General features: G+C 48.1%; 2 protein-coding genes and 1 non-coding gene across 3 annotated transcripts; 2 read left to right on the plus strand and 1 right to left on the minus strand.

Moving 5' to 3' along the window:
* Window positions 1-4,005: 4,005 nt before the first annotated feature.
* On the plus strand, window positions 4,006-13,448 carry DDX39B (DExD-box helicase 39B). Its single transcript, XM_056858989.1, has 10 exons — window positions 4,006-4,248; window positions 4,365-4,492; window positions 4,646-4,738; window positions 6,151-6,334; window positions 8,523-8,641; window positions 10,474-10,605; window positions 11,700-11,809; window positions 12,116-12,260; window positions 12,574-12,721; window positions 13,291-13,448. Exons 1-10 carry the CDS (start codon window positions 4,038-4,040, stop codon window positions 13,305-13,307), a joined length of 1,287 nt encoding a protein of 428 aa, XP_056714967.1. The 5' UTR covers window positions 4,006-4,037; the 3' UTR covers window positions 13,308-13,448.
* LOC130493643 (small nucleolar RNA SNORD52) lies at window positions 12,345-12,413 on the plus strand. Its single transcript, XR_008934006.1, has one exon. It is a non-coding gene; the product is annotated as a small nucleolar RNA SNORD52 (small nucleolar RNA).
* A 27,444-nt stretch (window positions 13,449-40,892) lies between the features above and the next one.
* APOM (apolipoprotein M) lies at window positions 40,893-60,518 on the minus strand. Its single transcript, XM_056867031.1, has 6 exons — window positions 60,390-60,518; window positions 53,878-54,020; window positions 45,652-45,725; window positions 42,300-42,398; window positions 42,083-42,181; window positions 40,893-40,933 (listed from the first exon to the last, which is right to left on the minus strand). Exons 1-6 carry the CDS (start codon window positions 60,498-60,500, stop codon window positions 40,893-40,895), a joined length of 567 nt encoding a protein of 188 aa, XP_056723009.1. The 5' UTR covers window positions 60,501-60,518.
* Between the last annotated feature and the right edge of the window lie 430 nt (window positions 60,519-60,948).

The raw sequence follows: 60,948 nt of genomic DNA on the forward strand, positions 1-60,948 counted from the left end.
GGGCCTGGGTCTGATCCAGCAGGGCCTTTCTTATATTCTTATGTACCAGCGGCGTGCCTAGTGCAAACGCCTTCCCCAAACACCTGCTACGCACAGTCGAGTATTCCGACCTCTCCGAAGCCGAGTTGAATCCACAGATTGTTGTTGTTTTAATTATCTTTCCATAGCAGATTTCTTGGCTATTTTTCATTATTATTATTATTTTTTCCTATTCAGGCTCTGCGTTAGACAGGCTGCACAAGAAACCCGCGGGGTCCTCCCGGCGGAGACATCCGGTCCCCCTTCCCTCTTCCCCGGAAGTCCCGCGCGCTTTTTGCCGCGGCCGTCGCTCAGAGCAGCCCCCTTGCAGGAGGTAAGAGGCTCCCTCGCAATCGTCTCTCCATCCGCGCCGCCTTTAGCCATCCGCCCCGGAGTCGGGGCGACGCGGGTTCCGTAAACTATCGCCCGCCCGACGGTGGTTGTATGGGGCGGCATTTCCCCGCCCGGGTGCGCCGAAACCGACTCGGGAGAGCGGGCGGGTGCCTCCCCGCCATTGCAGCTCGAAGGAGCAGGAGCCAAGATGGCGCCTGGCTCTTGGCGCGCCGCTTCGCCCCCTTTGCCCGCGTCGTAATCCGGGAGCATCGACGTCGTTCTGCGCTCTGGGCCTTCCGCCCGCGGCCGCTTGGGGAGAGCCCACGCTGGCGTTCTCCTTTAGGCAGGAAGGGGTCGCGAAACTGGCAACGTAGAGGGTTCGTTGTGGGGTCTGCGGGCCCTGCCCCCTTTCCAACTAGAGCTGCTTCGGATAGATAATGCAATTGAGGGCAGGGGTGATGGAGGGTGGGGTGGATCGCTTGCAATCTGCAGTATAAGAGAAGGGCAAGAGTCCAGTGGCACCTTAAAGACTAACAAAAATATTTTCTGGCGGGGCATGAGCTGCATTCCCTAAAACTAAAGGGGTTAGTGAAGCTGACTTGCTATAGGGGAATGGTGTTTCTTGCGGAATTCGGTGGGTGGGATTTATATAGGTAAGAAGGACCAGCTGCTCCTGAATTTGCCTGGGAAGGTGCCAGGAGGTGCGGTATCTGAAGAAGTGAGCTGTGGCTCACGAAAGCTCATACCCTACCAGGAAATATTCGTGTTAGTCTTTAAGGTGCTACTGGACTCTTGCCCTTTTCTACTACTGCAGACAGACTAACACGGCGACCCACTGTGAATTATCTGTAGTAGAGTGAAGCTGCAAATGCATCGTGCCCTATTTTTGAACACATGAAGCTGCCTTCTACTGAATCAGACCCTTGGTCCATCAAAGTCAGTGTTGTCTGTTCAGACCGGCAGTGGTTCTCCGGGGTCTCAGGCAGGGGTCTTTTCCATCACCTACCTGCCTGGTCCCTTTAACTGGAGATGCCGGGGATTGAACCTGGGACCTTCTGCATGTCGAGCAGATGCTCTATCACTGAGCCACAGCCCCTCCCCAATAAGTGGGGAGTTATGTGATTCAAAAATTCGCAGCGTCTGTGTGAGCGGATTTTTTTTTTTTTTTTTTTTGTGCAGTTTACTTCTTGGAAGGAGTTTTCTTGCAATCTTTCCACAACTTAAGAGCAGTGATGGGAGACTTGGTTGGATGTGTGCCATGGTGGGGATTTGGGGGTTGTTGGTTGTATTGGAACTGAAGATGAATGAGAAGCCAAAGCCAGGGGTTGTTGTGTTTCTTAATTTTGATATCTAAAAATGTTCTTTCCGGGGGCGTGTGTGTATAGGATGCGTGCCTGTTTTTCTAGGACGGCAAATCCCTTCCTACCCTGAGTTTCATGACTGCATTTTGCACGAACGGTGATTCATGATAATCTTCGCGCTACATTCCCTAAAGCTAAAGGGAAGCTGACTTGCTAGGGAATGGTGTTTCTTGCGGAATTCAGTGGGTGGGATTTATATAGGTAAGAAGGACCAGCTGCTCCTGAATTTGCCTGGGAAGGTGCCAGGAGGTGCGGACAAGGAGTCCTTTGTTGATCTCCCGGCTGTATTCCGATGTTTGTTCTTGGGAGGGGAGATCTACGTAGGAGGAGTTGGGAATTAACAGTACTGGACTGCTGCTGCCTTCTCTTCCACTCTTACCAACTGGAGTAAGGAAACTGGGAGGGGGCCATCTCAGAAACAGGGAGTTCTTCGTGATGGGAGTGGAATGCAATTTAATGCTGCCATACCCTCATTTTTTCCCATTGCTGGTGAAGCAGTCTGGTTTCCTTATTTACTTTATACCCAAATCTGCTGTTCTTGCTGAGGCCCATGGTGGATTACAAAACTTTTAAAATATATATAAATTCGGCATACAATGCAAGAAAACCCCCTGACGTTTTCACAGATATTTAAACCCTGCACACCTGTTCTCTTTATAAAAATCTGCCTGTTGATTGGACACATTTGCAGGGAGTTGGCGTCATTTGCATAGTTATGGAAATAAGCTGGCAGTATTTCATGGCACCGGGTTCCTCCCCGCCCCTTTCCTCTGTTTTGAAGTGTTTGCTTAGATTGGAGTGGCGGTGCGTATCTAGACCTTTGTGGGTTGTGAACAGCAGAGAGGAAGGAATGCTGGGGAGGGGGAAATCAGCCAGCTATACCCTAAACTTGCAAATGTAAGCCTTCCCCTGTCATAGAATCATAGTTGGAAGGGACCACCAGGGTCATCTAGTCCAACCCCCTGCACAATGCAGGAAATTCACAACTACCTCCCCCCCCCACATCCCCAGTGACTCCAACCCTTTTCCCCCCGCCATGCAGGATCCCACAATCAAAGCACTCCCGACAGATGGCCATCTAGCCTCTGCTTAAAGACCTCCAAAGACGGGGACTCCACCACCCTCCAAGGCAGCACGTTCCACAGTCATGTTATTTATTTATTCATTCGCATCATTTATAGGCTTTTCTCACTGGGAATCAAGGTGCATCACACAGAGTAAATCAATACAATCAACAGGAGGGGACATCCGATAAACCATGCAATAGTGTTTGGAATGTAGAGATCTGGAACCAGTCAGAAGTCTGAAACAGCTGAAGCAAAGCCTTGTTAGAGCTTGGCACATAACTCTGGCTCTCTGTGGGCTTCTGTGGGATTTAAGCCATTCAAGGATTCTGGTGTCCTATTTTTTTTTTTTTTAATGGTAGGAACAGGGGGTGTAATTACCTCTCCAGGGGGTCATGCATGTAGGATTGAAACATGCATCTTTAAGATTTTCCTTTGCTGTACTTGCATTGATGGAAGCAGACAGTGATGGGCTAGTTTGTACTCTGTAGTCACAGCGGCTACTAGCCATGATGGCTGTCTGCTCCCTCCAATACCACAGGCAGTATGCTTTTTTATATCCGTTGCTGAGGAGCACGGCTGGGAGGGTGCTGCTGCTGCAGCCGTCCTGCTCGTAGGCTTCCTAGAGGCAGCTGATCGGCTGCTGTGTGAACAAAACGGCTGCCTTGATGGGCCTTTGGTGTGAGCCAGCATGGTGTAGTGGTTAAGAGCGGTGGACTTTGATCTGGAGAACTGGGTTTGATTCCCCATTCCTATACATGAAGCCAGTTGGGTGACCTTGGGCTAGTCACAGCTCTTTTAGAGCTCTCTCAACCCCACCTACCTCACAGGATGTCTGTTGTGGGGAGGGGAAGGTGATTGTAAGCCGGTTTGAGTGTCCCTTAAGTGGTAGAGAAAGTCAGGATATAAATACCAACTCCTCTTCTTGTGTTTTTAGGAGGGTTTGAAATAATTCTTAATGCATTTATGCTCCTTACAAGGAGCGCCTGCCTTCTAAGGAGGACCATGTTAAGTGAAGTTTTCCTACCGGCTTTGATCTATGATGGGTTGAGATGCTTTTTGCAAGAAGGCCGAGGGATTCTGTCCCCTGGTGATTTTTGCGAAGCAGAAGAGAGAGCTTTTTAATTTTCTTATTGTTCATATAATGCACCTCGGTTTGATTTCTCTGGTCCTGCTGCGAATCAGTAGGGCGTTCCCCCCCCCCCATGAGTTTCATTTCTGCTCCACTCTTCTCAGTTCTTAGAGAGAGGCATCGATCACCATGACCGAGAATGACGTTGACAACGAGCTCTTGGATTACGAAGACGATGAGGTTGAAAACCAGGCAGCGGGAGACGGGGTGGATGTCCCATCCAAGAAAGACGTCAAGGGGTCCTACGTCTCCATCCACAGTTCTGGGTTTCGAGATTTCTTGCTGAAGCCAGAGCTGCTGCGCGCCATTGTTGACTGTGGCTTTGAGCACCCCTCGGAAGGTAGGAAGAAGAGGAGATGTGGGGAAGTTAGTGGGCGGGGGCACGGGTCGCGAGGGCTTGTGGGGGTCCCTGCAGCAGCGCCGATAGTATTGACTTCGTTTCCGTTCTCAATGCAGTACAACACGAGTCTATCCCGCAGGCCATCCTGGGCATGGATGTCCTATGCCAGGCCAAGTCGGGCATGGGCAAGACCGCCGTCTTCGTTCTTGCCACATTACAGCAGTTGGAGCCGGTCACGGGACAGGTAAGTGTGCAAAGGGGGAGGCTGCCGGGAAGGGAGCAGAATCAGCCTGAAAAGCAGCCAAGATGAGCGGACTTGGGAAGGAGTGGGCGTTGCGATGTAAGAATTAAGCAAGGGGAGCGTTTTGTTGAAAGAGGTTTCCGCCCTCCTCGGCAGGTGTCGGTGCTGGTGATGTGTCACACGCGTGAGCTGGCCTTCCAGATCAGCAAGGAATACGAGCGTTTCTCCAAGTACATGCCCAGTGTCAAGGTGAGAGCCGAGTCTTGGGGCGCCTCAGGCAGGAAGCCCCCGTCTCAGAGCTGGGGCTGCTTCTGTCCTTGAGTCTTGGGCACAGTGTTCACTCGCACTGGCTGGTTCTGGGGCCTAGAGCAGGGGTGTCAAACTCATTTGTTACGAGGGCTGGATATGACATGTCACTTGGTCAGGCCATGCTTCACCAGGCCAGATCAGGACTGGAGGGGATGGCTGCCTCTGCTGGCTCATGGGCCAGATAAGAGCACTCAAGGGGCCGGATCTGGCCTGTGTGCCTTATGTTTGACACACCTGGCCTAGAGGATTGTGGGTGAGGGTCTGGAGGATTTTGGGGGTTGGCGCAGGCCTCAGTCCACTTCCATGATAATCAGCAACACCATAATGGCACATCCTACCCATGCTCTTCATTTGACTTTTTTAATGCTTCGCGTGCCATTGGGCGGTTTCTCTGTCCAGGCTGTTGTATAAAGTCTGTGCAACAAGATCAGGTGTTTGTAAGATGCAGTTTATAAAATTATGTGGGGGTATGGAGAAAGTGGACAGGGTGAAACTTCTCTCCCTCTCTCATGATACTAGAACACGGGGTCATCTGTTGAAGGTGGTGGGGGAGAGATTCAAAACCAATAAAGACAAGTATTTCTTCACACAACACATAGTTAAATTGAGGAACTTTGCCCCAGGATGTGGTGATGGCTGCTAACTTGGAAAGCTTGAAGAGGGGAGTGGACATGTACATGGAGGAGAGGGGTATCCATGGCTGCCAGCGTGGTGTAGTGGTTAAGAGCACTGGTTTGGAGCAGTGGAGTCTGATCTGGAGAACCGGGTTTGATTCCCCACTCCTCCACATGAGCTGGTGAACTAGATTTGTTTTCCCACTCCCACAAACGAAGCCAGCTGGGTGACCTTAGGCAAGTCATGCTCTCTCAGCCTCACCCACTTCACAGGGTGTCCGTTGTGGGGAGGGGAAGGGAAGTGATTGTAAGCCGGTTTGATTCTGCCTTAAGTGGTAGAGAAAGTCGGTATATAAAAACCAATTCTTCTAAAAATGGATACCGGTCATGACGCTATTCTCTCCAGGTTCGGAGGAGCATGCCCATTATATTAGTTGCTTTGGAACACAGGCAGGACAATGCTTCTGCTGTTGTTTTGTTTGTGGCCTTCCTAGAGGCACCTGGTTAGCCACTGTGTGGGCCTTGGTTTGATCTAGTATGAGTTCTCTTATGTTTGCATAGAAAATGTGTGGCTTTCTTCTTTACCCCATTCTGTCTTACTCTTTGCATTCCCCTTCCTTGCCAGGATAAGGTGGGGTATGGTCAGTGCCGGGAGAGGAACAGGTCTCTATAGGTTCTCGCCCAATTCGCCGGTCCCATTCGGCCACCTCATTCTTTTTTCCCACTTGCCCTGTCCAGGTGTCGGTGTTCTTTGGAGGCCTGTCCATCAAGAAGGACGAGGAGGTGCTGAAGAAGAACTGCCCCCACATCGTGGTGGGCACCCCGGGCCGCATTTTGGCCTTGGCCCGCAACAAGAGTCTCAACCTCAAGCACATCAAGCATTTCATCCTGGACGAGTGCGATAAGATGCTCGAGCAGCTCGGTGAGTTTGGGCAGGGGCTGAGAGCCTGGGAGTTGGCCTCTTGGAGGCTGCATGCCACTGACAAGACGAACAGGTGGCAGACGGCTTCAGTTACCTCTGTTGCTTCAGTGTTCTTTGTGTTTGGGAGTCTTGGGGTGCTTTCACACGTGTCGAATAATGCGCTTTCAATCCACTTGCAATGCACTTTGACGATTGTTTGCAAGTGGATGGTGCCAATTCACACAGTAAAATCCATCTACAAAGTGTATTGGAAGTGGATTGAACGTGCATTATTCGGCACTTGTGAAAGTGCCCTTGGTTTCTTCAGCTTTGGCTGGGTGGTGCTTTTCAGTTCTCACCGCCAGGAGGCAACCTTTGGAAAGAGCTGGACTTGGGGTGCTGCTCTTCTTCCTTGGAGTACCGTATTTTCCGGCGTACAAGACGACTGGGCGTATAAGACGACCCCCCCATTTTTACAGTTAAAATTTAGAGTTTGGGATTGTCCCGAGTCCACGGCCTAGGGTCGGCTCTCAGGACTGCTCCCCAACCCCGCGGCCGCCCCCAGACCTCCTGGAGTGGCCCAACCCGAGTCCGTGGCCTGGGGCAAGCCACCGGTCCCCCTGGGGCGGCTCAACCCCCGGGGACATGGACAGAGCGGAGGCGGCTCCCCAGGGAGATTCTCCAGTCCGGCTCGTAATTCAGCATCCGGCGTATAAGACGACACCTGGCGTATAAGACGACCCCCGACTTTTGAGAAGATTTTCCTGGGTTAAAAAGTAGTCTTATACGCCAGAAAATACAGTATGTCCTTTGCCTCAGTAAGGAGAAGGAAACATAATAGAGCAGCCAACCTTTCGAGAGCCAGCATGGTGTAGTGGTTAAGAGCTGTGGTTTGGAACAGTGGACTCTGATCTGGAGAACCAGGTTTGATTCCCCACTCCTACATGTGAAGCCAGCTGGGTGACCTTGGGGCTAGTCACTTTCTCTCAGCCCCACCTACCTCACAGGGTGTCTGTTGTGGGGCGGGGAAGGGAAGGTGATTGTAAGCCGGTTTGATTCTTAAGTGGTAGAGAAAGTCGGCATATAAAAGCCAACTCTCCTTCTTAAAGTGGGATGGACCCCCTAAAAACCTCATTAACAGGGTTGTGAGCTGTCTAGATGGGAGCTGGAACTCCCACTGCTGCCTCTGGCCACACAGTGTGTTACTTGCCCATACTGTATCTTATCACTGATGAGAGCATCTGACCAAGAGAGCTTTGACTCTCGAAAGCTTATACCCTGGAAATCTTATTGGTCTTTAGGGTGCTGTTGGGCTTGAATCTTACTCTTCGAGCCACAGTATAGCTCTCCTAGCTGGGATGAGAGGGATCCCAGAGCTCCTTTTGACTTTGCCTTTTTGAGCAGACATGACCCTTCTCCTCTCCTCCCCACCCCCCAAGTAGACATAGCCATTCTGGAAAAAGGTAGAGGAAGGCTGTCATGAACACATGAAGCTGCCTCATACTGAATCAGACCCGTGGTCTCTTAAAGTCTTTATTGTCTACTCAGACCGGCAGCGGCTCTCCAGGGTCTCAGGCGGGGGGGTCTTTCACATCACCTACTTGCCTAGTCCCTTTAACTGGAGATGCCGGGGATTGAACCTGGGACCTTCTGCATGCCCAAGCAGATGCTCTGCCACTGAGCGACAGCCCCTCCCCTCCGACTAATGTTGCGTAAGAGACAGTTGAGAGGTCCAGTTGTATGTGCTTTAAAGAATCGTCCGGACTGCTAGTTCTGCCTTCAACTCCCAAGGCCTTTGAGAGTCCAGCAAGGGAGTTGCGGGTTTTGTTGTGGGTTCGGCAACAAAATTAATATCGCAATAAAACGAGTAACTTTTATTTTATTTGTTTCCCCATGCATATAAAAGTTATGTTTACGCTAGTATGCAATAGCATTATGTGTAAAAAATGTACTGTGATAATAAGGAAAAAGTTTTAAATATTGTGAGAATTACCAGTGTGACCCAGAAAAACAAAGTGAGCACATGCCGTTGGGAAAACGGCACTGATAGACTTGCTGGAAAATGCAATATCTGCAAAGGGCAATAAGGCAAGGTATGCGTGTACTTAAACTGGAATGACTTTGTGGACGAGGGCACAGCCTGGGAGTAGGAAAGAAGAGAGGATCCTTTGAGTTCTGACCTCTTTGTCCTTTTGTTTTCCTTTTGCAGATATGCGCCGGGATGTCCAGGAGATCTTCCGCATGACCCCGCACGAAAAGCAGGTCATGATGTTCAGTGCCACTCTCAGCAAGGAAATCCGCCCCGTGTGCAGCAAATTCATGCAAGACGTAATTAAAATCCCTTCTACCTTCTTTATCCACATGGCCAGCCAGCCAGCCTCCCTCCCTCCCCATCTAGGGAAGGAGCGGGGGTGTGTGTGGAGCATAGAACGCCTCCCTTGCCTACAGTACACTGGGCCGCACCGCTGCGGCCCATCACCTCCCCCCGGTCCCTTTAAGGCACTTGTAAGGCACACACCTTCCGGAAGATCATTCGGGTTACACTAGCCAGCACACCCACCACACATGAACAACAGGCCTCCTCCTGATAGGGCTGGAGAGCGCTCAGACCAATAATCTGGTTCTGCCCCATCGGCACGCTTAGCTTAGAGATCGTCCACATCGCTGCGGGGGATCTATCCCCAAAGGGATCCTCTTGTGCCTCCCACACCCGGCAGGCGGTGCAGAATTCACCCGCGCCTCTCCTGCCGCCCTGATTTCCCTGCACTCCCTCTGCGTGGATCCGTCTACCTGGTGGCGCCGTGTTCCGAAGATCCTGGCCCACATACACGCATGTCTAGAAGATCCTGGCCCCCACACACCCCCAGGCAAGTGTAGCTCTCGTTTCCTCACCGCCACGCATTCATCTGGTACCCGCACTCGCAGCACCCACGTACACGTTCCAGCCCTCCTTGCCCTCCCCACTCGCCCTGGCTGGCGCTCCGGAGACCCGCGGTGAAGGACTCCTCCCGAGAGATCTGAGAGGGCGGCGGCAGCCAGCGGAGCAGATGCCTGGCGACCCGGAGGACAAGTTTTATCCTTTTTTTCTTCTGAACTGGCAAAAACCGTTTTAGTTTCTTTCTGAGCTTTATTACCCCTTTCTTTCCCCCCCTCCCTGTTTGGGAAAGGGATTGTTTTAATTTCAGGGTTCGGGTGGTGGGAGGGGAAGCCTTGCCAGCTCAGGTGACAGGAAAGGTGGTTGTAGTCAGCTTGTATAGAGTGGGAATAGGAATGCCCAATTAGTCATGAAAGCCAGTAGATCCTGTGAAGCAAAGTGTAAGGCTTGGGGGTTACGTGGAGGCAGGAATTCCTGGGAAAGAAGAGAGCTAATCAGAAGCAGCTGTTTTCCTTTGCTTGGGGGTGGGGGGAGGGGATGCATTTCCTTTCTGTTGCTTTTCTGTGCCTTTTGAGGCAGCCAAACACCAGAGGCCTGGTCACTAGGCAGTTACTTGGAAGCCTAGTGCATGCTGGGAAATGCCGTGCAGGACTGTGGACGAGACCACCCCCCACTGCATGTTGGGAAGAAAGCTGTGAAGGTCAGAGGGGATATTATAGTTAAGGTGGCTGGAGCTGTTGAATAGACAGTGGATCCGTTGATTCTGTGAGCGCTTTTGCGTTAGTCCAGGCTGGGCCAAAAAAGAGGGATGTGGCGCGGAGGGGGCTCCATGTTTTCCTCTTAGGTTTCTGGAGGGAGAGAGGTCTCCTGAGTTTTAAAACCAAGGACCTGGTCTTTAGAATGGCTGATGGGTCAGCACTGTGCAAAGGGGAAATATTTGACAGTGGCGGCATTGGCCTCTTTCCCAGCGTGCTTTGCCTGAGAAGGTCCTAGCTGAATGGGAAGACCATTGCTTCCCAGGATTCCTTGCGTGAAAGCTGTTGGTTGTTTGATTTGAGAGGCGAATGGGGTAGTTCATCTTTGCTTTTCCTCTTTTCGGTGGGGTTGTAAGATAATGGAGGAGCAGGCGGCTCACAGGGCTCTGTGTGTGTGTATTGTAGGGCAAGGGTGTGTTTGCAAGCGATCCAGAGCTGCTTCTGTGCGTGCTTCTGCTGTTTTGTCCCCCCTCCCTCCGAGCCCAGGTCAGTCTGGGCCTGGTCTAACCGGCCCTGGGTTTGCTCCTCAGGCCATGGAGATCTTCGTGGACGATGAGACCAAGCTGACGCTGCACGGGCTGCAGCAGTACTATGTCAAACTGAAAGACAACGAGAAGAACCGCAAGCTCTTTGACCTGCTCGATGTGCTGGAATTCAACCAGGTGCCTCCCAGGAGTAGACACCCATACTTCATGGATGGGGGTTGTGTGCACGGAGGTGGGGCGGGGACCAATTTCGCTGGAACCAGCCTGTGTTTTTATTTTCTGCCACTCTAAAGATGACAAGAGGGTTAACTCAGTCCAGCGCGGGCAGGAGGAGGCGGCAACAGCTCTTCAGAGGGATTTTCAAGAGGGAATAGTTGAGAGAGTGATAGCAAGTAGGTGTGTTTGTGGCCTCTTCATAAACGACAAGGGTGTGGAAACCAAGCAGGACACACACACACACCCTGTGCCAGTAGCCCATGGCACCTGCAGCACCAACCCACCGTTGGTGCAGAGGTTTGGGGGAGCAGGTTTGCACCTGGATTTCAAGCTACTTGGAAATAGTTGAGTGAGTCCACTCATATCAAAAAGCAGCAGCATCTTGGCCTCTCCAGTTTCTGATGGCCGGCTATTTCAATGGGTTTTCAAAGGGGTTGTTATGAGAGAGCAGAAATACTTACACTAGCTAGGAGAGATCTTCTTGAGTGGCCTTGTGTGATCTTGGCAATCATCCTGCAGTTCTGTGGATGAGTTTTAAAGGGGAGGAGCCGTGGCAGAGCATCTGCTTGGCATGCAGGAGGTCCCAGGTTCAGTCTCCGGCATCTCCAGTTAAAGGGACCAGGCAAGTAGGTGCTGTGAAAGACCACTGCCTGAGACCCTGGAGAGCTGCTGCCGGTCTAAGTATACAATACTGGCTTTTATTGACCAAGGGTCTGATTCAGTATAAGGCAGCTTCATGTGTTCAAAGGGGACTAGACGTCGGGACGCTAGTGGAAGCTGCAAGCAGTGTGGCCAAGGAATTCCGTAAACCTTTTGGCCAGGCTGGTCCCTCTTGTCCAGATTGCTGATCAGAGCCCAGAAGGCATTGGGATCCGAATTTGCCTGCACAAAGTGGCCTTGGGAGTTGCACGTCTGCTGCCTACGTCTGCTCTCGATTCCCTTTGAGAAGGGGCTGCGCAGGTGGGGAGTCCAGAGGCACAGCACGCAGAGGGCCACTTCAGAAGCCTCCCCTAGCAGTCGAACAGGTGTGATCGTCCATTCCCTTCCCCATCCAGGTGGTGATCTTTGTGAAGTCGGTGCAGCGCTGCATAGCATTGGCTCAGCTTCTGGTGGAGCAGAACTTCCCGGCCATTGCCATCCACAGGGGGATGCCCCAGGAGGAGAGGTGAGGAGGCCCCGAGCCGGGACACAGAGTAGGTGGCTTGCTGAGGGGGCTCGCTTGCTGTGATGAGTTTGCTCAGACTAGAGTCTCTGACTCCTTCCGTGATGCTTCTCTAAGCCCTGAGCAATACAGCCCCTGCAGTAGCCGCTTGGCTGTCAGCTAGGCAGAAGTTGGTGCTCTTTTGCCAGACACAGAGGCTGTTGGCAGGAGAAGGCATTATAATGTGAGCCTGGATGAGCATTGGGATTGAGCATGGGGGGGCGACATCGTGAGCAAGGGATGTTGTCTTACGGTTCCCGGGTCTTGCAGGTTGTCGCGGTACCAACAATTCAAGGATTTCCAGCGGCGAATCTTGGTGGCCACCAATCTCTTTGGTCGTGGCATGGACATCGAGCGAGTCAACATTGCCTTCAACTACGACATGCCGGAGGATTCAGACACCTACCTGCACCGGGTGAGTGAGGCGGGCAAGCCAGAGGAAAGGGTTCCAGAATCGAGGCCCGTGTTGGGTTAGGAGAAGGCCAGAGGGCCCCCATGTTGCGCTGATGAGTTTGCTCAGACTAGAGTCTCTGATATATGTTCTGATGTCTCTTTCAAGCCCTGAGCAACAGCTCTGGCCTGGGTGGGTGTGGATGTGTCCCTTCACAGTCTTCTGAGGCTGATCAGGAACCAAGAAGCTCTGTCCCTCTTGCTCGAGGCCCAGAGCCAGAATGGCAGGGGAAAGCACCCGGTCCCATCTTCCTTTCCCTTTCACGGGTTCTCTGCAGGTGGCTCGCGCCGGACGCTTCGGCACCAAGGGCCTGGCCATCACTTTCGTGTCAGACGAAAACGACGCCAAGATCCTGAATGAGGTGCAGGACCGCTTTGAGGTGAACATCAGCGAGCTGCCTGACGAGATCGACATCTCTTCTTACAGTGAGTTGCTTCAGTGTGGATTTGGAGGTCGGCGAAAGAGCGTATTTGCAGCAGGGGTGCGCTTGGGTTGGAAAGCCGGGCAGGTGGGACAGCTGGCTAAGTAAGCAGGATTGTGTTCTCACTCTGAGGGGGAGGGCATCTGGAGAGACGGGTGATTTCCTTCCTGTGGTCAGGGTAGGCAGGATCAACTTTAAACTTCCTGTTCCTGCCCAGAATCGCATGCTCTCTTCAGTTTCCCTCCTGCCTCGAACAGGGAAGGCAGCAGCCCTGGTTGCTCCAGGAGCAACCACACTAGGAGGAAGACTTTTGCGGCCTTTCCCCCCCCTTCCCTCCTCTACCCTCGAGGGAAGGATTCCTCGCTCCACCCAGAGCAACAGAGAAGTGACCTACCATTCCAGGAGGAGAGGCACGAGCCACTTAGTGGCAGACAGCACCAGGATGAGGAAGGGGGAGGAGTGAACACCGTACAAGAAAGTTTGGGGCGTGGTGGGAAGGATGCTCAGAATGCATAAAACACATATAATAACCCCCTTGCCCTGCCTGCTTAACACGTTTGTGTTTCCTCACAGTTGAACAGACCCGATAAAGGGGGGGAGCCTTTCCTCTCTACATCGACTTTGGTTTTACTTCCTGACCTCTTCCGCTTCCCTGAAACTTCACGTTTAATTTCACTTGACGGAAAACGAAGTGGCTTTGACTGTCCGGACGACACCCATTCACAACCACTCCTACGAGGGGGGACCGAAGAGCTGCTGTCAGCGGGCTATGGGTAGTGGAGACACCAGCTGCACTGCCCAGAGGCCTAAGGGGGAGAGCCTGCTGGGCAGGGGAGTCCCACTGCCCCGGCTGGCACCACGAAGAGATGGTCTCCCGGGGGGGGCCCCCCCGCCTCCAGATGGACCTCCACTGCCTACCAGCAGGATGCTGGGACTCCACCGGTTATATAGCTTCACTTTGTCCTTGTTGTCGGCATTATGCAGAGATCTGCCTCCATGATGGGAAGCACAAAAGGGGGAGGAGTTTCGGCAGGGGTGCCCTGTGAATCCCTGGCATTCTAGAATTACGTTTTTGTTTTATAGGAAAAAAAACCCTCTTGGGAGGGAAAAAACTAAAAATACGAACCTTCTTTTGTATGCCCATTCATGCTGTTTTTAAGGCTGTTTTGTGTTTTCCTGTATGTGCGTGCCCCAGTTTTTTTTTTTTTTAATGTGTCTGCATGTGAAAATTAACCTGTCCTAGGTGGTGTATCTTGGCAGTAAGCTAATAGTGAAAGACTGACGTTTTAGCTGTGGCTTGTTCTAATCCTCCCTTGATTCTCCCCCTTTTTTTGTAATAAAGGAGCCCAGCTCTTATGGGTATCTAATTAAACTAGTCTTGTGAATAACCTGTTGTTGGCATCGCTTTGTTCTTTGGAATGGGAGATTTCTCCTTGGTTACGAATGGGGTGTGACATTTGTACTTCCATGTTATTAGGGAGATCTGGGACAACCATGTGATGGTTGCCATCTTGTTACAACCAAGGAAGGGAATTAGAGCCAAGGAGTGAAAAAATGTATATCGACTAGGGCACAGAATCAAATGTTAAAAAACATGAGAATGAACTCTCCGATAGAAGTGATATGGATGGAAATTCTAGGTCCTAAAGGTTACTTAAAGTGCTGATGCCTGCCTAATCAAACCCTTGAGGATGATCTTGAGATGGTGAAGGAAATAAGAGAGGTGGATTAATGTTATGATAATTGGGTGACTTCAACTAACCGTCACATTGACTGGGTAATGAGAAATGAGCATTCCTTGACACAAATGTAGAAATGAGATTCCTTGACATAAATGACCGTAGACTGGAACAGTCGGTCGCAAAGCCAACCACAGGGATAGTGAGTGATGTTGGACTTGGTTCTGAGAGGGGCTCAAGACCTGGTGAGATATGTAGATGTTGTTCCGTCAGTTGGGAACAGTAACCACAATTATATTAAGTTCAGCATTCATGTGAAAAGAAAGTGACCTAACATTTGATTTCTAAAGGAGTTCTTGGAGAACTCAAACGGGAGACTGTTGGTCTACTAACCCAGGGGTTGGCAACCTTTTTGAGCCTGAGGGCAGTCTTTGGAATTCTGACACAGGGTGGTGGGATGCAACCACAGAACAGCTGCAGGAGGCAGAGCCAGCTGCTGCTGAAACAACGTTATTTTAACCCGGACAGCCAATCAGATCCTCGAATGGTCAGTGAGAAGCCCTGTTGGGCAAAAGCCCCACCCACTCTCTATAAAGACACTTGATGGGTACAAAGAATGGTGTTGGTGGACAGACCACTGCATCGGGCAGGCTGTACTAGCTCACGTATGCAACTCATGAAAATCGGCTACTGTACCAGATGACTGGAGAGTAGCGAACGTTAGCGCTGGTTTTTAGAAAGAGGTCCAGAGGGGAGTCAGCCTAATGTCTGCCCCAGGCAAGTTAGTGGAAACGAATCAAATGTAGTTTTGTTAGGCACATAGCAGGACAATGGGGGTTACCGCACTTTGTATTCCCAGCGATGTATTAAGAATTTGAAAATGTAACAAACAGTGCTTTAAAAGGGTTTTTAGATACCATGGCTTACAAATGGTTGGAAGACGTCTTCACAGCTAAAGAGGTGTAAGCACGTGGCCTAACCTGAACCACAAACCACAACAGGAGACAAACTGGTCCAAAGAAGCTGGTTTTACTGGTCATATAGGATAGCAGAGCACAAAGAAACTAAGACTTCAATGGAGCAAATTGGCTTGCACTTGATAATATAAAAGCATTGAAAAAAAGCATTCAACGGTACAGTACAGCTTCAGATTACAGATTACAAACAGCGCAAAGGCACCGTGGTTCACACGGGTTACTGTCGGCTTCAAAGAGTTCAGGAATTCAAAACAAACCTTGAAGGCTACTTGGGAAAACGAAACAAACTGAAACACGGACCTGACAAGGGGCCAAACAAAGTGTGAACAGTATTTTTTATAACGTTTTCAAACTCAATACATCGCTGGGAATACAAGTGCGGTAACAACCAATGCCTGCTGAGGGAAAATCAACAAGGCTTCTGCAAAGGGAAGTCTTTCCTCATTGGCCTTCTGGAGTTCGTTGAGAAAGTGAACAAGCGTATAGATAACGACCAAGTTGACATATACCTGGACTTTCAAAAGGCTTTTGACAAGGCACCTCACTAAAAATGTCTGAGTAAATCTAGCAGTTAGGATAAGAGGATGGGCCATCTTCTGGATTAAAAATTCTTTAAATTACAGGAAGCAAAGAACCGGAACATATGGACAGTTCTTGCATGGAGGACTGTAAGCAGCGAGGCTCCACAAACCAGTGTTATTCAATTTATGCATAAGTGATCTGGAATTGGGGATGAGTAACAAAGTAGCTGAGTTTGTGGGTGACCCAATATTATTCAGGATGGTGAAAACAGAATGACTAAAGAGTTTCAGGAGTAGTAAATGGGGTAAGTGAGCAACAATGTCAAAGTTCAAGGTAGGTAAGTGTAAGGTGATTGACTTGGGAACAAAAATGCCATTTTCAAGTATAGGCTAATGGAGTCTGAACTTGCTGAGAGGGAAAGCTCTCGGGGTTGTAGCAGATATATCAAAGTGTCAACGTAGTGTGCCACAATAGTGAGAAAGGCAACTCTGTTGGGAATTATTAAGAAAGGGATTGAAAAAAAACACTGTAATGCCCAATATAGATCTATGGTGCTGCTTCATTTGGAACACTGCACTTCTGGTCACTGCTCAAAAGACATCGCAGAGGTGGAAAAAGGACGGAAGAGGGCAACCAAGATGATTAGGGGGTTGGAGCACCTTCCCTATAAGGAAAGGCTAAAGAGTGGGACTTTCTGGTTTAGGAAAGAGGTGACTAAGAGAACATGATGGAGGTTGATAAAATTTAGCACAGGGTAGAGAGAGTGGACAGTACTTTCTACCACCACCTCTCTTCAAAGCTGTTGGGAGAAATACGAGAAGTCTTATGAACTCTTCAGGCATAATACAAGAGCAAAAATACTGCTAGGATTTTTTTAAATTGAAGAGCATTCCCCCACGTGCTCTCACCTGCCACCTGAAACTGCTCAAATTTGAGAAAATTTGTTCTTTCCATGACATCAAAAAATGCATTTCAGTAATATATTTTCAAAAAATGCATTCCAGTAATATATTTTCAATGTTAGGAATAAGTGAAGGAAAGATGACAGTAGCAATTGATAAGTCATGTTACGTGCTAAAGGTAAAGGTCCCCTGTGCAAGCACTGGGTCATTCCTGACCCATGGGGTGACGTCACATCCCGACGTTTCCAAGGCAGACTTTGTTTGCGGGGTGGTTTACCAGTGCCTTCCCCAGTCATCTTCCCTTTACCCCCAGTAAGCTGGGTCCTCATTTCACCGACCTCGGAAGGATGGAAGGCTGAGTCAACCTTGAGCCGGCTACCTGAAACCGACTTCTGTCGGGATCGAACTCAGGTCGTGAGCAGAGCTTTTGACTGCAGTACTGCAGCTTAACACTCTGTGCCACGGGGCTCCTTGTTACCTGCTAGTGCTAAATTTATACTGGCAATCCTGCCCAGCTCTTTACCACCTTATGTTCATCACTAAACAAGTGGCCAAAATCTTAATACCAAGCCCAGAAAGTACATGCTGAGTTACTTAGCAAAAATAGACAAGAACATATCAATGTACAGCATTTACTCAAATGCAGGGCGAGGTTTCACAGGTGTGCCATAAAAAAAAAGCAAGAGAGAAGGAGTTCATCCTACATTTGCAGACAAGTTACAGTTATGTCCAGTAATAAATTTGTGTAAAGCATTTTTTAGGGGATGATCTTTCATGGTTGACCTCCTTTTGAGGAAATATGGCAGTAGTAAAATGGCTGGCCCCTGTGTGGGTAATAAAAGCCGGGCAATGGGCTCTCTTACTGACAAACCAGGTCAATGCATATTCAGGGGACTCCCTGGGTACACAAATTACTTTGTAAATTAACAGAGGCTTTTTCAGCCTTGGCCCCAGCCTGATGGAACTCTGTCAAATGAGACCAGGGCCCTGAGGGACCTAGCGCAGTTCCGCAGCATCTGCAAGATGGACATGTCCCGCCAGGCTTATGGTTGAGGACAGCAACGGTTCCCTTAGCTGGACTCCCCTTCCCTCCTTCTCTACCTCCCCTTTCTTCCCTTTCCCTACTTGTGATTTCCCTAATCCTATGTTATGCCCATCCATCAACATCTGGGGGCTCCCCACACTCGGCATGCATCCTGGAAATCATAGAATCATAAGTTGGAAGGGACCACCAGGGTCATCTAGTCCTGCACAATGCAGGAAATTCACAACTACCTTTCCCCCTACACACACACCCAGTGACCCCTACTCCATGCCCAGAAGATGGCCAAGATGCCCTCCCTCTCATGAGCTGCCTAAGATCACAGAATCAGCATTGCTGACAAATGGCCATCTAGCCTCTGCTTAAAAACCTCCAGGGAAAGAGCGCTTACCACCTCCCGAGGAAGCCTGTTCCACTGAGGAACCGCTCTAACTGTTAGAAAGTTCTTCCTAATGCCTAGACGGAAATGATATCATCCGAGAGCCATGATCAGGGCGCCATTACTGTTGGTTATTATTTTAAGGTTTCCATTCATATGGTATTTATGATTTTAATTGTAATTTTATGCTGTTAGCTGCCCTGAGCCGGCTTTAGTCGGGAAGAGTGGGATAAAAATATAATAAAAATACAATAAAGGGGGAACCCCTTATCTCCTAAAAACTGGCCTGGTGATTACTGAGCATGCTCGAGGAGGAGGGAATGTTCTGAACAGGTGAGTAGGTCTTCTAATCTCCCCACCATGAGTACCACCGCATGCTGTTCCCTGTTAACAGGCTATATTTAATGTAGAGGAGGTTGGGGGGAAAATGTGACACCTCGCCTGTAATCTGAAGTGGTACTGTAAATCGTACCAACCACCTCAGCACTCTGGGTAAGGCCAGGCTTGAGATCCTTTAACTGGAGATACTGGACTTTGAATTTGGGGCTATCTGGATGGAAAGCACATTCTCTGTTGGTTTTCTTGCTCTGAATTTTGATGGGTTTTTTTGCTGTTTCATTGTAAAAGTTTACAGACTCCCCCTGCTCTGCGGACTCAGGCAGGATCCTTCAAGTACTTGAAGGGCTGTCACATGGAGGATGGTGCGGAGTTGTTTCCTGTTGCCCCAGAAGGTCGGACCAGAACCAACGGGTTGAAATTAAATCAAAACAGTTTCCGCCTAAACATTGGGAAGAACTTTCTAACAGTCAGAGCGGTTCCTTGGTGGGACAGGCTTCCTCGGGAGGCGGTGAGCTCTCCTTCCCTGGAGGTTTTTAAAGCAGAGGCTAGATGGCCATCTGTCAGCAATGCTGATTCCGTGACCTTAGGCAGATCATGAAAGGGAGGGCATCTTGGCCATCTTCTGGGCATGGAGTAGGGGGGTCACTGTGTGTGTGTGTGTGTGGGGAAGGTAGCTGTAAATTTCCTGCATTGTGCAGGGGGTTGGACTAGATGACCCTGGTGGTCCCTTCCAATTCTGCGATCCTTTTCCTTATGACTTTGGAGCAGGAGATGCCAGAGTCTGAAAGCAGACGTCCTGCCAACTAAACCTTTGGTTGGAAGCCACGACAGCCTTGGGGCTGGTTTATATTAGCCTTTTTAGATGCGTCCTTGTGCATTTATTTTTAACTCCATACAGCTGCTTTGGGAAAGGAAATGTGCCCTGACAAGTGAAATACAAATATTAATAATGCAATCCCGCTCCACCACAAGCTCTTGCCGCCAAATGAATAATTTTTTGTAAATTATTACAAATAATTTTGGACTCTTGCCTTGTTTGATGCAACGATCAGAGGCGGGTTTCGCTTGAGACAGAAAGGCCTCAAGGGGGCGCCTGTTTCCATAGCAACAGAACACCCAACGGCCTTCCCACGCGTTGCTGGAAACAACCACAGGCACCAGCTGCAAAGCCCCCCGCCCCCTTCATTTTGAGGCGGTCGCTGTGAACGCCTGCAGGAGTATTAAATAAATTTCCCTTCGGGCCTCCTAATTTTCTGTTTGGGCTAATAGTTGTAAACCTGGTGAAATAATGCGTTGCTCGTTCTTGCGGTTCTTTACGGTGGACGTTTTTCAACGTATCCAGGCATCGCTTGAGACAGCTCTGACCCCGGAAAGGAAGGGAGTGATTGGGATCCCATGGAGAAGAGGCCGGGGCAAACATTCGCAGCCGCGCGTGGGGCTTTTAGTAAACTCTATCGTTGTTTCGGGAATGAAGCCGCTTCGGACCCTCTCCTTGCCAGTTTAGCGTTCTCTTTCTGCCTCGGTAGGAGAGAGCATTCGTCCGCCATCTTTGTTAAGGGCAAAGGCTTCTTTCCCCACCGGTATGTGACGAAAACATCGCCTAGCCGCCAATTTTTAAAATGAGCATAAACCAGCAGTTGTTGCTGTTATCACAGGCAGTGCTTTAACAACAAGCCGACCGCATTCCAGAGGACTACGCCCTGTTTAAAATTGTACAGTTAAATTAATGTAAATCCTCTTGATGAGGTTCTGGAAATTTGAGTCCAGGGTTCCCCCCCCCCCGCTTTTTTCAATTTACGCCTTAAATTGTTAACCAAGAAATAAGGCCTATTTCCCTTTTTTAAAATGTCCTAGTAAACATTTTTTAGCCTGCAGCCTTAGCCCGGTAAGCAAACTCTGTCCTTGTGGGAAGAACCCAAGAGTTCCTGAAAAGCCAACATAAAAAAACAAAACAATCTGTGGCACGGTAATGGCTCGCCGCTTGATTGTAGCACAAATGTAGATATAACATATTTATGTTCCCACCCTTGAATTATAAATTTTCAAGGCTGCTTATGAAGATGAATAAAGACCACACTACAAACGGAAGCTATCTATCTATCTATCTATCTATCTATCTATCTATCTATCTATCTATCTATCTATCTATCTATCTATCTATCTATCTATCTATCCACATATACATATATGTGTGTGTGTGCGTATGTGTGTATGTGCGTATATATGTGTATGTGTATATATGTGTGTGTGTATATACGGTATATATATTTAAACAAGCTAAATAGAACTACAGATCAATAAAGCTAGTAGCAGGATCCAGAATTTTCAGCAAAAACTGCTCGGTCCTTAAACCCTAACAGAGAAGAAGAAAGGCAAGGGCTTGGGGGGGTACCCATACTAAGCTGTTCCAGCTGGGGCTGTCAAGTCTAGCCATGGAGAAAGAATTTTTTCTTAATGTTTCCCAGCATAGGGTTGGAATGGCAAAAAAAAGAAGCTCCCACTGGAGCTGTCTGTTCTGTGTTTGTGTGTTATGTGCTGTCAAGTCGCTTCCGACTCATGGCGCCCCTATGAATCACTGTCCTCCAAAACGTCCTATCTTTAACAGCCTTGAGGGCTGTGGCTTCCTTTATAGAGTCAATCCATCTCTTGTTGGGCCTTCCTCTTTTCCTGCTGCCTTCAGCTTTTCCTAGCATGATTGTGGTGTAGTGTTTAAGAGTGGTGGTTTGGAGCTGTGGACTCTGATCTGGAGAACCGGGTTTGATTCCCCACTCCTCCACATCAGCGGGGGCTAATCTGGTAAACTGGATTACTTCCCCCGCTCCTACACATGAAGCCAGCTGGGTGAGCTTGGGCTAGTCACACTCTCTCAGCCTCACCTACCTCACAGGGTGTCTGTGGTGGGGAGGGGAAGGGAAGGTGATTGTAAGCTGGTTTGATTCTTCCTTAAGTGGTAGAGAAAGTCGGCATATAAAAACTAACTCTTCTTCTTTGGCTTTTCCAATGACTCTTGTCTTCACATAATGTGACAAAAGTATGATAGTTAGGGTTGCCAACCTCCCAGTAACAGCTGGAGATCTCCTGCTATTACAACTGATCTCCAGCCGATAAAGATCAGATCCCCTGGAGAAAATGGCCGCTTTGGCAATTGGACTCTATGGCATTGAAGACCCTCCCCCCAAACCTCCCACACCTCAGGCTCCGCCCCAAAAACCTCCCGCCAGTGTCGAAGAGGGACTTGGCAACCCTAAGGATAGTCTCAGTCATTTTAGCTTCTAGGGTCAGTTCAAGCTTGATTTGATCTATAACTGATTTTTTTTTGGCAGTCCACAGCACCCTTAAAGGTCCTTTTGGCCAAGGTCTGACAGCTCTACTCTCAACACACTCGTTCCTATCCAGAGAGCATAGGAGTCCTGGCTCACTAAAAGTGCATTCCTTGGTAAGTCCACTGTATTCAATGGGACAGTCCCAGGTAATTGTGCCTTGGATTTCATTGTAAAACTAATCTTCCAGGAAACTGGATTTCCCTCTTTCCCCTTTTCATTCTGGGAACTAGCCTTACAGCACTGAGAGACCCAAGTTCGAATCCCTACACCACCACAGAAACTTGCAAGGTGACTTTGGACCAGTCACATACTCTGAGCCTAACCTACTTCACAGGGTCGTCGGTAGTAAGAACAGAACAGAAAACAATGTTAACCATTTTACGTCCCCATTGGGGAGACAGGTAGCGTATAAATAAAGGGAGGAAATACGTTCAAAGATCAATTAACTTAGAATGGGAGTGACATGTTCCCAATTGTTGCTAGGTAGACAAAATGTAAAACCTGATGAAGGATGAGGTGAGATAAGCAGATACTATAGGATGGTGGAGATAACATCTGAAGAAATTGCCATCTGCAAAGGGTGTGATATGGTAGACATTACCTATGGTGTATTAAGAATGCCAGATCCTTATTAAGCCCTGAGGTGGGGGTAGATTGTCTGACTTTGTTCATGAATTGTAATTCAGCAATGTTGCCTTGGATTCTCCCTTTGAAGTTCCTCAGGAGAGGACTGTAACATGTAGATCAGCAACAGGGTGCCCTGGATAATCATCAGATGAAACACAGCTTAGGCATTTAAAACCTTCGTAAATATTCCTTCCTCTTTCAAATGTAAATTCTGTGTGCTGACCGGCTTTGTTATTTTTGTCGCCCTGTAATACTGCATCATTGATTTAGTGCATTTTTTGCACATCGATGGGGGCTAAATCAATCGGCAACAGCAGGCAAGCTCTACTCACAACCCAGGCCCTGCTATAGCATCCGGAGCTTTTAGGCTGCCCTGAGTTTGGGTTTTCCTAACCAGGTTAACAGGTTAAGTTCCTTCTTGCCAAGAGAAAAGGCCTGCTCAAAACATGATCCAATCCAGAGTCAGGACAACGGGGCCACTTCCTCCCAACATTTACACAGTGAAAGAATTACAGGCATTGCTTGAATAAAGCTCTTATCATTTTTAATTCTAGAGACCACCCAAGTTCCTGTTTTCCACTGTTCTGCTTAAAAACAACAACCTGGTTACTCACGTCCTTCCTCAGAAAACCCACCGATCCTAGTTCTCAGCCCTTCTCCTTACTGCCAGAAGAACCTAGGGATTTAATATCTAGAACCTAGATATTAAGAACCTAGGGATTTATGGGGGTAGCCGTGTTAGTCTGTCACTGTGTGTGTGTTAAGTGCCATCAAGTCGCTTCCAACTCTTGGCGACCCTATGAATCAAAGTCCTCCAAAATGACCTATCTTTGACAGCCTTGCTCAGGTCTTGCAAACTGCAGGCTGTGGCTTCCTTCATTGAGTCAACCCATCTCTTGTTGAGTCTTCCACTTTTCCTGCTGCCCTCAACTTTTCCTAGCATGACTGTCTTTTCCGGTGACTCATCTTCTCAAGTCCGTCACTAGCAGTAGAAAAGAGCAAGAGTCCAGTAGCACCTTAAAGACTTAGAAAAGTTCTGGCAGGGTAGGCGCTTTCGTGAGCCACAGCTTCAGGTACTGCTAGAATGTGATTCCATCTATCCTTAAGTAGAGAGGAGTGACTTAGGCACACAGTGGCAATGCAAATGTCAAAAGCCAGAAAATGACATTAGCAGGCGTGATTGGATTAGGCGTGATATGCAGAGGGGTAGCAGGCATGGAGAAATCAGCACTGGTAATTGTGAGGTTCTCCAGCCAACCTCGGCAATCCCAAAAAGTCACTCGCTCAGACAGGCAGGTCTAAAGCAGGTAAACGTTTATTCAGGAGCCGCAGATACAGCATAAGCAATCCACAGGTTCAAAGCTGCTAATGACAAACCAAACTACAAAGCATAACTTGAAGCACGGAGTCATCCCAGGTGCAAAGCCCAGCGGCCTGGGAATTAAGAGATAACAGTGCCTGGTAGGAAGCAGGGAGTGACCAAGCCATAATACTGAAGTTGCCTGCTAGAGACTCAAGGTCAGAGCAGGGGCGGGGGAGGAAAGCAGGGGGAACAGCTTGAACAGTTCAGAGAAACAAAACCAAAGGATTACATTTGAACAGAAGTGGGCCTAACTCATGTCAAGATATACTTGAACAACTAAACCACTAAGATAATTCACAGTGGGTAGCCGTGTTAGTCTGTTTGCAGTAGTCAAAAAGGGCAAGAGTCCAGTAGCACCTTAAAGACTAACAAAAATATTTTCTGGTAGGGTATGAGCTTTCATGAGCCCCACAGCTCACTTCTTCAGATAAAGAAGTGAGCTGTGGCTCACGAAAGCTCATACCCTACCAGAAAATATTTTTGTTAGTCTTTAAGGTGCTACTGGACTCTTGCCCTTTTTGACAACTAAACCCCTAGTTACACTAGAACAGCCCAACCAATAGATACACTTGAACAGAAATAAGCATGACTCTTGGCAGTAAGGAGACAGGAGTCTCAGGTCTCTATTAAGTCCCGGACAATGCATAGTCTTGCGCTTCATCATGAGTTGTAATTCGGCCGTCTGTCTTTCTAATCGCCCTTTGAAACCTTTTTGCAAGAGATCTGCAACCCAGGGAAAGCTTCCCGCCCCCCTCCCTAGTTCCTCCGCCGGGCTCTCCCTTCCCAGGTTCATTTCCCTGGCGGCTCCACCCGTCCTCGGGGTGGTGCTTCTTCGGATCCAGCCCTGCCAGAACAAAAAAAAAAACCGAGGACATTTTAATCCCACCCACTCCCAAATCTCAGCCCCCCCCCTCCACCTTTCCCCTTTCGCTCTGCGGGTCCCAAAGATCCCCAGCTCGGGACCCCCTCCCTCCTTTCATTGCAGGCGCCCTTATTTTATTGGAAGGTGACTCCCAGCTCCCTCCCTCCGCTTCCCCTCCCCATTCGGATTAACCTCCCCCCCACCCAAATCCGGTTTGCGCCCCAGATCTGAAGTCGGCCGGAGCGAAAGCCGAAAGGAGAGGAAAAAGTTTGATTCCCAAAGGTGTGGTTGGTACGTGCGTGCTGAGCCCCGGGGTGGGGAGGCGGGGGGGGGGGTGCTTCGCCGCAGTCCCCTGCAAGGATCAGGCCTTTGCAAGGGGATAGGTGGGGTGGGGGTGGGGGGGGGTGAGGCATGCACGGGGCATTTTATTTCTTTATTGCTGTTTTAAGGTGTGTGTGTATGTAGGTATGTCGATCTGGGGCTTAGAGTTGGGGGGGGTATGTGAATCTGGGGGGGAGGGGGAGGGGAAGGGGTACATCAATCGGGGCTGATACATTTATACGTTCGGATTCCAAGAGGAATGTTTAGGGTTGCAGGGGAAGGAGGAGGGGAGATCGGAGCCCCTGGCTTAGAATATTGCATTATTTATTTACGATTTTTTAAAAAGGCCGGACAGGCAGTTCCAGTCACCTCCCCAGGGTAGGAGGGAAGATCAGAGCTCCTGGTTTAGGATATTGTATTATTTACTATTTTAAAAAGGCCCATGGGTAGTTCTGATCACCTCCGCAGGGAAGATCGGAGCCCCTGCCTTAGAATATTGCATTATTTACGATTTTTTAAAAAGGCCGGACAGGCAGTTCCAGTCACCTCCCCAGGGTAGGAGGGAAGATCAGAGCTCCTGGTTTAGGATATTGTATTATTTACTATTTTAAAAAGGCCCATGGGTAGTTCTGATCACCTCCGCAGGGAAGATCGGAGCCCCTGGCTTAGAATATTGCATTATTTATTTACGGTTTTTTAAAAAGGCCGGACAGGCAGTTCCAGTCACCTCCCCAGGGTAGGAGGGAAGATCAGAGCTCCTGGTTTAGGATACTGTATTATTTACTATTTTAAAAAAGGCCCATGGGTCGTTCTGATCACCTCCGCAGGGAAGATTGGAGCCCCTGGTTGAGAATGTTGCATTATTGGCGATTTTAAAAAAGGCGGACAGGCAGCTCCAATCACCTCCACAGGGAGCCTGGTAAAGCAGTCGTGCAAGACCATAAATAGACCGGCGTTGGCCCCCATTCCCTCAACAGACACCCAAACACTTCATTCCCTTACAGAGATAATGGCTGCGTAGGGGTTTGAAATAATGCTAAAAAAAAATCGCCATTGTATAGCACAACAAGCCCTGCTTTGTGGAACTTAAACAATCCAGGATGCCTTAAAGAAAATATTACACACACAAAAGAGCTCTTCTGGTACAGTAAAGCCTAAAGGCTGTGAAATATGGAGGGGACACTCCATGGTTATGGATAGTACCACCATCAGTACCCAATCCGTCTGAATTTCTGCCTGATTTGAAAGTTAAAATGCTTCGTGGATATTATTTATTTACTTCATTTATATCCTGCCTTTCTCTCCAATGGGGACCAAAAGCAGCTTACTTAATTTTCCTCTCCTCCATTTTATCTTCACAACAACCCTGTGAGGTAGGTTAGGTTGAAAGTGCGTGACTAGCCCAAGGTCAGCCAGCAAGCATCTGTGGCATGAGTGTGGATTCAACACCTGGGCCTTCCAGATACTAGTCTGATGCCCTTATCCACTACACCACACAGGCTCTTACTATTCTACGTCCCCTAACAGCAGGAAAAGAGGAAGACCCAACAAGAGATGGATTGACTCAATAAAGGAAGCCACAGCCCTCAATTTGCAAGATCTGAGCAAGGCTGTCAAAGATAGGACATTTTGGAGGACTTTGATTCATAGGATCGTCATGAGTCGGAAGCGACTTGATGGCGCTTAATACACACACACACAACAAAAATATCAAAAGGTACAAGTTTCCTGTTAATTGTTTTTTAATGTGTAAACTTTGTAGTGGACTGCGTGTATGTGTATACATAGTTTATTAATTTACAATGGATTTAAAGTAGGGGTTAGACAAATTAATCAAGGTCTGTTAGCCTGGACAGCTAAATGGATCCTCTTTTCAGATGCAGTCTACCTCTGAATACCAAATGTTGGCATGGGGGGATCAGCGAGGGGAACATTTGGTCCCTACGTCCCACTTGGTGGCTTTCCAATGGCCCGCCAGTGTGGGAAACAGGATGCTGGGGAAGATAGTCGTCTTGTTTGTGACTTCCTAGAGGCACCTGGTTGGCCACTGTGTGAACAGACTGCTGGACTTGATGGGCCTTGGTCTGATCCAGCACGGCCGTTCTTATGTTCTTATGGCCCTTTGGTCTGATCTGGCAGGAACCCTTCTGAGATTCTTAAAATATTTATTGGCCTCCTCACCATTAGAAATGATCAAAGCCGCCCACAATATTTTTTAAAAAATACAAAACTAAAATAATCAGTGGACATGAAGCAGTGGAATAATAAAACAGCTTTGAAAAGCAGTAATAAAAACCATAGCTATCGCTAATGATTTTATCCTCCTCTTCCTCCAGGGCAGTGAACTTGGTTCTTTCCTGCTCCATGTTACCCTCACAACCACCCTGTGAGGTAGGTTAGACAGGAGACTGTGCGACTGGCCCATGGTCATCCAGCAAGCGTCATAATGGGGAGTTAAATCTGGGCCTTCCTAGTCTGGCCACTACTCGATAAGAGATCAGTAGAAGCAGCAGATTGTAAAAAACACATGGCAACAAAATGCCTGGTTGTCTAAAGCTTAGTAAGGTGCCAGGGGAACTTTTGTGGGGAGATACTTTATAGTTGAGGGGCCACCACAGAAACCCATCTCTAGTTACCACCCACCTTACCTCCCAAGAGTGAGTGGCCCACATGAAGCAGGGCCCCTGATGCTGATAATACTAGAACGCGGGGTCATCTGCTAAAGCTGGAGGGTGAGAGATTCAAAACAGATAAAAAGAAGTATTTCTTCACACAAGGCATAGTTAAATTGTGGAACTCCCTGCCCCAGGATGTGGTGATGGCTGCCAACTTGGAAGGCTTTAAGAGTGCATATAAAAAGAAAAAAGAGGGGAGTGGACATGTTCATGGAGGATAGGGCTATCCATGGCTACTACTCAAAATGGATACTAGTCATGATGCATACCTGTTCTCTCCAGGATCAGAGGAGCATGCCTATTATATGGGGTGCTGTGGAAGACAGGCAGGATGGTGCTGCTGCCGTCGTCTTGCTTGTGGGCTTCCTAGAGGCCCCTGGTCGGCCACTGTGTGAACAGACTGCTGGACTCGATGGACCTTGGTCTGATCCAGCAAGGATTTTCTTATGACTAGTCAGGCTGTGACTCGTCTTACTGCCAACACAGATAATTGGGGCATTGTTGATGTGGGCTGAGGGAAATGAAGTCATTTCCTGTTGGGTCTCTTGGTTCAGTGTTTAATTTTTAAAGAAGCCCGGCCTTCACAGCGGTTGACCCTTTCCTTTGTAAGGTTTGTTCTAGAATCTGGAGGCCCAGGTTCAAGTCTCTGCTCTACTATGGAAGCTTGCTGGGTGACCGCAGCCTAATTTAGAAGAAGAGTTGGTTTTTATATGCCGATTTTCTCTATCTTTTAAGGAGAATCAAACCCGCTTACAATCTCCTTCCCTTCCTCTCCTCACAACAGACACCTTGTGAGGTAGGTGGGGCTGAGAGAGTTCAGAGAGAATGTGACTGGCCCAAGGTCACCCAGCAGCCTTCATGTGGAGGAGCGGGGAAACCAACCAGGTTCACCAGATCAAAGTCCGCCGCTCGTAACCACTACACCACACTGGCTTTCACAGGGTTGTTGTGAAGATCTTGGTCTGATCCAGCATGGCTTTTCTTATGTTCTTATTTACTTATGAACATAAAAATGGAGGAAGAGAGGGAGAATGATGCTAGCTGCTTTGGATCCCCATTGGGGAGAAAAATGGGGTATAAATATCTACATACACACATAAAAAATATATGCCAGACTGCTAGTTATACTTATTCCATGGTGAAGGAAAAGCCCTCTTCATGCGTTTAGGCAGTCTGTTTATAATATTTAAAACATTCTAAGGTGGAGGTGATCTCTACCTCCATGTAAGTCTGTTCATGGGCGCTGCAAAATTTATTCTGAGAGATTAAAAAAAAATCCCTTGCCAGATGCAATTTAAGTATAATTAATGCCTGCTTTTCTGATACTCTTTCAAATTAGGGCGCTTGTATTCTCAGGGTAGAAATACTGTTTTGGTGGCACAATTTCCCCACTGGAACAAATTAAAGGAGGAGATGAAAACAGACAGGTTTTAACTTGTTTACAACATAAACGATGTATGTCAGCAGTGCCTTGGGAATATATGTTTTTCAGGAAGCAGCCAGTGGATACCCATCTATTTATTTTTAATCAATTACCTATTTTGGGTCCAGGCCTTTCAAAAGAGGTCATTAGAAGGGAAAGTACTTAAAATGGGGAAGTAAGATTCTGGAGGCATAAAACCTCTTGCAGAATTTGGAATGATGATCTTAGAAACCAGATTTAGGCTCTGAATGAACAGTGCAAGGGGAAATGATTGAGGAATCGAGAGAGCGAGAAAGCTATTAGAATCATAGAGTTGGAAGGGACCACCAGGGTCATCTAGTCCAACCCCCTGCACAATGCAGGAAATTAACAACTACCTCCCCCACACACACCCCAGTGCCCATAAGATGGCCAAGGTGCCCTCCCTCTCATGATCTGCCTAAGGTCATACAATCAGCATTGCTGACAGATGGCCATCTAGCCTCTACTTAAAAACCTCCAGGGAAGGAGAGCTTACCACCTCCTGAGGAACCTGTTCCACTGAGGAACCGCTCTAACTGTTAGAAAATTCTTCCTAACAGCTAGAGTACTGAATCAAGTGGTAAAGATTTCCATGGATGGTACCACTTTGAGGAAGAGCTTGGGGGTGGGATGGTTGTCGGAATGCTCTTCCCAACAAGGCAACCACGTACACAGAAAAACAGTATTGTCAGGGAGAAGTCTATGCAGGACGGCTCAAGATACACACTAAAAAAAGGGGGAGAAACCTCTGATAGAAGACAGGAAAAAAATGCACAAAGCACCAGAGGTTACAAGGCGTTTATTTAATAACTTGTAGTTACTCCAAAGTTTTACAAAATAGTAATAACAACAAAGGTTCAAATAAATTGCAAAACATGTACTACAGTATACAAATAATGAAAAGTGTTGATAATATGACACAAAACCACAACAGCGACAGGGTTGCCGGCTAGTATCCCATTTCAATATTCTTCTTAACTGTAACTTTGAAATTCAAGAACAAACAGAAGCATAACTAGTACAATTATCAAACAATAATTGTGTGTGTTAAGTGCCATCAAGTCGCTTCCAACTCATGGCGACCCTATGAATCAGAGTCCTCCAAAATGTCCTATCTTTGACAGCCTTGCTCAGGTCTTGCAAATTGAGGGCTGTGGCTTCCTTTGTAGAGTCAATCCACCTCTTGTTGGGTCTTCCTCTTTCTGCTGTCCTCAACCTTTCTTAGCATGACTGTCTTTTCCAGTGACTCTTGTCTTCTCATAAAGTGACCAAAATACAATAGCCTCAGTTTAGTCATTTTAGCTTCTAGGGTCAGTTCAGGCTTGATTTGATCTATAACCCACAATTATTACATATAACTTATTTACAACAGGTTGCAGGTTGTTATTACCATTTTGTAAAACTTTGGAGTAGCTACAAGTTATTAGATAAACTCCTTGCAACCTCTTTTGTACATTTTTTTCTGAGTTTTTTTTTCAAGACAGACATTGTCAGGCCCAAGATCCTACCTATCCCTTTAACAGCTGTGAAGCAAAATTCTGCTCCATCTGTTTCCTGCTGCTTTGGGAATCAGCCTAATCCTCCCCTAACATCTTCCTTCAATAGGTTGTTAAAAATAGGTTTGACAGACCACCAACTGTCATGCCCAATCCCCTCACTCAGAGAAAAGGAGCCCCACCCACTTTCAACCGAATCTTCTTAATCCCCTCTGTTCATTGATTGAAAATGACTTTGCTTAATTTCAGGGGGGGAAGCTGGAAGATCCTGCCTTCCACGTGACATTGGATTTTCGGAGCCTTTGAATTGAGAAGAAGCAGAGATTTTGCCTTGCGGGGGATCGCAGATGTACAGAGAAAAGAACTCTCCATTTTGGGGGGCTACGGACATGCAGTTCTTAAGACTGTCACCGCTGGCTTGTCTCGGGTAAGACGGGGACGTGGCGGAACACTGCATTTTGTTATGTTTAAGTAACCCCATACTTGCCATATGTACTGCCTGGACCGAGAGAATATATTCTCGACAGCCAAGACTCAGAGTGGTTCTGAGGCTAGATGATTTATGGAACAAGCACAATTGTGGTGTACCAGGGAACTGAGCCAGCAACCTCCGTCTCCAGAGGCATGAAGCACTGCAAGGCCAGCCAACTCTAGCAGGACCAAAACACGGCACACTTGTGAAACACACGACAATACTGTATCCTACTTGCGGAGAGCTGATTGTGGAGAACCTAACAAAGAGTGAGGCTGAATCGTTGATCTGGTTTATAAAGAGCTCCTTTTTTTTCCTTCTCCCCAACCTGGACTGGAGCGATCACCGAAGAGACCCCGTCCCGACTTCCCTCGCGGCACCATGCTCTTCAGCAAAGCTCGGTCGTGGCTCCCAGCGCTGCCGTGGCGGCGAAGGCAAGCGAAGGCGGCAGAGGGCTCGGGGGAGGAGACTGAGGCCTGGCCGGAGTCCCCAGCCCCTCCCAAGGCGAGGTGGTGGAGCGGCCGCTGGGTTTGGGAAGCCGTCCGGTGGGGTCGAGGTTCCACCACTGGAGAGGGTTCCCTCTTGGCCGGGATACCCCAGCACCTTCCCCCCTGCTACACGCAGCCCGCCGAACTCCCGGAACACTTCCAGATCTGCTTCAACTTTGCCCGCCACCTCTTTGACCTGTGCGTGGTCACGCTGCTCTGCGCCGCTTCTCCGTTGTTCCGGCTGGCCTTGGACATCCTGGGCTTCGGAGGTCCCGTGAAGATCTGGCTCCACGGCTTCGCCTGCTTCTTGGTCACCGCCTACGGGATGTACTTGGCCCTCTGGCTGGTGCAGGAGTACCTGGTGCAGTTTGCCTGCCTCTACGGCTTCCTGCAGACCTTGGTCTTGTGCGTGAGCATGCAGGCCAGAGAGTATGAAGCCCAGGAGGCCGCCCGGGGCACGGCCCCTGACGCAGCTGAGGAAGACCCACAGTCAGATGTGGAATTGCACAAACAGTAATCGCCGTTCTGTCAAGGAGGGCCTCGTTGGTCCGCCTCCTGTGGCTATTGGTGAAGAAGGGGGTGGGAAGGAAGCCAAAGAGATCAACTGAGGAGGTGTCTGCTGGGGACAGAAAAAGGGAGTTTTTCTTTTGTGTTTATGGATGGCAAGGTGGACAAAAAGGGGGTTTGTTGTGTGTCTGTTTGCAAAAAAAAAAAAAAAAGCACGGTTACAGGGAAATGACTCAGGGGATCCGATGCAGAGTCTTAACTTGCGAACGGTTACAAGACCAATCTTTGAACGGATGTGAGATGAGGCCCTATTAGGCAGGCCGAGAAATCCAAAAACAATTGGCCTTTGGGAACAGAATTAAGAGGAGGGAAGAGAGTTGGGCAAATCGACGCTTCAAATTTAGGACAGCTTGGAACGGCTCTTCCTGTCGTAGTCCTGCCCCCCTGCCCTGAGGAATCTGGGAAATGTAGTTTTAGAGGGAGGGACAGGAAGGCACGCTTAAGAGTTCTTCGCTAAGGATTCTGAGCCTCTTGGATGTTGATGGGCGGCAGCTTGGCTGGCACTTTTGACACTTTTGAAAAATGGCACACGCCCTACCCTTGCCATCTATCTGTGCCCGTATTTTCGTCCCACTCTGGGCCTTTTGCTTGCCTCCGTCCATCAACATTTCAGGCAGGGGGACGGACCTAGCATGAGCCATAGAGAAGGAATCGTTGGGGCCCTGCTGTGAAACTACAAAACAATCACATGTGATCTTGAAAGTCCAGGCAGGTGGCTGCTATATGGGCACAACCTTTAGGGGTGGAATAATTGAGCCAATGGGAGGTCTGGGAGTCCAGGAAGAGCTAGTAGACTGCAGTGCAGTTTGCCAGGCCAGATCAATCCAGTTCTAGAACAGAGGGATGGAAAGGAGTCTTACCTAACCGGGACCAAAGAGGGGATTTAACTCTAGCTGAGCCACAATAGACTATAAGGGTGGGTTGGGGTAGGATTTTAGGGTCCGATCTATCAGCCTGCTGCAGAGATTGTCTTCAGTGGAGTGAGTGTGCAATCCATTGTGTGCGTGTTGTGTGTAAAATCTTCTCTGCCCTCCCCCAGAAGGGACTGAGATGTGGAATTAAGAAATGGAAAAACGAACTAAATGTGAGTAAGGGGGGGTCTTCTGAAAAGTGTTTAGATCTGAAGATACTGTAATTTTAGTGGATCAGGGAGACAAACAGACAAAATATTCTGGGGGGGTTGTCAGCTGGTTGAAGTAGTAGCAAGGAATCACGGAAAAGAAGGCAAAACTCAGCAAAAAGCAGATGACTAACTGAGCGAACAATTTTTGCCGCTACTGGTTAGGGGGTGGGATGGCTTTTCCCAACTTAATTGTGGTGAAAATAGAAAGGTGAGGACGTCTAGGAAGCTGATTCCCCTCTTTGCCCCAAACCTCAGGGACGAGCAGTTCTGAGCCTAGAATTTCTCCTGGATCTGAGCCTTGAATTTCTGCTTCTCCTTCACCAGCATTTAGAACCATCTGCAGGTCTGGGAGGGGCTAAGCTCCTCCCCCTGTTCTTTTTTTTACCTCTTTGGCAATACTAAAATAATCCCACTGGTTCACAGCACACAGTTACCAACGTGTGGGGTAAATTGCTCTCACAATCTGTGTACGGTGCCCCCCTCCTCTCTCTATTATGCACCAGCCATAGGGCAGGTAGCCCTATTACGTATCAGGGTGGTATGGGTGACCCTGGTATTGCGTGGGTGGTATGGGTGACCCTGACTGGAGGGGTGACCCTGACAGGAGAGGGGTCACTTAGGGGCGGACAGGCCATCTGTCTATGTTCATAGCTGAAGGTAGCAATGGAGTTCTAGCTTGCTTTATCTAAAGTATTGACCAATGCTTTTGTTGGCAACCATGGGCCAAATCGATCTCCCCTTCCAAAGTCCCGTTTGTCATTATGAGGGCGTAATTCTGCCACAACAAGCCCTCGGAAGCAGAGGCTGCTGGAGAAGAAGTTATTCCTGGGAAGACTGAAATGGTGTCTGTCTTGAGTTAGAGAGCCTTAATCCAGAAAGGCTTCTGAATTCCTGATTAGGAACCTTTCTAGCCTGATGGGCAGGCTTTGCGTCCTGAAATCTAGAACAAAGGCCACACCTTGGTCTAAAACATCCCGTAGCTCCACTGCATCTATTACTTCAAAATTATATGGTACTGATATGCTGATTCTGCATCTCAGATATGCAGCTTCCTGTGTGTGTTTTTTAAATTAATCCATCCTAGGGCACCTCTTTTAATGTAGATTTTGTAGCTCCATTAGAATGTCCGCTAGAACTGTTCCCTTTTCTTATTTCTGTGTCATCCCAAAGAAAGAGGTTGGCACCACCAGTCCAGACTGTATGTAGCAAAACAAAAAGGGTGAGGGGGAGAAAAAAATCCCAAACAAAACGCAAACTTAACGGATTCAGAAAATAAACTTTTATTGCAACCACATCCATAGCTAGCCCCAACTCCTTTCTAGCAGAAAGTCTGCTGTTTGTTTGGGGAAAAACGTAATTGGGATTCACAGTGTCTAAAAAGAGCTCCAAGCATGTTCCTTTCCTACAATAAGGGTTTTGCCTACTGAATTTCCTAGCCCTAAATTAAAACACCCAGGTCATCTTCTCATGTGACATCTGCCATTAATTTAATAATCCTCTCCTCCTACATAGATCAGAATTGATTTTTTTGTGTGTGCCCCCTGCCTCTGGCAAGAATTAAACCTTAAATCTCTGGGTTCCAATCTAGAATGTCTTACAAATGTCTGGCCTGATTGCCTGGCCAGTGCTTATCACTCTCTTGAGACAACTTGTTATGACTCGCTCTGAAGTGCAGACCCCTAGAAGTGAGTCACATTGATTTTTGGTGCAACATCCATCTGCTCGGACAGGGTTTGGAAGCAAAGGAACACCACTCTATCAGGGCTGGCTCCGACATATTTAGGAATCCAGGATCGGAAGAGCCCCTGTCCTCATTGCCAGGTGGAGTGTTTTGCTAGCGTCTTGTTCTAGCTGGAGATCAGACCCCCCCCCCCAATTCTGCTGCTTTGGAGGGCTGTGGAACAGTGGGTCTCAGTAGGAATCATAACCGCCAAACTGCAAAGGTACTGTAGTACGTATCCGTCCCCAATCTGAGGACTCTGGGGTCCGGTGGTCCTTGTTACGTGTTGGTGCCAGACATCTGTGATGTCTTGAGTCTTCCTCCTTGTGATACATAACGGTGCTTCAAAGAAATACACACTTCTACAGCTGCGTAGCAGTTGTTACAGAATTCATTCATGTTCCAGCCAGACCTTGTTACAAATTCTCAGAGTGATTGAGGTTGACCCACACACCAACGGTTTGGGCTTGGGTGTAAGTTAGGACTCTTACCTTAGTTGTATTTTAGTACAATCTAGGACGGCGTTGGCCGATGTAAAACAAAACCACCAGCATACTTACTTACTGCACAAAGACTTACAGAATTCCCACCTTTATGCCATTCAGATGCCGTCCCGCCTAAATCCTCGTTGCCTTCTTCATCCTTTCCCTCTTGAGCAGTCTGAAAACGCTGCTGACATTATTCTTTGAAGAGAACGGACTAGGAAATGGCCTACGGAGGGTCCTGAAAGCCTTCACACTTCAGAAGCAGGTGGAGTAAGGATTCTGAGAACTCAAATAAATGCTTTTCCGGGCAAACCCCCCGCCCCCCAGACACGCAAAGGCATTCCTCCCAAACCCGCGACTGCTGGGTGGGATCCGACAGTTCAGGTTTGTCGCACTGAAGGAAGGTGCCCGCCACTAGCAGAAGGGACTTGCGGGCTCCTACCCACTATGGGATTGCCGTATAAACATTACTGGCAGGGAGGGTTGGGCCCGCAGCAAAGGAAAACCTCGCTTGTCCCTTTGAAAAGAAAAAGGCTGAGGAGAAGAAAATGGCAGAGTAGGAATAGCAGGAGTCTTACGCTTCTTTTTTAAAAAACCATTGTCTAGCTAAAGTTAATTAGAAATAAGTCACATTAAAAGCTTAAGGGTGGAACTGTGCGTGTTACCACTGGGCGTGGATTGTCAAATCCACATTTGCTGAGGTTATATAACCGGGAGGTGGGGTGCAGAGGAAGAATTTTAAGGAAAAACTGGCTGGGCAAGGGGAGAGCTTTGGCCCTTTCCATGTCTGCCGGTTCTCCTCTGCAAATGCTGAACCCCACACAATATTTTCCCCTCAGCCAGACCGGCTTTTCCATTTGAGAGACCAACTTGGAGTGGGTGGTGGTGGACAGAAATAGCTTGGGACGGTATTTGCAAGGGAGAATCTGCTGGTTTGTGTGGGGAAAGATTTGTCATTCTCCTCTGGCCTTTCTTCCCGCATCCTGTGTTTGCTTCCTGCCCTGTAGTTCTATCCTAAGGGAACTGTGAAACATTTCTATTTGTTTTAAAGAGTTGTAACCAACATTAGCTCGATCAGGGCTTCTGTTACATGAGCCTTTCTGTGGTGGGGGGGCAGGGAGCGGATAAGCTCTTGCCCTTTACCAAACTAAACTATTTCTCTAAAACAGCCCTAAAGCTGCAGGCATTGGCAGTTGAGAGATTGCACTGCAGTAGTGGTGACATCACAGGCACTGGCCAATTGGTGCCTGTGACAAAAATTTAGAAACATCGCCAGATTGTGGGAATGCTGGTTGCACTTCCTATGTAAGTGGTTGGGGTGGTGATAGATTTAGGATTTTAGCAGGTACCATCTGAGGCATTTTAAACTTCTGGGGTTGGGGGAAGGGAATTGATTTGCCAATGACAAGAAGTACAAGATCCATATCTTGAAAATGTGCCATCTGTACATGCCCTGAGAGCCAAAATAAACTCTTCCCTGTCCCTCTCTGTCTTGCTAACTGCGAAGAGGTCGAGATGTTTACTGGTGCCTTTTTCTAGAAAGAACATTGCTATATGTGTGTTTGGGTGCATGGTAGGTGTTTTTCTTTTTTTCAGGGAAGGGGAACCAGCTTGTCTCTACTTTTCTGTTATTAATTTAGGAAAACATGGGATGTGAATGGGGTGGGTGCGGGAGGGAGAGAAGCACATTAACTAACCTGTGTATCTGTATCCTTGAATACTGTTTGACAGCTAAACACAATCGTTCCTCGGTCTGTATATTTTTCCAACGTGTTAATATAATATGTATATATATATTTAAATAAAAAGGGAGCCCTCAAAGAAGGGTATATATGCCACTTGACTTGAATTGAGGAGTGTGTCTGAGTATGCATGTTACTGAGCCTCATAGAATCATAGTTTTGGAAGGGACCACAGGGTCATCTAGTCCAACCCCCTGCACAATGCAGGAAATTTACAACTACCTCTTCCACACACCCTTAGTGATCCCTACTCCAGGCCCAGAGGATGGACAAGATTCCCTCCCTCTCATGATCTGCCTAAGGTCATAGAATCAGCATTGCTGACAGATGGCCATTTAGCTTCTGTTTAAAAACCTCCAGGGAAGGAGAGCTCACTACCTCCCGAGGAAGCCTGTTTCTCTGAGGAATCACTCTAACTGTTAAACAATTCTTCCTAATGTCTAGACCAAAGCTTCTTAAACTGTTGGTTGTGACCCCATATGGGGTCGTGTAACTGAATGTGGGGGTCGTGAAAAATTTGGCAAGAGTAAAAGGTTTCTTTAAGATTTATTATCAGTAAATGTTTGATTTGTATACCTATGTTATATACCTATATACCCGGGGTCGCGTAAAAAGGTCTCGGGCGAAAAGGGGTTGCGAGTGGGAAAAGTTTAAGAAGCTCTGGTCTACACAGAAACTCTTTTGATTTAACTTCAACCCACTGGTTCTGGTCCGACCTTCTGAGGCAACAGAAAACAACTCAGCACCATCCTCTATATGACAGCCCTTCAAGTGCTTGAAGATGGTTATCATATCACCTCTCAGTCTTATCTTCAGGAAAGCCGGAAAAATTATTTTAAAGGCAGCATGGGGAATTCTACCCTGTTAACATGTGCTGCAAAACTGGCCCGATCTCATCGGAAGCAGGGTTGGCCCTAGTGAGTATGTTCATGGGAGACCGCTATAGTCCACGTTTGTTGTGCAGCGGGAGGCAATGGCAAACCACCCGTTTGTCTCTTGCCATAAGTCAGCTGCGCCTTGACAGCACTTTAGACACACACACAACTTCCAGATTACTTCAGTGTTTCTAGATGGCTCCTCATTACCATTTCAGACTGGAGAGATGGCAGAGCAGAGAAGCCCCTTTTGTTAATGCCGTGGGTGTACCTGACAACGGCACTGACAAAAATCTGGTGTTTTTCATCCCTATGAGCCTTCACATAATATCACACACCGTTTAATTTGCTCAACCTGGTTTTCCTCAGAAATAATTCAAGGCTTCTGATCCCAGCTGTGACCGTCCCCAACCACCACCGTTCCTCCCTGGGCCCTAATAAGAATTGTCTGTACATTACAGCATCTTTTAAAAAGACCATTTTTGACCGTCAGAAAAGGGATTTTATTTTAACAACAATCAATACAAAGGCTTCTCCTATCGACCAAGGGAAGTTCCCTTCAGCGAATGATTCATTCCTGCCGTGGTGGGTCTGAAGCTGACGAGAAAACAAGAGGGGGAGAAAAGGAATGAGGAAATAAAGGGAATGGATATGACCGAATCAGAGGCTTTGTATTTCATCGGCTGAGCAGCTGAGGAACTCGATCTCGCCAGCAGACTCTAGAAAGAATGCGGGAGTGGCCCTCTGGCTGCCGGATTCTTTATCCTTCCTGTCCTCTTGCGTGCAAATGTCCACCCTTCCTTTTTCGAAGCTAACCCTACTGCAGCCTTATGAACCAGCGTGGACTAGAAACTTGGCCTTTTATTCTAAAGCAACAAAACGCAGAATGTCTACAGCTGCGCTTTGTTCCCAGGGCCAAATGTCCAGGCTTGCCCCATGTGCTGATTGCGTTAATTGCAGTGTACACACGTGTGTGTGTAAAGTGCCTTCAAGTCATAGCCCTTGACAATTTGGCAGGGAGCAGAGCGAAAGACAGATGTGCCTTTCCCTCAGACTTCCTCCCGTCAAGGAACTTGTCTCGTGGCGAGCAGCGTGTGCCCAGGAGGATTCTGGTTATGTTCTGGGATGCAGACTCAGTTCATGTGCTGCACAGGTCAGGCCTGTTAGGCCTCATTGCTGCCCCTGCTTGAACTGGGAGCTCAACCAAGAACACACCCGACAACTTTACCCAGTAGTTAAGAATTCCAGGGGAAGACCAAGGCAAGTTGTCTTGCACAGAACCTAATCTGCTGTTAGTGCTCTTTTCTTTGAGAAACAAGAACATAAGAAAGGCCATGCTGGATCAGACCAAGCTCCATCAAGTCCAGCAGTTTCTTCACACAGTGGCCAACCAAGTGCCTCTAGGAATCCCACAAACAGGACAACTGCAGCAGCATTATCCTGCCAAATTGGAAGGTTTTAAGAGGGGAGTAGACATGTTCATGGCGGAGAGGGGTCTTCCTGGCTACTAGTAAAAATGGATACTAGTCATGATGCATACCTATTCTCTCCAGGATCAGAGGAGCATGCCTAATATATTAGGTGCTGTAGAACAGAGGCAGGATAATGCTGCTGCAGTTTTTTGTGGGGTTCCTAGAGGCACCTGGTTGGCTACTGTGTGAACAGACTGCTGGACTTGATGGGCCTTGGTCTGATCCAGCATGGGCTTTTTTAATGTTCTGATGTGTTCCAAAGTACCTAATATAATAGGCATGCTCCTCTGCTCCTGGAGAGAATAGGTATGCATCATGACTAGTATCCATTTTTACTAGTAGCCATGAATAGCCCTCTCCTCCATGAACATGTCCACTCTTAAAGCCTTCCAAGTTGGCAGCCATCACCATCTTGGGGCAGGGAGTTCCACAATTTAACTATGCATTGTGTGAAGAAATACTTCCTTTTGTCCGTTTTGAATCTCTCACCCTCCAGTTTCAGCAGATGACCCCTTGTACTAGTATTATGAGGGACAAAATCTCCCTGTCCACTGTCTCCATACCATGCATGATTTTATAAACTTCTATTGTAAACCTTTCATAAATTGTGCAGGAATCCCCAGGGTCCCCTCGAATGCAGCTAGGAAGCCCCTGTTCTAGATGAACGAAATGGGTTGTTAAATAACTTTGTTGTTTTAGAGGCCACATGAGACACACCACGGGGAAATGACCTCAGGAGGCTGCCTAATGGTGAATCAGACCCTGGATCTATCAGTGTCAGTAATAATGTTCATGCTGATTGGCAGCAGCCCAGGTCTTTCACTCCCCTTGCAGCCTGATCTTTTTAACGGGTTGCTGGGAAGTTAACCTGGGATCTTCCGCATGTCTGTCAGACTCTACTGCTGGGCCATCTCCACTACCACCGCTGAGCCCGCCCTAAGCACAAGTTTCTTGTGATTTTTTGAGTTGTTAACAGCAGCCATGGTGGGGAAAGGGGAGGAGGAATTCTGATCCACACTGCAGGCCCAGGGCATAATCACCCTTCCCTTTCCCAACCTCTCTCCCCCCCCCCCCACAATTTAAATGTTCCCTGAGCCTCCACACTGGAATTTGCCCTGAAATTAAAAATATCCAGAGGGCTATTAACAATGTTTAATGAACTGGGGAGACCCTAATTACGATTCCTGGTCTTGCTTAGCCCTTAGAACAGGGAGAATGTACTTCTAGGATGGGTGGGGGGAAATTGTGTTTGTGCCCTGGGACAGGATGGTTTATCTTACCTAAGAGTGTTCGGTTTGAGATTCTTGAAATTCACAGGCACCTGGGAGAGACAACAGAAGTGGAAGGGTTATTTTACAACAGGAATGTCCAGCCTTTTTGGTGTGTCTCTAGCCTTTGGAATCCAGATGAATATTTAGTTAGCTTGACATAACTGTTTGACACTGTCACAAAACACACAGGGACCTCTGGTACTGTAATCCCTGGCAGCGTAGGACTTCTTGAAATGAGGACGCAAGGCACACACACGGCTTTTCCATCAAGTACTAAAGAGCTGCTGCTTTTGGCCGAGAAAGAGGGAAGACTTTGTGAAGTTGGAAGATTGTATGAGCATCTGAGCAAAGACCTCTCCTCCAGGCTTGTATGATGGAATCATTAGAGTTGCAAGGGGCCATACAGGCCATCTAGTCCAACCCCCTGGCTCAATGCAGGATCAGCCTAAAGCATCCCTGATAGCAGATTGCTGGACATTCACATGACTGTTAGGTATGTGGTTGGCCAATCAATGTTCTGTCTTCCCAGATTCAAGGCAGTTTGTGATAATTATGGTTATTTAATCCTGGCTGACGAGTATTTTCAGAAAGGGCTGTGAGCAAGGATGCTTGCATTCCTTCCTCATCTACCTGGCTGAGAGCTTTCTGTCGGAAGTCACTACTTTCCCCACATTCCTTTTTAGGTTCTGGGTTGGCAATTAGGCAGAAGGGGGCAGAGGGTACCCTTCAAGTGGCTACATTTGGCCCCAGCGCTATCAAGCTCTGGCTGCTGACTGTAGAAGAAGAAGAGTTGGTTTTTATATGCTGACTTTCTCTACCACTTAAGGCAGAATCAAACCGGCTTACAAACCTTCCCTTCCCCTCCCCACAGCAGACACCCTGTGAGGTAGGCGGGACTGAGAGAATGTGACTAGCCCAAGGTCACCCAACTGGCTTCATGTGGAGGAGTGGGGAAACCAACCCGGTTCACCAGATTAGCCTCCGCCGCTCATGTGGAGGTGTGGGAAATCGACTTAGTTCTCCAGATCAGAGTCCACCACTCCAAACTACCGCTCTTAATCGCTACACCATGCTGTAGGAGCAAACATGAAGGCAACTACATCACTTTGAAAAGTAGACACTGGTCTTCTGCCCCAAGGGAACAGTGCTGGTTCATCAGGTAGGACCTTGTCAGTGCTAGATTCACAAGCAACACTTACCTAGAGTTCGGGGAATCAGCAGGAATTCGCCCATATCAAAGCAGGAAGCTTGGCTCTTGAAAGCAGTGATACAGTTTTCAGCAGGGTGGAGGGTCCGGGCTGGTGAGGGGAGAGGAAGGGAGAAAGGAGTTACTCGGGATTCTTGGCTCCTGAACCCCTAGCCTATCAAAGTCCACTTCCTGTCCAGCGGACCCAGAAGTCTTGACAAAGAACTCACAGTACAGGAGGATCCTCTCGTAGCCTTGGTCTGTTTCCTTGACCATGATGACGTCAGGACATTTGGTAGAGAACAACTCTGTCTGCATGTGAGGCCGCCCTGGAGTGTTGGATTTAGAGACAGTGATCTGTCAGGATTTTACCACTGCAAAATGCATAGGGGCGCGGAGAACCCCATGTTTGAATTAGGTTTGCCAGCCTCCAGGTGAACCCGGAGATCTCCAGGGATTACAACTGATCTCCAGACGATAGAGATCAGTTCCCATGGAGGAAATGGTTGGTTCGGAGGGAGGGTGGACTCTACAGCATTACAGCCTGCAAGCTCCCTCCCTAGACTCCACATGCAAAATCTGCAAGGATTTTCCTCAACCAAGAGCTGGCAACCCTAGTCCGAATGCTTTCTTCCCTCGTTTCTATCTCATCTACCAAGATAGCTGCGCTCAAGTAGAGTGAAGATTGAGCCATACCGAGTAACTGTATATGGAGGTAGATTTATGGCAAGAATTTGTAATCAATCTTTATTGTTACAAAGACCAGCATATATACAAATTACAGTCAATTGTTATAAAAAGAAAAAAAACCCAATTGAATGAACAAGATAAGGATAACTATATAGCTGTCATAAGTGAATTATGCGAACCTCAGCTACAATATACATTAGTACTGTGTAAATGAGACCATTAATCCAACCCTTACTTGTGAGTGTGTTTCTCTTCTTAATGGCTAAAAAGCAGAATTTTGTAATTGCATGGGATAAGGCAGCCTCCCTATCCTCAAGCGATAGTTTGACTAGGGCTAACTCCGTACACCCCAGAAAAAAGTTCAGATATTTAAAACGATAAAGCAGAGGGGAGAATTTGTAATGGAAACCCAACACATTGGTCTTTTATGCATGAGTTGGATCTCCCTGCTTGGACCTGGGTTCATTGCACATTAAAGTAACCCGGGTTGGGGGAAACTGTATGCATTGGCTTGAATGATCAGGGACGAAACGGTGTGCTAATCAAACCATGAATACAGAAAAGCAGTCTTCCAAGCTCAAATCAAGTCCCACCCCTTTAAATGCTGCTCTGTAATTGGCTTACTTCGCAGTCCTCCCTGTGAGAGAAGATTTCCTTCCCTCCAAACCCAACTGCTGCATAAAAAAAGCATTTTAAGAACAAAAAATGGAGCTACCTGAAAGGGAGGGGGAGAAATCTAAGCCTTGTTTTTAAAAAGCCTTTCTTTTGCTCAGAAAGAGCTCCGAGGTAGCAGGAAGCACTTGAATTCCGGCCTCTTTACACACTGCTTTGTGACTGGCTGTGAGAGAAGCCAGTTTCCCTGTTTAACCATCGGCATGCTGCTTTGAGGAGGGGGTTGGAAAAGGGTGGGGCGTGATGGCGCGGGGAAGCTCAACCCAAGAACGGAGTATGCACACTCTGTGACTCCGGAATGAGCCAGGAGGAATGGTTTAATTCGGGCCAGAAGAGGAATGGGAAAAGCCGGATTCGTTTTGCTTCGAAACAGTGTTGAGCTTCCAAGGAATGAGATATTGTGCATACTGAAAAATTTGATCCTGGCTGAAACAGGGAATAAAGGAGGTTAAAGCGACCTTGCATAAAACACCATTGTGAGCTATGTGTGTAAAGTGCCATCAAGTCGCAGCCGACTTATGGTGACCCCTTTTGGGGTTTTCATAGCAAGAGACTAACAGAGGTGGTTTGCCAGTGCCTTCCTCTGCACAGCAACCCTGGTATTCCTTGGTGGTCTCCCATCCAAATACTAAGCAGGGCTGACCCTGCTTAGCTTCTGAGATCTGACGAGATCAGGCTAGCCTGGGCCATCCAGGTCAGGAATTGTGAGCTATACAGAGCCTTTATTTGTTTGGCCCATTTGGATACCCCACCTTTTTACATGCACAGCTGGGACCCAAGATGGGTGAGAAACGCTCAATGAAACACATAAATATTAATACTAAAATTAATTACATTGTTAAAACGGGTAATTAAAAAGTCATTAAAAACAGAGAGTAAAAACAGTTAATTAAAATAATGAAGACCAAGCCCATTCAAGTTGCCCCATCATCTCTTTTAAACAGTTCTGTCTTATAGCTCTGCTGGAAGACCTTCAGGGTAGGTGTCTGCCTCACCCTCTCTAGGAGACTATCCATAACAGCAGAGCAGCAACAGAAAGGCCTGGACATGGGCCATCGTTGACGTACATTTGAGAGTGAGGGGGCTATTAGGAGACCCTGTGGTGAGGAGCGAAATCGCTGCACAGGTTCATATCAGGAAAAACCATTCACCAGTTGAGCCCCAATTCGTGAAGGGCTTTCCAGGTAAGCCCCAGCACTTGGAGACCCAGAAACAAATGGGCAGAGACCACATGAGCTTCAGGACTGGTATAATGTGGTCCTTACAGGTAAAGTCTGATAGCAAACTGGGTGGAAAGATAAAGGAAAAGGTCCCCTGTGCAAGCACCGGGTCATTCCTGACCCATGGGGTGACGTCACATCCCAACGTTTACTAGGCAGACTTTGTTTATGGGGTGGTTTGCCAGTGCCTTCCCCAGTCATCTTCCCTTTATCCCCAGCAAGCTGGGTACTCATTTTACCGACCTCAGAAGGATGGAAGGCCAAGTCAACCTCGAGCCGGCTACCTGAAACCGACTTCCATCGGGATCGAATTCAGGTCGTGAGCAGAGCTTGGACTGCAGTACTGCAGCTTACCACTCTGTGCCGCTCTGAGGGCCCTTATGTGTACCAAAATAATAAACCAGATTATGACATATCTCTAGAAAGAAAGAAAGCTGTTGTAGTGGTTAATGTTGGAATGAAGAGCCCTGGATTCAGCTCCCCATCCAGGCAGGAATCTTGCTGGGTAACCTTGGGCCAACTGCTTTCCCTCAGCTTAGCCTACCTTGCAGGGCTGTTGTGAGGATGAAAGAGGATGAGAGAACCATGTATATTCCTTGGAATAACGGCAAATAAATGGAGATGGAAAGCTCAAAAGCTTGATGAAATGGCATCAATCTAACATTTATAAATGACCAAGTAATTGTTTTACCTGTTGGACTGATACCTTTCATAAAACTTTAGAGGTTTGATGCAGGAGTGACTAATCACTCACTTATAAGTTCTGCCTGTCAGACTGATTTTTTTTTTAACATCAGTTATTCATTTTGATGTGTTAGGATCTAAATTGATGTTTTCTGCAGCATAGCATAGTGGACCTAGTTTCCAGATATTAATTCCCACGATAAATCTACTATTTCGCTCAGACTAAATCTGTGCTTCACAATCCTAGTAGGGCTGTACCACGCAATTCTTCTGACCTTGGCTCTGACAATCTGGGGGCATGGGCACAGCATCTTACCTTCTGTGGTCAGATCAGTACTCTTCTCCATAACCAAGTAAACCCATGACCGGGGAACACACTGGCCTGCCTTCCTGGAAAATAGACAGGGAAAAATTAATGAGGGCATATATGTCTTTATTTACAAATTTATAGACTGCCTGCCCCCTGTCGAGGAGACCCGGTCTGCTCTCCAGCAGGCCGGTTCCTCTTTAGGTCAAAAGTTGCCAAATGTTTTCCTAAGAAAACCCAAACTTCCCACTGGGCTTCAGGATTCCCCCTAAAGCACAATGTAGGTAGATTCTGCCACCAGCTCTTAGTTCCAAAAGGTTAGCTTTCCCAGGGAAGAGCTAAGAGCAATTCTTCCCCCCAGCTGGTTTCCAAAAGACCAAAAAGACAACGCCAGCCCTGCAGAGTAGAGACTCAGTCAGGGAGAGTAGCTGTCAGCAAAAGTTACAAAAGGTAGGTGGTTTACACACACACACACACACACACACACACACACACACACACACACACACACACACACACATATATATATATATATATATATATATATATATATATATATATATATATATATATTCAGGCACTTGGATTTAGCCTTGAGACCAAAAAGGGTTTCCACAGACTTTAAAATAAAGTCAAAGATTTTTATTCTAAAGAAACGTGCTCATTACAGAAAGAGTAAAATATTCGTGAGGGCAAAATAGCATGAAAACAAGGAAGTCTAAACAATTGTTAACTACACAGTAATTCCTAAGCAATAGGCGAGGCTTTGCAAGAGGTTATAAAGACAAAAAGGACTTGCAGCCAAGTCGTTACCAGATTTCCAATTGCAAGGATTGTTCCCATCTTGCCCCTTCTCCCTGGGGCAAAGTGATGCCGCATGAGGCCATGCCAGCATGTCCCCAAAAACTCCATAAAACGATATCGAAAGAAGTTTATTCTTATACCTTCCGAATTCGTCCGCCGGTTTATCAGGCGGCCCATGAATTCCTCAGGAAAACAATAAACCAATTTCATATTTGTCATGTCACTAGCCAACTCTTTGAAGACAAGGGATAAGTTGCATTCCTGCAGCCAATGCAAATTATCAGGAGATCCCAAGAGTCAGCGAGGGCTAAGGTGTGACAGGATGTGTCACCTTGGAGACAGATGGGCCATCAGTGAGCAAGCTTCAAAGGGAAGGGGGTTTGAGAGAGTCCCTCCCCCCCCCCCCCGCTCTCACAGACTACAAACGGAGCTTTGAAATGCATGTGCTAGGGGTAACTAGGCCGCAGCCTGAATTAAAGTTTGAGCCAATGTTGCGCCGTATTGTAGCAAAAGGCAATGCAGGGTGTATTCCCTTTACACCCCCACATCAAGGGTGGGCCAAAGGCCGTTCCCAACATTAAAAAAAAAGCCAAGAGAAACTTATTTCCTCATTGACATAGGCATACATAACACAACAGCTTAAAAACAAAAGCATCACCATTCTGTCTGTCTGCCTGCCTGCCCTTCTTTAAGGAAGGTCAGGGCACTGTTATAGGATCGCCAGCTCCAGGTTGGAAAATACCTGGGCATTTTGGGGGTGGAGGGTGGCGTTTAGGGAGGGACTTCAAGGGGGTATAATGCCATCGAGTCTACCTTCCAAAATGGCCATTTTCTCCTAGTCAACTGATCTCTGTTGCCTGGAGATCAATTGTAATAGTGCCGTGTTGGCGAACCTATGGCACGCGTGCCACTTCCGGCACGTGTAGCCCTCTCTGCCGGCATGCACGGTTCCTCCAAGCTGCTGGCCTTTCTGGCTCTGCCCCGCCCCGAGTGATCTCCAACCAATAGAGATCAGTTCCCCTGGAAAAAATTGCCACTTTGGCAATTGGACTCTATGGCACTGAAGTCCTTCCCCAAACCCCGCCCTCCTCAGGCGCCACCCCAAAAACCTCCCACTCATGGCGAAGAGGAACTTGGCAACCCTAGCCTCTCCTTCTTGGCCCCCTGTGGGGGTGGTATTCAGGTTAAATTGCCGCATTGGCACTCGGCGATAAATAAGTGGGTTTTCGGTTGCAGTTTGGGCACTCGATCTCTAAAAGGTTCGCCATCACTGTAATAGTGTGCGATCTCCAGCCACCACCTGGAGGTTGGCAACCCTAGCAACGTGCATGGTTCTTCCCCCTCCTCGTTTTTTAATCCTTACAACAACCCTGTACATTAGGTTAGGCTGAGAGAGAGTGACTGGCCCAATGGCACCCAAGTCTTCCACCAAGAACTAGTCCAGGGTAATCCCCAATATGGCTCCCATAAGTAGGCTTCCTGGCTCCCATTCACTGCCTCTCCCAAGCCAATAGCCAATCCTGGTTTTCCTCCACCTCACTGAATAAGGCGGTGCTTCAGAAGAAGAATCCAGGAGAAGAAGAAGAAGAGCCGGTTTTTATATGCCGACTTTCTCTACCATTTAAGGGAGACTCAAACCGGCTTACAATCACCTTCCCTTCCCCTCCCCACAACAGACACCCTGTGAGGTAGGTGGGGCTGAGAGTGTGTGACTAGCCCAAGGTCACCCAGCTGGCTTAATGTGTAGGAGTGGGGAAACAAATCCAGTTCACCAGATTAGCCTCCACCACTCATGTGGAGGAGTGGGGAATCAAACCCGGTTCTCCCGGTCAGACTCCACTGCTCCAAACCACCGCTCTTAACCACTACACCACGCTGGCTCCTTGAATCCAGGGAGTCTCCAACACAGGAGGCTGTTGGGCTTGCAATAGGGTTGCCAGCTCCAGGTAGGGAAATACCTGGAGATTTGGGGGGGCGGAGCCTGAGGAGGGCAGGGTTTGGGGAGGGACTTTTATGCCATAGAGTCCAATTGCCAAAGTGGCCATTTTCTCCAGGGGAACTGATCTCTATCAGCTGGCGATCAGTTGTAATAGCGGGAGATCTCCAGCCACCACCTGGAGTTTCAAAAGTAATACAGCACACTTGCTCAACTCTTATTCCAAGAAAAAAAATAAACAAATCTTTTTAGACCACAATCTTTGTCTGTTATTTGTCAATAAGCTCAAAATACAACAGTGTTCACATTGCACTTCCAATCATATATACTTATGGATAAAACAAAGCAAAACAGAACACAAAGAAAAACCATTTTGGTTATTATGTTATTTTTCAATGAAACCACAACACAGCACTGTTAATGTCACACTTCCAATTTCATATACATGTAAATCAAACCAACAAAAAATAACCCAAAATATTCCAGTCCGTCCTTTATCAGTCTGTCCGTTATAATTCTAAAGGTTCCCGTCTGGAGATTCCACAATAGTAACAACTTGTCAGTTTCATTCATTCATGAATTGCAAGTAGCACATGTCAATTTTCTTTGTGGATTGCAGACAATGTATACTAGTGCTAAATGAACTTTGTGTCCCCAAGCACGGGGATGCAACAAGGTTGCTAACACTTATCTAATTCATCCAAAATGTTGAAAAAAATGAACCTTATCCAGAAGGATACCAGGTGTAATAAGGACGTGTCCTCCGGATATCAAACATGTTTCATATTGCTTTCCTCAGCTTATTACCCGGTAGTAATAAAAAAAAGCTGTATTACTTTTTACACAAAAGCTGTATTACTTTTGAAATAACTATACCAGCACCATTAGTGGAATTTTGTGATAATTAAATAATTAACCACTTGGAGTCTGGCAACCCATTGCCTTTAGCGAGGCTACACCAGCAAAATAGCTGGCGTACCAATGCCGCAGCGAGGGGGGGTGTTCCCAGGGCGAAAGAGGTTAGCTGCCTAAAGGCAACTCCACCCCCAGGTATGCCCCAGGGAATACCTCCTAGGACGCTGGTGTAGGGAGATACGCTGAGAAAATGCTGGCGGGAGGCCGCACCACCATCCAAGCACTGCGCAGCCACTGGGATCTGGGGGTGGGGGGCATATGGCTCCCTACGCCGGCGTCTGTGCCAGTTTGCACAGTGCAAGTGGTGCGGACGCCGGCTCCAGTGGGCATTTAGGCCCCCCTTCAGGAACGGGCAGTTACCTACCTCACAGAGTCATTGTGAGGATAAAGCGGAGGGAGGATAGGAGAACCATGGGCGAAAACGCATGGTCGCTTTATCCTCCTTTAATTCCTGTTTCAGCCAGGATTCAGCCAGGATCGAACCCATGCGTTTCGCCTAATGTGCGTTCAATCCTGGCTAAATCAGGGATTAAAGGAGGATAAAGCGACCATGCGTTTTAGCCCAACGTTTGTTGCTCTAAGCTCCACTGAGGAAGGGAGGGTTAAAAATACATGCTGCGAAAAATAGCTAGTTCTGTTTCTAAGGCTACTGGATGCCACATTCCTTTTCAGTGACAATTGCTGCTGTTACAGACTGTGACATGTTTGAATTTGGCAGGCTTCCAAAAGCAGTCATCCTGGCAAGCTTCCATAAGCCTTCGCTGCTGTTGCCCAACAACATGACCACAGATCATTATCATATCATTATTGTCACACATTTTTGTTCCACCTTTCGTTGGCAACGCCTCGCCCTGCTTTCCCCCCCTCAAAAAGGAATGGAGGCGCAGGTGGCTGGGTTTATTAGAGAGAGGACGAGTGGCCGATGGTTGAGACGGGATGGGTTTGAACATCTGGCTAAACAGATGTGCGTGGAGATGGCAAAGAATGAATGTGGGTATCAGTTAGAGATCCCGGGGGGCTTCCTTGGGAAGCACGACCTCTGGCCTGGAAGCTTTCCCCCTGCTCACCGGGTTACTAGTAGTGAATGCCAGTGTGATTCTCGGCCTAACCTACCTCACAGGGCTGTTGTGAGGATAAAATGGAGGGGAAGGGAATTAATGTAAGCTGCTTTGGGTCTCCGTTGGGGAGAAAGGCAGGGTATCAATGAAATAAATAAATAAACAAAATTTACACATTACACATTACCAAGTCCTCATTTCTTGGGCGATAGCACAAGGGCTTTGTGCCTCCTAGACTCACATGTGCCCTTTTCTCCTCACAACTGAGGAATAAGGATAAAAGCAGTGGCGGCTTTCCCCTCCATGCCATTTCCTCCTCCTTAAAGCACCCCGTGGACCTGCTATTGGTGTAGGGTTGCCAGGTTCATCTTTGCCACTGGTGGGAGGTTTTTGGGGCGGAGCCTGAGGGGAGTGAAGTTTGGGGAAGGGAGGGATGTCAATGCCATAGAGTCCAATTGGCAAAGAAGAAGAGTTGGTTTTTATATGCCAACTTTCTCTACCTTTTAAGGAGAATCAAACCGGCTTACAATCTCCTTCCCTTCCCCTTGTTAGATAGGCTCTCCGGAGTAGGGTTGCCAGGTCCCTCTTTGCAACCAGCTGGAGATTTTGGGGGTGGAGCCTGAAGAGGGCAGGGTTTGGGGAGGGGAGGGGCTTCAATGCCATAGAGTCCAATTGCCAAAGCGGCCATTTTTCTCCAGGTGATCTGATCTCTATCGGCTGGAGATCAGTTGAATTAGCAGGAGATCTCCTGCTACTACCTGGCAGTTGGCAATCCTACCTGTGAGGTAGGTGGGGCTGAGAGAGTTTGGAGAGAACGGTGACTAGCCCAAGGTCACCCAGCTAGCTTCATGTGCAGAAGTGGGGAAATCAACCCGGTTCACCAGATTAGTGTCTGCCGCTCATGTGGAGGAGTGGGGAATCAAACCTGGCTCCAGATTAGAGTCCACCACTCCTAACCACTACACTACGCTGGTGAAGCCAGACACAAAATGGCTGCCACAGCTTCGCTTCGGTAACACAGTGCGGATCCTCGTGCTGTGGTGCCAGCTGCTGCCAAAGCAACATTTTTAAAATCTGCATAGTCAATCAAATTTCCAGTAGCCTATCAGAAGCCTAGGAAGGGCATCCATGAAGGAGCCAGAAAAGATTCTTAAATGTAAGGATGTGTCACTGGCCACCAAGATTAGATTAATTCATGCCATCGTATTCCCTGTTACTATGTATGGGTGTGAAAGCTGGACAGTGAAGAAAGCTGATAGGAAGAAAATAGATTCCTTTGAAATGTGGTGTTGAAGGAGAGTGTGACAGATACCATGGATTGCCAAAAAAACAAATCAGTGGGTTATAGATCAAATCAAGCCTGAACTGACCCTAGAAGCTAAAACGACTGAGGCTGTCGTATTTTGGTCACATTATGAGAAGAAGACAAGAGTCACTGGAAAAGACAGTCATGCTAGGAAAAGTGGAGGGCAGAAGGAAAAGAGGACGACCCAACAAGAGATGGACTGACTCAATAAAGGAAGCCACAGCCCTCAGTTTGCAAGATCTGAGCAAGGCTGTCAAAGACAGGACATTTTGGAGGACTTTCATTCATAGCGTCGCCATGAGTCGGAAGCGACTTGATGGCACTTAACACACACATCAGAAGCCTTGCTGGGCAAAAACCCTGCCTGGCACCCACTTCTTAAAATTAGTCGGTGGGTGCCAGAAAAGATACTGGCGGGCACTGTGGCACCCAGAGGCACCACATTGGTAGGGTTGCCAACCTCCAGCAACCAATTTAACGGTTGCTTTAGTAAACCGAGGATACCCTTCTAATATTATTAATAAGGCCAGAAATAGAGCAAACAATTTGGAAAGACAAGATCTATTATACAAATCTAAAACCAGGGAGCCGAGTGACTCATCTCTAACCTTTGCATTACAATACACACATTTATCTCCATTGATCACTCAAGCCATTAAGAGACATTGGCATCTATTGGCTGACATTCCGGGATGTAGCAATCCTCCTAAAATTGGGTATAGGAAAACGGCTTCCATTAAAGACAGGTTAGTACACTCTGACATTTACAATCACACCAATACACATTCCACTGTGGGACATTTTAAATGCCACAGATGCCTTGCGTGCAACTTTTCCCTTGAAGTAAAGGAGTTTAAAAGGACCGACTGTAACTTCACCTTTCAATTACGGTCCCTTACTAATTGTAACACCAAGTTCTGTGTTTACTGCTTACTTTGCCCCTGTGGCAAGATTTACATGGGATCTAGCATTCGAGCCATAAAAACGCGCATATTAGAACACAGATCTAGGATCAGATCCCACATAACCTCAGCTCCAGTAGTTGATCACTTCCTTCGCCTCCGGCATAGTGAAAACGACTTGCGTTTCTTTGTGATTTGGCACCTCAATCCTAAGAGGTTCAGCAGGGAAGACAATGAGAGACTATTGAGGCAAAAGGAATCATATTTCATACACATTTTGAATACTGTTACCCCATATGGTTTAAACCTAGAAAACGACTTGTCTTGCTTCCTTTAAACTATTGTGCAGTATGCCTTTAAGAAGGGTCGGCTTTGTGGCTCAGACGGCACAGATGTACATAGTTAACTTCGAAGCCTCTCGCAGCGGATAGGTATTTAGATAGTTAGTTTCACGTCGCATACATGGCTACACTTGTGAATCTTACCCTTCGTGGGAATTAAACTATATCCAGCACTTTGTAATTTATTATCAAGATGTGCAATATAAGAGGAAAATGCTTGTAAGTATTTTTGTATATATTTTATTATAGAACTTATTTTTGTATTGTAATAATATAGTATCATGATCAACTTGAATTTTAAATTATTATAAATTGCACTAGGAAGGACTGATGAAGAATTCAAATTGTCAAGAATTTGAAACGGCCGTATCCTCCATGAAGTTATTCCTCCTGAATTAATATTTATTACCTCTACTTACCTGCATGGGATGAATACTGAAGACTGTTGAGCATATCTTGAGAGAGACTGCACCTTTGTATTGAACTTTTTCCATTCACCACCATCCTAGAGATGATTTTGTGTATGTGTGTTACAACTGTATGAATGGTTCTTTTTGTATATTTATGAAGTGCGTATTGTATTAGACACGGTAGCATATAAATATTTGTTTGAACTTATAAGTATTCTTCGCTCCTATACTGAATTTCTTATCCTTGGATACTAGTACAGTGGTGTCTATTTTTTCCTCAACCTCCAGGTAATAGCTGGAGATCTCCTGCTATTACAACTGATCTTCAGCCGATAGCGATCAGTTCCCCTGGAGAAAATGGCCGCTTTGGCCATTGGACTCTATGGCATTGAAGTCCCTCCCCTCCCCAAACCCTGCCCTCCTCAGTCTCCACCCTAAAAACTTCCCGCCAGTGGTGAAGAGGGACCTGGCAACCCTACACATTGGGACCCCTGCTGCTCTAAAGGATGAGGCGCAGCAGGATATATCGGCCAGAAAGAAGATGGGGTCGTGGGGGGACTCACATTCGAATGGCAGCTCTCAGCCGCAGCCGCTCTGGGTTGTCGGTGTGGGTCATATTAAACATGATGCTGTCAGTTGTGACGAAGGTCTCCAGTGAGGAGGGGGACGACGAAGCGGCAGCTATGAAGAACCATGTGCCAAAGTACTGCAAAGGGAACCAGGAGACAGCCGTTTAGAGCCAAGCGACAGGTGTCAGAAATGAGGTGATTTGCAGCTGAGAAGTGGCAGGGGAGGTGGTAAGCTCTCCTTCCCTAGAGGTTCTAAAGAAGAGGTTAGATGGCCATCTGTCAGCAATGCTGATTCTGTGACCTTAGGCAGATGATGAGAGGGAGGGCATCTTAGCCATCTTCTGGGCATGGAGTAGGGGATCACTGGGGGTATGGGAGGGAGGGAGCTGTGAGATACCATAGAGTCCACCTTCCAAAGCTGCCATTTCCTCCAGAGAAAGCAACCTCCGTAGTCTAGAGATCCATGGTTGCCAAATTTCAGGTGGGAGTTATAACTGATCTCCAGACATCTTGGATCAGTTCCCCAGGGCAGACTCTATGCCAGGGGTCCTCAAACTACGGCCCGCGGGCCGGATCCGGCCCGTCAGGGTCCTGAACCAGGCCCCTTTAAAAGAGTGCAGCCGCAAGGTACTTCCTCCCAGCTCCCTACACACGGGAGGGAAGAGGGAAGAGAGACAAGCTGCGAGGATGCAGGTCCAGCCGCCCCCCTGCTCTGTGCCGCCCCGGGGCTGCTGGGCCGCCACTCCCGGTGGGCGGGATGCAGGCGGGCGCTTGCCAGGTGCTGCGGCGCCAGGTTGGGGCATGCTGGCAGCGGCGGCTGCTGCTGGGCGTGGGCGAGCACGGCGGCAGAGGGCCGGGCGGGCTGGGGTGCGCTGCACAAGAGCTTCAGCTTCCGCCTGCGGCAGGGCCAGGAGCTGCCACGCTTGGGCTCGGGGCTCCTGCGCATGGCCGCACCTGCAGCGAGGGAGCCGCTGCTGCCGCCGCCTGCCTGCACGCCTTCCCCAGCAAGCGCGACCTGCTCTGCCCGATGGCCCGGACGCCGGGCCCCAGCGGCAGGGTGGCCTCTAGTGACTGCTGGCCGGCCGGCTCCGGCACCAGGAGCGCACCTCGCCCAAGGCCTTCGTCCTTGCCAAGCCCCGCGAAGCCCGCCGAGCGCCCCCCCCCCAGGGGAGAAAACACTTTTCAGGTCAGGAAAGGCCTCGCCCTGCGGAGCTTTCCCCCTCTCGGCCTGTTGGGGGGGGAAACACTTTTCAGACTCCCGTTTCCAGCCCTCAACGTGCCTGGGGAGCGGTTTTGCGAGGGGGTGGGGTGGGCTGGAGCATTCAGATCTTTGAGGAGAGGGAGGGAGAGTTGTGTTCGTGCGCATGCATGCGGACTGTGTTTTGACGATGCTTCCTGGCGTGCCTTCACAACTGCCTTGCAGGGTTGGTTATATGGTTTCTGAAAAGGGAGCTGAAGTTGCAGGGGGAGACCGACTTGCCCAGAATCCTGAGGTGGAATTCACCCCCTCCCCTTGGTCTGAGTTCACACCCATCTTCAGATGCGAACCTCAGAGGGCAGCCTGTGTGCCCGCTTCCTGCTTGTCCCATGCCATGCCATGCCATGGGAGGCATCTGAAGGAACTCCTTTCTGTGCCAGTCCTGCCCCAGGCCCCTTGTGCCAGAAAGAGCGACCTCGCCCCCTCCTCCTACTCCAGGATCGGTGCCAGGGCAAAGGGGCCGCCATGAGCAGCTTGTTGTTAACTGACTTCTCGCGGTCCTCAGGAACTCCCTGCCTTCTTTCTGGGAAAGCAGGATGGGGGGGGGGCAGCTGGTGTCTTGGACTGACCCCTTGGATAACCGCTCTGACCGCCATGCTGGGCCTGGGGGTTGCCCTCCTGGGGCAGGAGTAGAGCAAGCCGGAGGGTCGCTTTACGCCGCCTTCTCTGGGATGGTCCGTCAGAGTCAGCCTCGTCCACTCAGACTGGCAGCTGCTCTCTGGGGTCTCAGGCCTCAGAGGTCTTTCTTGTCACCTCCTCCCTGCCCTTTTAGCCAAAGATGCTGCCAGGGGTTAGCCCTAGGACCCTCAGCACGCCCAGCCGAAACTCCTCCGCTAAGCCTCTGCGGAGATTTCAGAGATTGGTATCTGAAGAAGGGAGCTGTGACTCACGAAAGCTCATTCCCTGCCAGAAATTCTGTTGGTCTCTCAGGTACTGCTGGATTTTTGCTCTTTTATAGGGCTACAGAGATTTCAGGGTGGCGCCCCTGGTCCCCCTCAGTACTGCCTACTCAGGCTGGCGGTGGCTCTCCAGGGTCTTGGGCAGAGGTCTTCCACATCAAAGATTCAAAACACATTCAAAGATTCCACATTCAAAGATTCAAAACAGATAAAAGGAAGTATTTTTTCGCACAACACATAGTTAAATGGTGGAACTCCCTGCCCCAGGATGTGATGATGGCTGCCAGCTTGGAGGGCTTTAAGAGGGGAGTGGACATATTCATGGAGGAGAGGGGTATTCAAGGCTATTAGTTAGAATGGACTTGTATCACTTGCTATGACTAGCAGTGACAAATATGGAACCGGATATTGACCATCTCATTATCCAAAAGCAGGCCCATACTTCCCATTGAAATATAATAAGTTTATGTTGATTAAAATGGTTCTTCATTTTAAATATTACATTGTTTCTCTTATTTTTTGTGCACTACAAATAAAATATGTGCAGTGTGAATAGGAATTTGTTCATATTTTTTTCAAACTATAGTTCGGCCCCCAACAGTGTTTGAGGGACAGTGAACTGGCCCCCTGCTTAAAAAGTTTGAGGACCCCTGCTCTATGCCCTGCCGCTGAGTAGGGTTGACAGGTCCTCGCCCCCCCCTGCCATCCACAGGATGGGGTGGTGGTGCAGTTGCCAGATCCAGGCAGGGAAGCTCCTGGAGTAGGGTTGCCAACCTCCAGGTACTAGCTGGAGATCTCCTATTACAACTGATCTCCAGCTGATAGAGATCAGTTCCCCTGGAGAAAATGGCCTCTTTGGCAATTGGACTCTATGGCATTGAAGTCCCTCCCCTCCCCAAACCCTGCCCTCCTCAGGCTCCACCCCAAAAATCTCCCGCCGGTTGCGAAGAGGGAGCTGGCAAATTGCAACCCTATCCTGGAGATTTGGGGTGGAGCCTGGGGAGGAGACAGGGTTGCCAGCCTCCAGGTACTAGCTGGAAATCTGCTATTACAACTGATCTCCAGCCAATAGAGATCAGTTCCCCTGGAGAAAATGGCCTCTTTGGCAATTGAACTCTATGGCATTGAAGTCCCTCCCCTCCCCAAACCCCGCCCTCCTCAAGCTCCACTCCAAAAACCTCCTGCCAGTGGTGAAGAGGGACCTGGCAACCCTAGGAGGAGAGGAACCTCAGTGGGGTACAATGCCATAGATCCCGCCCTCCGAAGCATCCATTTTCTCCTGGGGAACTGATATCTGTCGCCTGGAGATGAGCTGTAATTCCAAGGGAACCCCAGGTCCCACCTGGAGGCTGGCATCCCTAGGTCCCTCCCCTCCCCAAACTCTCTTCTCTCCAGTTCTCCATTAGCAGGTTGCCTCAGCTGGTGTTAGCAAGCGTTGGGAAAGCCGTCTCTCTGCCTGAGGCCCTGGAGAGCTGCTGACAAGCCTGAGCAGGCCGGGCCAATGAGCTGTTTCAAGGCAGCTTCATATGCGGTTGGCCTCATGTTCTTGCAGGGGCCCAAGGGCTGAGCCGGGAAGTCTTGGGCGGGTCTGGCGACCGAACTCAGAACAAAACCGTCTGTTCACTAAAAACGTGCAGCCGAAAAAGATCTAACCAGAGGCAGCAGCGGGTTGAGGGATAGGCTTGGCTTCTGCTTTCCTGGCAGTTGTCCAGAAAAAGAACAAGCCCCCCCCCAAAAAAAAACCCCTCATCTGGGCTGTTTAAGTCAATGAGGCTTTTGTTCATTTCAATTAGGGTTGTGCAGGAGAACTTCCCTGTGGATTGTGTCCATTGTCCATAAATGGGAGGCAGTTCAGGCAGGCACCATTTGGATTTTTCTCCTCAGGCGCTATAACATCCTGGGCTGGACTTTCCTGGAATTACAATGGTCTGGCTTTAGTGGGGAAGGATTATTCAGTTGGTGGTGGAAAGTGCCATCAAGCTGCACCCGACTCATGATTCGGATTGCCAACCTCCGGGTACTAGCTGGAGATTTCCTGCTATTACAACTGAGCTCCAGCCGATAGAGATCAGTTCCCCTGGAGAAAATGGCCGCTTTGGCAATTGGACATCATGTCTAGACTACTGCTGTACACTCTGCTTGGGGCTGCCCTTAAAGAGAATCCAGAAACTTCAGGTTGTACAAAGCATGGCTGACGGATAGTTTGGAGTCAGCTGGCGAGCACATGTTACACCTATGGTGTAAACAGTTGCATTGGTTGCCTATTTGTTTCTGAGCTCTGTTTAAGGTGGCAGTTCTTTTTCTGGGGCCCATATGTTGAAAGGACCATCCCCAAATGTAATTATAGGAAGGCCTCTACCCTTGACAGATGCCAGGCCCTACCATCGGCTGTTTTAGAAGGGAAATATAAGAAGATCCCTAGATCAGAGAGGTTATGTCTGTGTGGAACAGGGGACATTGAAACCATCGAACATGCACTGATATGTTGCCCATTTAAAGGTCTTTTACCTGTGGCACTATAAACTGCCCCTGTGTACATAAACAGGTGCAGGAATCCTCCTTTTAGACGTGACACCCATGTAGATAAACACGTGTCAAGAACTGCCCCCCTTCCTCTCTTTTCCTTTCTATTCACTTAGTTGCATAAAGAACGCACATACACTAACATTCCTCAAGCTGCAACATCCCAAACACTGCTGGCTTCCTCTGCTTCGCTAGTTGTTATCTCGTTAAAGGGACCTTCGCGTCCCAGCAAAAGAACTTGCTTATTGCAGAGCTGCTTGTTAAGAGTGACACCATGGGAAAATTAGAAATGTATCTTTATTGAAGACAATTGTTAGAAGTGTATAAAGGTTGATGAATGCTGAACTACAGTGTGATCCTTTTGGTTTCGGCTAAAGAGACTTGATCCCAGCTTGTGCTGTTAAACTGGTATCATTAAATAGAATAAGCTGTAAAAGTAATTCCTGATCTCCAGTGCATTATCCTTGATCAGATCTACCTGGTGTAATGTTTTAGGCACAACAGTAAACAGTTGCATTGGTTGCCTATTTGTTTCTGAGCTCTGTTTAAGGCGGCAGTTCTTTTTCTGGGGCCCATATATTGAAAGGACCATGCCTAAATGTAATTATAGGAAGGCCTTTACCCTTGACAGATGCCAGGCCCTACCATTGGCTGTTTTAGAAGGGAAATATAAGAAGATCCCTAGATCAGAGAGGTTATGTCCGTGTGGAACAGGGGACATTGAAACCATCGAACATGCACCGATATGTTGCCCATTCTTCCACGAAGTTAGATCAAAGCTTATTTCCCCTCTGCTTGGTAAATTCCCTGATGAGTCAGTTGAGCTTTTGGCAAAGAAGCTCCTATTAGGAGAAGACCCTCAGCTTACGCTCCAAACTGCCAAGTTCTGCGCTGTTGCTATTAAAATACACAGAGCTTTATTAGAGAATGGTTGTTAGAATATTTTACAATTTTATAAATTTTAATGTGATAATTTTAACCAGGGGTTGCTTTTATTGACCTTACACCTTTATATGTACGGGCAGTCTGTGATTCTTCGGTGCAAAACTCTTGTGTCTGGAAATGTTGATGTGTTGGCACGTGATTGGTCAGTCGACCGTATTAATAAACTTGACGACTATCCCTAAATGAAGCTGCGTGGCTGTTATGTGCCTGTGACTAGCAAACAAAGGGTGACTGGCTGCTTCCTTATCCTGCCAGTGGTCTTCCCAGATGCATCTTTGCTGACCCGGGATGTTGGTCTAGGGACAGTCCTTGATTCTGATCTGTCCAGGCTTCTCCAGCGTTAATGTTCAACCTTATGTTTTGTTTACATTGTTCAGGAAGAACTTTAAATAAATATTAATATAATGGAATAGCCTACCTTTCTCCTCCCCCCCGCCCTCCAATGTGGAGTGGATATATTTTCATTCTGAGATTCTTCCATCTAACACTGACTGGAGAGACCTGGAAAGAGTGGGTTTCAGCTACTCCCTCCACCCACCTGCAAAGAACCCCAGCATTTTTATGGTGCCATCCTGATAGGGTTGCCAGGTCCCTCTTCGCTACTGGCAGAAGGTTGTTGGGGTGGAGCCTGAGGAGGGCGAGGTTTGGGGAGGGGAGGACCTTCAATGCCATAGAGTCCTTGCTAAAGCAGCCATTTTCTCCAGGGGAACTGATCTCTATCGGCTGGAGATCAGTTGTAACAGCAGGAGATCTCCGGCTAGTACCTGGAGGTTGGCAACCCCACATCCTAAGCAGAGTTACATCCTCCTATGCTTGTTGGCTCCAACAGACTCTTAGAAGGGTGCAACTCTGCTAGTGCTTAGGATTGCACTGTTAGATACCTGGTCTCGGTCCAGCTCGTTGGCATGAAGCTTCACCGGCGTCTCACACAGGGAGAAGACATCTACCAGCAGCCCACACAGGTAGAGGAGAAGGGACCACAGGCTCTGCATGACTGAAGGTTTGCTCCGAGCATCCGCTTTTGCACTAACATCCTACCGGGCTCACCTTTGTTCTCTGCTTGTTAAATATTTAGCCCTCCAGGGTCTAGAGTCCACCTGGGGCTGTGCCTTGGTTCCAGCTGTGGGCGAACCTGAAATCCAGGAAGACCCTGCCACGCAATGTCCATTGGCTGGAACAAGGGGGGGGTGTTACTGAGTCCAGCGCTATTTGTGATTATGGAGCTGTTGCGATCACTGGTGGAATAGCTTTTGGGTTTAGGGAAGGGATTTTCCCAGTGTTCGTTTGGCCAGCGAATCTGTTCTTCGGATTCATTGTTTTGTTTGGCCTTCTTGGGCAATTTCTGATCATTTAGTCTGAATAAATATGTACATTTTCAGCACCCGTACAGTCGTGATCTTGCTTGTCTCTGTGGCCTCCTTTGCTCGCTCTGCCTCTTGG

This window comes from Euleptes europaea, chromosome 1 (genome assembly GCF_029931775.1).
Source record: "Euleptes europaea isolate rEulEur1 chromosome 1, rEulEur1.hap1, whole genome shotgun sequence".
Classification (NCBI taxonomy): domain Eukaryota; kingdom Metazoa; phylum Chordata; class Lepidosauria; order Squamata; family Sphaerodactylidae; genus Euleptes; species Euleptes europaea.

What these genes read in the sequence shown, in the direction of transcription:
- DDX39B (XM_056858989.1), top strand. Translation starts at nt 4,038, where the DNA reads ATGACCGAGAATGACGTTGACAACGAGCTCTTGGATTACGAAGACGAT. An exon ending in CTTTGAGCACCCCTCGGAAG is followed by an intron (nt 4,249 to 4,364) that starts GTAGGAAGAAGA and finishes TTCTCAATGCAG; the next exon opens with TACAACACGAGTCTATCCCG. An exon ending in TAAGATGCTCGAGCAGCTCG is followed by an intron (nt 6,335 to 8,522) that starts GTGAGTTTGGGC and finishes TTCCTTTTGCAG; the next exon opens with ATATGCGCCGGGATGTCCAG.
- APOM (XM_056867031.1), bottom strand. Translation starts at nt 60,500, where the DNA reads ATGCAGAGCCTGTGGTCCCTTCTCCTCTACCTGTGTGGGCTGCTGGTA. An exon ending in CTGAGAGCTGCCATTCGAAT is followed by an intron (nt 45,726 to 53,877) that starts GTGAGTCCCCCC and finishes TCTATTTTCCAG; the next exon opens with GAAGGCAGGCCAGTGTGTTC. An exon ending in TACTGATCTGACCACAGAAG is followed by an intron (nt 42,399 to 45,651) that starts GTAAGATGCTGT and finishes CCAACACTCCAG; the next exon opens with GGCGGCCTCACATGCAGACA.